Source organism: Spinacia oleracea, chromosome 5 (genome assembly GCF_020520425.1).
Source record: "Spinacia oleracea cultivar Varoflay chromosome 5, BTI_SOV_V1, whole genome shotgun sequence".
In the NCBI taxonomy this organism is placed as follows: Eukaryota; Viridiplantae; Streptophyta; class Magnoliopsida; order Caryophyllales; family Amaranthaceae; genus Spinacia; species Spinacia oleracea.
In genome coordinates this window covers 1,470,278-1,542,366 of record NC_079491.1, presented here as the reverse complement: position 1 = coordinate 1,542,366, position 72,089 = coordinate 1,470,278, and the positions used below count along the sequence as shown (strand labels likewise).

Here is a 72,089-nt window from a genome sequence, read left to right as displayed (position 1 = left end):
TTTCGCCATCACCTCCATTAGGGTATTAAGATAGAGTACTTGACTGTAAAAGATCTACAAGTCCTTTGGAGTAATCTAAAGGAGAGGTATGACCACCAGAAAACTATAATATTACCTAAAGCTCGATATGACTGGTTACATTTAAGACTTGTAGTCTGTAAGTGAATATAGCTCAACTATGTTCAGAATTATTTCACAATATCGTGAAAAGGAATTTAAGAAATATTCTGAACTTATATCTTGTCCTGCAGACACAATACCGTGAAAAGGGATTAAGAAATATTCTGAACTTATATCTTGTCCCCTTGTGGGAGCAAAATAACGAGTTATTGATGAAAAATCATGAATCACGCCCAACTGGTTCTACTCTATTCCCTGAAGCGAATGCGACATCCCATTATGGAAAAGACTCATGCCAACAGTAGTGGTCGAGGACGTAGGCGTTGATATGAATATGGTCGAGGTGGTCCTCTCAATAACTCATATTCCTACCAGAAGTGGGACAAAGATGATAACAAACAAAAGAAAGATAAAATGAGAATGTGGCCAATGTATGTTACCGATGTGGAGGAAAAGGGCATTGGTCTATGGAAACAAGGGAAGAATTTATAATAATTTACTATATAATATTGAAAACATAAATCAGTGGGTCTTGCTCTTATTTGAAGATAATTATAATCAAAGCTATTATAGATTGAAATGCAAATATATAGCTTTGACTTTTGTTTATAATAGGTTCACATCTTAAGTTTGGACATTTGACCATTAAAGACTTGCGAATCATTTGGAGATGTACAAGAAAATATGACCTAGAAAACTATAATAGTTTCTAAATCTTGTTGTCAAGATACCCTACATCTCTTTCATGAAACTAGTGTGGTCCTATAGACACGATTTTTGAGAAAGATAGTTCATATATTGTTTTTTGGTGGATGAGACAAATAACGAAATCGTGAAGAAAAATATTATGATCACGTTCAACTAGGTAAATCATTCCCAGAAGTGAATGAGAAATTGCATGACTAAATATAGTGAAGATAATGTCAATAGTCATGATCGAGAATGTGAAAGTAGAATAAATTATACTCATGGAGGAATAAATGAGTATGAATGTAATTTCAAAATACACATAATGGTGTATGAAGATAATCAAAACATATGTCTAGTAGACATTGTAGCGTGCTCTCCGAACCAAATTTATAAATAAATACATGCACGTATTAGGGGGAGATAGCTCTCAATATAACAAAATTAGTAGTATATGATCAAGATTATAATACAACGATAATGAATTTGGTACAAATATGTGTTCATATCTTATGGACTCGCTTTATAAGCATGAGTACAAGATTACATTATGTAGATGTATACTTTTGCGATATGTACCAAAGTTGTAATGGATACTCTTGAAGAGTACAAGCTATCTTCCAAAAGTTTTGTTTAGATTGTCTTGCCGTTATAATTGAGACACCAGTTTGTGTCGTTATATCACATCATAATATGTTCAAATTATAGTATTCTATAATTACAGTGATCACTTTGAGAAGATAACCAGCAGTTATCGAATGAAATATTTTATATGATATTATATAGGCATGATGTGATAATCCAGGCCATCCGGGTTTAAGAACACCCGTTATGAGAATTTGAAAATTCTTATCAAATAAAATTTTATGTGCTGACACTCCCTCATATGTTGTATATATTCAAAGGCATGACAAAATGATGAGGTTGAGTTGTATTTGAATCGAATTATAATGAATCGATTGAGAAAATAAATACAAGAGATATTAATGATTTTGAAAAATAGTATAATGATAGGTGATTTGAAGTTTACCGTGATAGTAAGTGGCCTGAAGTTCACCAGAATGGTAGTAGGTGACTTGAAGATCACTAATAAGCTTACAAGTATTTTGTGATTGATTTAAGTATCATAAATAAACATCATAAATCTCTTGATCGGGGCAATCATACGTCAGTACGAAAAGAGAAAATATGAAGAAAAACAACTGCATATTATATCTACTCCCCATAATCAATGTTGATCTCCAGAAGAGAACAAAAGTATGTAATATTTATCAAAATACACGTTCAAAAGTGTATTATTTAGTTGGTGAAATTTTTTATGCCCCATAACATATTGAAAATATTTTCCCAACTTAGGGGGAGACGAGCAAGAATAAGTTGGCAAAATTGAAAGATAATAAATTGATCCCCATATGAGTAAGTGTACATGTCAGCTTTATGTTCTCGAAGTATGTTTGGACATAAATATCTATGACTTGATTATGTTAAATTGTTACATGTTCAAAGGCATAAAGGTGTATGATAGTCATAGTGCTCGATGTTACATATAGTAAGTGTTGAGAAATATATATCTTGCTAATATTTATTTAAATCTCTACACCTGAAGTGTAGATTATATATATGGTTCCAACATAGTGATTATATGAAAATGATGGCAAGATAATGCAGTTGATGATGTTATTGAAAAGAAAGAAAACACTAATATATAGTGTATGAAATACCCTTGAAGTGGTATAGATATCTGAACTATAATAGATGGCCCATGAGAAAAGATGAATGGTACCTATTGAATAAGTATTCAGATATCATTGATGAATAGCATGCGAAGTATATGTTGAAGAATTTTGATGATACCGGTAGATGATGGAACCGAATATAATGCATATGCGAGAAATAATGGGTTTTGAACAGGGGATCGTAAATCTATGTCTATTTCGACGTAGTCATAACTATAATGATTAAATGAGCTCATGGACCTGAAGTCCAACAAGATATGGATTCGAATATCCACACTGTACAGTGTTTTGCATTTTGAGTCTTACATTCATATACATCTGTAGTTAATATGTAAATGCATCATTCATCATACATTTAGTTTGTTTTGTGTTTTATCATGATTGATTTTCATTTATCAAGTTATATATGTTTCAAAATTATTATGATGTCATATATTAATATGCATCCAAAGAATGGTAAGACGGATTTGCAACTTTATGAATATTATAAGAGGAGTTTCTTACTCCAATGGGCGAATAGTTGCTAAAGAAGTATATATATAATATTGATTTAATAGCATGTTATGAATCATGCAATAAGAAGAGTTCCTGAAGAACTTATACATGATGTTCTTACACATCTAGCCCTTTAAGTTTTACATATGAATGTCATAACATTGATCAAATATTATCTAAACTCTTGAAGAGTGTTTTTGAACTGTCGTATCAACCAGTAGTGTGAGTACTTGAGAATTATGAAATATACATATTTATTTACGGAAGAATTCTTGTACAAATATGAGTTGATTCAAAATTTTAAGATAAGAGTATGTAATGTCCTTACATTGAGTTTATTTTATGGTCCAGAAGAACCATAAATTACATTATACCCTTAGTTGGACAGTGATATAATTATTTATCATGTATAATCATGAAAGTATGACTAGAGAAATTTTGATCAACATTGATGATTACTACTACTTATAACCTCCAGAAGAAGGTTTATATATGTCCAATATTTAAGGATACATTTGTAATATTATGTACAAGAAAATATATTTATTTCAGGTATTATTGTCAAAAGTCTGGTGATATAAATACTCACCTAGTGCATACAAGTGAACGTTTCAAAATACAGGATATGTTTTTACATGTGGTGGTACTGCCATTTCTTGCCGTTCCATGAAGCAAACTATTGCAGATACTTCTTCTAATCATGCAGAAATTTTAGCTATCCACGAAGCTAGTCGTGAATGTGTATGGTTAAGGTCTGTAATTCAACATATACGAGAAAATTGTGGCATATCCACAGGGAAAGAAGCTCAAACAGTTATGTATGAAGATAATGCAGCATGCATTGCACAGCTCAAGGATGGATACATCAAAGGTGATAGAACAAAGCACATTTTACCAAAATTCTTCTTCACCCATGATCTGCAGAAGAATGGTGATGTACAGGTTCTGCAGATTCGTTCAAGTGAAAATTTGGCAGACCTATTTACCAAGGCGCTTCCAACTGCTACTTTCAAGAAATTAGTTTGCCAGATTGGATTGCCTCGTATCAAAGATCTCAAGTTATGTAATCATGAGGGGGAGTAGATGCGCGCTGCACTCTTTTTCCCTTAACCATGGTTTTTTCCCACTGGGTTTTCCTGGTAAGGTTTTTAATGAGGCAGCATCGTTCGCGCATTAGGAAATATTTTATTTTAAGAGAGAAATTTTATTTTTGTATAATGGACATCAAAGGGGGAGTGTTATGAAATATAATATGGATGCCCATTATACCCCCATTAGTATTTCCGGAATATTCTAGGGTTCAGTCAAACCCTAACTATTGTATCCTATATATACCCAGTATTATATGGAATAATGGATACAACCCTACTTTTTCTCTCATCTCTCCTGTTTTATTCACAACAATATGTTCAATTATGTTTTTATTTTTGGTGTTTTTTTGAGGAAGATGAATTAAGAGCACTTGTGTTTACGGAGTATTATTAGTTACTCGTAAATACTATTATAAATAAAAAATATAAAATAACGACGTTGTAAAATTTTGAATTTGTGTAAAACAAAATTAATTCAAACAGCCAGTTACGTAAGATTGTTATATTACGTACGTAAACTACAATTTTAAATATTGTTGTTTTCAATTTAAAAGCTCAATTAAACGTTGCGACACCGAAGCAAAAACCGGTGAAGGTGGTCAAATATAAAACTCCGACAAAAAAAGAAACTCAGAAATATGATAATTTGCAGAATTACTTGTTAAATTCGTTGGGCTATGGACAGATACCACTTTCAGGCATCGAAATTGAAAATCGACGATGGAAATGGGCTCATAGCAGGGTAACTGCGGAGTTCAAAGCTCTGCCGGATCATGCTCATGAAGATATTACAATTGGGGATCGTTATGGATCCTTTGATTATAATGTTTTGAAGGGGCTTTTGAATGATCTTAGAAGAATCAACCGTGATAATGGCATCTTCGTCGATTATGAGAACATTGATTCGGAACAATATGGCAGCCGACCCTGGGTACTTGATGAACCTGTTTTTCATGATTTGGCTCTTTTCGCTGTTGACAAGTATAACAAGAAGGAGAAGGTTAGTTTTTTTTTTTTTTTTTTTTATTTTAAATATTGTTGTTTTCAATTTATTTTCACTTATTTCAGGGAAAATTACATTTACGAAAAATAAGTTAAGTTTAAGAAACATAATAATAAGTTTTTTTTAAAATATTTAAAATTAAAGTCCGAGTTAAATAAGTTGATATATGTTTAGAACGTATGTTGTATTAAATTATAATTTAAGTCTAAGTTAATAATCATGTTGTATGTTAAATTTCATATAATTTCATCGTTGTTATATTTAACATATATTTTTGTAAGGTTATGAATAATACTCCAATATAATTCATGCGGAAAAACCATAAAGTCGGGAATCCAAATTAATTGTCACATAGCCAATTAGCATAATTTAGGTTACATATAACATTTTACCCCTCCAAAATTTAATGGCCCCACTTGTTTTATTAAAATTTTACTCCAATTCCACTTGCTTTATTATTTTATTTTCTTCAACTCTTCTTTTTTAATACCCGTGCATAATCATATTTGACTCCTATTTAAATACGGGGGAGTAATACTTAAAATACAAGGATATCAATTTTCTACCATGTGACATATTCTAGCGAAATCATCTACGGAGTGAAGTATACGGAGTATATAGTTTATCTCTTCCTTAAAAAATAATAATTGCTATGTACTCCGTATAATTTATCTTTCCTAGCTACTTAAGATTAAAATATAATCTTAATATTCATTAGTGTTGTGACATGGCAAAGGTTTGCTCAGTGACACGCAACTTAAGTTACGGTCTACTCCCTCCGTCCCGGAATACTCGACCCGGTTTGACCGGCACAGAGTTTAAGGGACTTGAATTGACTTATTTAATTTAATAGGTAGTAGTTGATAGTGGGGTATTATTTTAATGTAGTTAGTGGGAAATGTGTAAAGGGGTGGGGATGGGGAGAGTAGGGGTTGAATTTTTAATTATTTTTTGTATGGAGTAGGGGGTAGGTGGGTTAATAAGGGTGGAGTGAGAAATAATATAATATTGTTAGAATATTTCCATTTTTAGAAACAGGTCAAGTATTAAGGGACGGCCCGATAAGGAAAACAAGTCAAGTATTCCGGGACGGAGGAAGTATTTGACTTATTTTATTCACAAATTTCAATTTGACTATCATTTGCGATTTATGTGTGAGAAAAAAAAAATCCCAAATTCTTATATGAGACTGTCCTAACCATCAACTGATGGTGAGACCAGTTCACACTTGCGAATTTAGGTATGTTACTTCTATAGTTTAGACATGTTACTTTTTTTTTATAATTTTAGAGGAGATACTTTTTTTAGTTTAGGTATGTTACTTCTATAGTTTATACATGTTACTTTTTTTATACGGAGTAGTTTTAGGGGAGATACCTTCTTAGTTTAGGTATGTTACTTCTATAGTTTAGACATGTTACTTTTTTTTTATATATATAATTTTAGAGGAAGTACATTTTTTAGTTTAGGTATGTTAATTCTATAGTTTATACATATTACTTTTTTTATACGGAGTAGTTTTCGGGGAGATACCTTCTTAGTTTAAGTATGTTACTTCTATAGTTTAGACATGTTACTTTTTTTTTAATAATTTTAGAGGAGGTATTTTTTTTAGTTTAGGTATGTTACTTCTATAGTTTAGACATGTTACTTTTTTATATATATATAATTTTAGATGAGGTACTTTTTTAGTTTAAGTATGTTACTTCTATAGTTTAGACATGTTACTTTTTTTTTATACGGAATAGTTTTAGGGGAGGTACATTTTTAGTTTAGGTATGTTACTTCTATAGTTTAGACATGTTACTTTTTTTTATATATATATATAATTTTAGAGGAGGTACTTTTTTAGTTTAAGTATGTTACTTCTATAGTTTAGATCTGTTACTTTTTTTTTTAGTTTTAGGGGAGGTACGCTATTGGTTTCGCGCTCGTCACACCATCAAGTTGATGGTGTGACTGGTCTCACAGGAGTCGCGCTGAAAAAATATAGTCGTGTGAGGTCTTATTTGATTCTTCTCAATATGTTTTCCGGAATATCAACTTTTTATAATTTTTACGAATACAAAATTAGAGATATTAATGTCCAAACATTTACATCGGCAAGCGTAAAAAGGTAAACTGTCCCCATTATTTCAAAACGGAGGGAGTATAAATGAGTTTGGGATAAAGTTTGATGTATTTATAAGATAAATTTGTTAAGATAGAGTTCAATGTAAAGTCAAATGCAGCAAACAATTAGGGAGAGAGATAGTATATTAAGAATGATTTTGAAAAGATCATTTTTATCAAGAAGAAAAACTTTATCACTAAAAAACTACTTCAGCTTTTATACTTTCTCTGTTTTTTTTAACTCGCAACGTTTGTTACTTTCACGCATGTCAATAATGCACACCTTTGATCATTATTATATTTAATTCTCTTTAACCAAAAATAAAAAATGTGATATTTTGAAAATTCACATTGAGATGGATCTAACAAGATCTCTCATGAATATGTTTTATCTTACAGATAAATCATCAATAATAATCAAAATAGAATACGTAAATAGCGTAAAAATTCTTCACGTTGCGAGTATTAAAAAACGGAGGAAATATATAATATCAAAATAACTTTTAAATATTTTCAAAATAACTTTACACCTGCTTAACAATATTCATCTCCCAAATTTTTAATTACGGTGTACAATAAATTTCTACGTTACACTAGATTTCTCTATCTCCCATATTAGATTGGAGTAGGTTATAATTAAGTTTGAAAAACTGAACTTTATAAGGTACGGAGTAATAATTATAAAAAAACATAAATTAAAATGATGCAAAACCATTTAAATTCTTCTCACCACTTTCTCCAATTGGTATGTCATTAACTAGATGTTATACAAATAATGCAAAAATGAAACATTTAATGAGGAGAAAAAAAAAAATATTATAAATTGTAACAAAAATTACATTTTGCATTATGAGTTGACCAATATAACCCATAAAATCTCAAAATTAGTAACCATGAACAAAACTAGAAACCTTATTCTTAATCCAACGCAATCCTTTTCTAAATGAAGCCTTGACTTTACCTTCCATTGCATAAACTTTATACTTTACCACTCTCTTCTTTCTTTTTACCTCTGGATTACCGAGTTTACCCCATTTTTTACCCTTCTTCACCCCGTGACTCGCCCGAGTCAACTGAACCGGGTACGCCGGTAACTCGGTTGCTCCGGCCGAGTGGACTCGCCCACTCGTTATCATCGTGTTGTTGTTCCTCCGATTATTCCCGAACCGATAACTCGCCCCCAACTCGGCCATTTCCACCGACTGGGCGTCTGATCAATGGAATACAGTCCAATTAATCAATTAAGGAGTTTCACAAAATCTAACACTTTTTTGAGAATTTTTTTTTTTTCTCCAAGAGAGAAAAATGAAATGTTTTCTTGTTGATGTAATGTAATGTATGAGACGTGGAGTTTTGAGGGAGGGAGGTTTATATGCAAAGAGAATGTAACGTAGAAATTTAATTATTTTATTTTAATATATATTTTATAACTGATTAATAATGTAGAATCTTTGTTTGGGTAATGGTTTCTGAACAAAAATAGTACTTTTTAATGTAATTTTATAATTTTAAAATAATATTTTAAGGGGTTAATGAGTCTAAGCTAGCTGGATCATTTGAGGATTACTGATGGTAATCAGAAAGAATGAGACAGCTTTTTTATTTTGTCATTGTTTATGTACATTTGATCTAGGAGTTCTGATTTATGTGACTATATTTATTTTTGTTTTATTTTTGTTTTATTTTTGGTGCCTTTTTTATATTCATAGAATGATAGAATCTTATGTTAGTACTCCGTACTAATCTATCAAGTTCAATCTTAGTGAGCTAATTTCTTTGGTATTTTTGCAATGGGTGATGATAAAGGTCACTAGTTGCGATAACATTTAGTTGTCGTAATTTTACGTGTCTGAGTTTAATTGGTACATATAGGTGCCACGTAGGCTATGCGTCATCAGAATGTTTTTACTATCAATGCAATATTTTTACTATGAAAAAATGTAAATAACGTAATCGATGTAAAGAAATAAACAAATTTAGGTTATATAAATTAAATATTTTAGTTTCTAATTTAAATTATGATACATAAGCATGTCGATGTAATCATTTTCGTTTTGCAATTCCTTCCTCCAAGAATGGTATTAACCAAATCTTATTTTTCAAAAGCCGAAACCCTTACCTATTGGGCCCCCACCGCTCAACCACTCAAGCATTGTGATTTGTGGAGGAGGTAAGTCACATTATGTAGCTCAATTGGCCAATGTACTCCTTATACATTGACTAATTTGCCCCTTTTATCTTTACCAACGGAGAAATGCATTGGGTTCAAATTTAGTCACAAGCAACTTGACTTCTTCAATCACTAAATTTATCTCCCTTCGTTTCGCGGGCAACCCATTTAGGGGTCGTTTGGTTGGGCCATTTGGAATGGAATTAAAATTCATTCCATCCATTTTATTGTTTGGTTGAGCTTTTTTGAAATGAATTTTCATACCAAAGAGGTTCTATCTTTTATACCCACCTATTTACTAAAGATTCAAAATCCATTCCACCTAAATTTCTAACCCTAAGGGCCCGCCTGGTATGAGAGTAATGGCTGGGGAAAAGATAAAGCAGTAATAATTCTGAGTTTTTTTTTAAGTTTGGATTGGGGATAATTAGTTAGTGGGGTAACTTATTCCCCTAAAATGGGGGTTAATTGTTACCCACCTCCCCCCTAGAGTAATAATTACTCCCGTAAACTCTCTCCTTTGCCAAACTCTCTCTTCTCTCTCCTCTGATTTTCTTGTTCCTTCACCTCCATAGATAATCCAGTAAGCCACCATCAACACTGCCCCGTAAAGCATCCTTTTCCATCGACGGAGTTGAGAAGCCCCACCAATTCAGGCCAATAACAGCAGGTGTTTGTCAGTAAGTGATTTACCTTTGAAAACCCTAGATCTCGAATTGAGCCATAAATTGAGAAGACACTTGAATAAAAATTTGGGGCTTTTGATTCTTCAAGTGAGGCGATGCTCATGGTGGTATCAATTTTTATCATTGTCATGGTGGATGTCGTCGATGGCGGCAAAAATATAGTCTTGCTACAAAGGTTGAAGACGAGAGAAAGGGGTTTGTTTTTTACCCCTAGAGTATTGCCAAACCTTAGAAAATGAAAGTTTACTCCCTAAATTTCTACTCTAGTAGAATCTAACCCATTAATATTTAACCCCTTAATGATTATTGGCATTCCAGGCAGGCCCTAAATCACAACAAATAAGGTTGCAAAAGAAGACTTGATAAGAACAACAAATAAGGTTGCAACAGAGTACTTGATATTGCCATTTATTTTAGGCCCATTGGACAAAAACATTAGTTTTGGGCCTTTTGGCCCGACCGATTTCCCTCCCAAACATGCAAATGATCCTCCCAAACGCCCCAAACCCTATTATTTCCGGGCACCTTTTTATCCTTAAACGTATACTTTTGACACTATACGGAGGAAGTATACGTTTAAGGATAAAAAGGTGCAACTATATAAGAACAGAGGAAGTATTAAGTAAATAGTATAAATTATTGGAAAAAAAATAGTAAATAGTAGGACAAATAATTTTCTAACAACTTTTGAAAGCATTATTTTGTTACTTATTGATTTATAAAAAAAATTCATAACTCCGTCAATGCTTTATGAGTTTCTTTAGCATAATTGACTATTATTCACATTTAATTATTAACAATATTATTTTGTAAGGTACTTCCTCCTTTTTTTTTTCTTAATCTATATACTTTGCCTTTATTCTTCATATATTTTATTTTGACCAATATTGGTGATTTATACAGGAAAATTATAGTCATCTTAAATCTTATGTATACTAATATTACTGTATTATGAATTGTATACTCATGTAATATAATTTTCTTATGATACGTAATGTTACAAACGATTTTTTTATTATACATTAAAAAGTATCCAAGAAAATGGCCTAATCAAATAACGAATCACAGTAGTCAATGTTAAGAAAATGAATATAGAAAAAGCGAATATATATGACTACTCTGAATAACAAATTATATATGGTAAGACAAATTCGTGAGCATATAATCATACATAGTATATATTTATAAGTGATTCGTTATTCTTACCATAAATAGAGTAAATTATATATGACAAAAAACTTTATATTAAGTAATCTATTACTATATACTAAAAGAGACACCAGGAATGACAAGTGTCATATCCTGGTGTGATTTTTTCCCGTCAAAATATTTTTTTATTTTTTCACTTTAAAATATATTTTTTTCTAGGAAATTAAGATAAAAATATATTAAGTGTAGTAGAATAAGATGCAATGAACTTCTGCAGTTACAAAAACCCTGAGCTCAAAACGAAAAATTAAACCGTTCAGATTTAGGTCCTATGTATCTCCAACAAGCTAACCAATTAAGTTTTAACCGCATTCGACTGTCGAGATTCTAATAAACAACATTTTAATAATCCCTGATAATCGTATAACAGTTGCACTCTCTCAAACCCCCTCCATTTTTTCTAAACTCTAAAATGTGTTGTTGTTACCGTAATTAATATTGGTAGCAAATAGTAACACACTCGTCACACCTCAATACTTCCAAGAGAAGTCAATTAGTCTATGATTTCCGGTAAGCCAAACAACTCACCTTATATTTTGGGCTCACAAACACAACTTAAAAAAAAGTAGTTGCATGGCTGAACCGACCGAATCGAACTAAAAAGTTGGTCCGGACTAAAAAACAGACCGAATCGACTCAGATCGGACCGGACCGAAGACAATCGGTCCGGTCTCCGGGTCAAGAAATATCAATTTCCGATCTTCGGTTCAATCTGGTCCGATTTTGGACCGGACCGTTTTTTCCTTAATAAAATATAATATAAACTCTTTAAGAATTTAATTCTCTCATTCGATATATGGTAAAAATTACTATATTGTGATATATTTTATTTTAGGTTACAAAAAAGACCTTAAACAATTGTTTATATATATATATATATATATATATATATATATATATATATATATATATATATATATATATATATATATATATATATATATATATATATATATATATATATATATATTTACCATAATTTTTTAAAAATCAAAAAATATATAGAAATAGGTCTACAAACGGTTCAAACCGGGTTTTAGATCGATTTTTACGGTCCGATCTGGGTCCGCTCCAAGCATAATCGGTCCGGTCTTCGGATCTTGAATTATCAAAATTTCGGTCTACTTCCCGGTTCCCATGTAAATCGAACAAACCCTAAATATAGATAAAATAGACCTGATCAAATGGCGGGGCGGGCCGAGCAAATAAAAATCTGCCCATTATGTAGGGCCGGACCAATCTTCGGACCAATTTTTTATGCCCAAAATCCGCTATTTCGGGCCAAAATTAACGGGCTTTTCGGGCCATTTTCGGACTGCCAGCGGGCCGGGCCCATGATGACCGGCTCTATTTTTATGATAAAATGACTAGAATGACCTTGGTAATTTGACTACAGTGTCCGCTTCCACAAAGGATAGGAGTGTCCATTCATTAATATTGATGAGCACAAAGTGACAAAGTTCCCTCATGTTGTTGCAAAATTTGAAGGTTTTTGTTTCCTGAGTTTCTGGGATTATTATTATTATCTGCTACTGTAATTCTTTTTATTAGGGTTTAAGGCAGAGAGCAAGGGACGTCGATAATTGATGGAGACGGTTGTAAAACGCGCAATTAAGAAGACGAGCAGTAGCCTAACGGTGGCGGCAAAAAAACCCTAATTATACGTTGCGACACCGAAGCCAAAACCGGTGAAGGTGATCAAATATAAAAGTCCGACAAAAAATGAAACTCAGAAATATGATAATTTGCAGAATTACTTGTTAAATTCGTTGGGCTATGGACAGATACCACTTTCAGGCATCGAAATTGAAAATCGACGATGGAAATGGGCTCATAGCAGGGTAACTGCGGAGTTCAAAGCTCTGCCGGATCATGCTCATGAAGATATTACAATTGGGGATCGTTATGGATCCTTTGATTATAATGTTTTGAAGGGGCTTTTGAATGATCTTAGAAGAATCAACCGTGATAATGGCATCTTCGTCGATTATGAGAACATTGATTCGGAACAATATGGCAGACGACCCTGGGTACTTGATGAACCTGTTTTTCATGATTTGGCTCTTTTCGCTGTTGACAAGTATAACAAGATGGAGAAGGTTAGTTTTTTTTTATTATTTTTATTATTTTTTAGTGGAGGATTTTGTCAGAAAAAAGGAGCTTTGTTGATTTGTTAGATAGTATAAGTGCATTCGGTAGAAGGTACACCCGGTTACACGTAGTTCTACATGTAACCAGTTTATTTTATACTTTTAACCCCTCAAAAACATATTTTTATAGTTTAAAAGCACATATTTACAAATTAAAAGCACTTTTTACAGTTTTAAAGCACATTATTAAAGATAAAAAGCAAAGTTTTGCAAGTAAAAGGAAATGAAACATATATAAATATGTGCTTTTAAATCGTTAATGTGTTTTTTAAGTATGTAAATGTGTTTTTAAGCCATAAAAATATGTGCTTTTAACCCGGTTGCATGTAAAACTACATACAATCGGGTGTACCTTATAATTTGAGGATAGTATAAGTGGCAAATATTTCTTTTTTTAATTTAATTTTGCTCAAACTTGAAAATTGTTGCAGAAGAACCTTCAATATGTGAGCATTCTAGGAGTAAAAAGATTAGTTCCAATCCATTACAAAATGGTGATTCAAGCTTGTGATCTTACTGGTACTTATGTTCCCATCAAGCTTGATGCGGTTTGTTCTGTTCATGAGGTGTTTCAAGTTTCAATTCCCAAGTCAGGTGACACTTCTTATCACTTTGCTAATGTGGTATTTTTTATTATATGAGTAGAATACTTTTGCCAAAATCACCTTTGAAGTAGAGGCTAAATTCTTACACCACATTCAAGGGGGTTAGAGTGAGCCATCTAGATCAGTGAGGTATAGAAGAATGTAGTGCATTTTTAGTATCTAAGACAATTGAAACTTGAAAGAATAAAGGGTTGATTATCATTAGACCTGTCAAACGGGTCGGTCGGGTCGGATTGTAAAAAAAATTCATTTTCGGTTTCGAGTTGAATCGGGTCGGTCACTTTCGGATTCGGGTTTACAAATGCTTGTTCAAGACCTCAAATTTTCAGGTTTGGGTCGACCTAATGGGTTGAGATATTTTAAAACGCCCAATATATTTTCATTAATTTAGGTGATAAATTTACAAAATATGGGCACACATTAACAAATGTTCCTACTCAAATTTATATTTAGTCAAATTCAACCGTAAAATGACGTATGATTCAAGTTAAAATTATACTACACACAACAATAGTAAAAACATACATATTATTATGCTTAAATTTTCCCATAATCTCATTTAATTTATTACTATAAGGGCGTGTTTGGCGGTAGCTTTTGAGATAGCGGGTAGTCAAAACGCTACTTGTAAAATTTGTAAGTGTTTGGCAAGGTAGCAGTTTAGGTAGAGGTAGCGGTTGGGTAGCTTTTGTCCAACGTTAAAATTAGTAGCGTTTAAGGTAGCGGGTAGCGTTTGACAAAATTATAGTAAAGTTTTAAATAAGGTTTCAACTTTTATTTTACGTTACAATATCAACCGCTACTTTTACCGAACACTCATGTTAATTATCCGCTACTTTGACAGCTAATCGTTACCCACTACTATTCACCGTTACCCGCTACTCCAACTGCTACCCGCTACTCAACCGCTAACCGCTACCGCTACTTTTGCCGAACAGGGCCTAAATACAATGATTTTCAATCGATCGGGTCCAAAACAGGTTCGGTCAGGTTTTGACCCATTATTTTTCGGGTTGCTCGGGTTCCGATAAAATCGGATCACGGGTCACAAAATCTTGTTCAAGACCCAATATTTTCGGGTCGGGTCGATTTTTAACAGGTCTAATATTTACCTTATATTTCTACTCCCTAGTTTTTATCAGGCCAAGTAAGGATTGACTATATGATATAATGTGATATTTGAAATATGTTTTTTTGAGTTAATTTAACTAGCTTTTGAGCCCGTTCAAAGAACGGGCGGGTATATAGTGGTTATTTACTCTGTCTTTTTAAGTTCTAATTTTATTGAGCTTTTGATTTTAGAGGTAATTTTGAAAGTTAAAAGAATACATAAATTAAATAGTGTATTAATATTGAGTGTTAATCGGGAAGATGGAGTGAAAACTGTTGAATGAATAGATTGGTAAATTGATGTTGTATGAGGAAGATGGAGTGGAATAAGCGACTTGAGTTGTATTGAATTGATGGAGGAAAAAATGGATGACACGTGTGATCTAATCAAATGTGTTGACACATGTCATCTAATCAAATTTGTTGACACATGTCATCTAATCAAATGTGGTTTCCTTTTTAAATACTAGGTATAGATTAACTAATTATTAATCTTGTGGGCAGTTCCCTTCATGAAAGTGCTCCACAAAAATAAAAAATCAAACAAGACAACAACCTCGAGTGTTGAAGAACGTGAAGCCCTACTTTACGCTAACATCCAAAATTGTCAAATAATTGGTAAACGTCTTGGTCTCAAGGGTCGATGGGACTTCCATTATAGAGGTTGTTTTTTCGGATATCAGATATGTGTGGCAACACACATATCAGCTAAAAGACAAATAGCTAAAAGACAAAAAAGGAAGTACCATTTATGTTAAAAAAGTACCATTCTGTAAAAAAAAGTACCATTCAGTTAAAAAAAGTACCATTTTTGTTTAAAAAAGTACCATTTAATTTCTTTTTTATCATTTTTCTTATTTTGTCTTTTACTATGATATGTATTTGCCCACACATATCTGATATCCGAAAATACTTCATCTCCATTATAAGCTTCTTTCGCAGCTAATGGGTCCAGAGTTCCTGCAAAGAGTGCAGTTTAAGGGTGCGGGACTCCTCAAGATCAAGACTACCGTTCATGTGGTCAAGCTTCCTTTGGATAATGCTACTCTACTACTTCTTGCACAATTTGCAGTTGATCAACAAAATACGATCCAGGTTTTGTTAAAATATTATTTCTTACTTCCTCTGTTTCGCAATAGATTCATCATTTTTTTTTTATACGTATTCCAACATGTTTCTTTGAACATTAATATTTTTAATTGTGTGTAAGTAAAAATTATAAAAAATCGATAGTTTGAATCCTGACATTAATACGAATTTAACAAGATCTCACTTGGCTATGTTCGTTTTGACGTAATGTGAAAGGATAATTGTCAAAGTTAGTTAATGAATAGTTTCCAAAAAGAGAAACGATGAATCTATTGCGGAACGGAGGATGTTTTTTATAGGCAAATTTGTCAAAAAAGACATTTTATAACTCAAATTTTGCGAGAAATGACATTATATAATTTTTTTGTGAAATCACACCTTAATTAATTTTAAGGGAAGTTTCCGGCATTGACTGAGCATTTCTGGCCATTGACTTGCGCGTGAGCAGCACGTGTGACTTGACTTGGCGAAAGACACTGATTTTCCCGAGTCTTGAATTTTCAAACTTGATTGTATTTCGATTTTTTTTTTCAACTTTAGGTTTTAAAGCTTAAAATTTTGGAGGCCGGGAAATTTGGGTGTGGTTAGCAAAATGAAGTCATACGTGCTTCTCACGTGCATTTCAATGGCCGAAAAAGCTCAGTCAATGCCGGAAACTTACTTTTGGTTGTCTTTCACAAAAAAAAAAAAAAAAATAACTTTTTCGTATATAAGGTTAACTTTTAAGCATTTTAAGTATATAAGGGTAACTTTTAAGAATTTTAAGTTAACTTTAACTTGGGTGTACAATATTTATCGTAAACCCATGTAAATAAGAATTTTTATCTCTATTTGACTCCGCCTTTCTATTTTTTTTTTTTAGGGATCTGATCTATCTTTGAAGGTCGTCCTTGGAGCATGGCGTGAATTAATGGTGGATGATAGATTTATATACCACATTATATTGGAAGCTTTAGAGAACGGTGTTGAAAGAAAATTTTATGCTGCTGTTGCCCCAGTACCAAAACGCAAACATGCAGAACTGGTAGAATGGGTGGCTACTGATTCTAGGAGGGTCACCATGAATGAGGTACTTTATTAATTGTTAAACTGGTTTTTAGGCCCGGGCGATGCCCCGGGTTACTGCATTAGTCACAATTATATTATTCTTATTTCGTATTTTGAAAATATTATTAATCAATTCATTTTTATTACATTTATTAGGATATTTTTTTTTACAATGATAGCATGTAATGTGTTATAGTTCAATGGTAAACACTTCATTGTTTAAACGTGAGGTCGCGGGAATAAACTTCTTTAAAAACGCCTTTTAATATATAGTATAGATAGATAGATTTCGCCCTATAGTACTAAATTCGCCCTCTTAAATCATATCAAGAAGGAAGTTTTTTTCACCCTCTATCTTCAAAATCAAATACGGCAACTATGTAAACTAACCCTCTTTGCTTAAACGTTGTCGCTAGGGGGTGTTAATGAGCCGCGTGAGCCTGCTCACGAACTATTCGATGTTCGACTTGACAAAGCTCGGTCAAATCCCGGCTCGAGCAGGCTCGACTCGAGAACTTAACGAGCCAAGCCTGAGTTATCAATGGCTCGGCTCGAAAGCTCGTGAATAAGCTTGGGTTTTTTTTAATATATATATTGTGTATAAAATAAATTTTTTCATAAACTAACTTTAATAAATATTTGTATTTAACGTATAAAACATGAAAAAATTAATAAACATGTTTTTTAATTAAACATTTGATGATCAATCTCGAGCGAGCATATCGAGCCTATCGAGGTTCGAGCCGATCCGAGTTTGGTTTTCATAATTTGAGCTCGAGCCCAATTTTCCAGGCTCGACGAGCTTCGAGCTCGAGCCGAGCCTGTGCTCATGAGTTTCGAGCTCGAGCCGAGCCTATAAAGGCTCGGTCTCGACTCGGCTCATTAACACCTTTACTTGTCGCCCTGCTTGTTATTTATTTTTATAGTGATTTTATTTTTATTTTTTAAAATAGAAAGATACAATAAAAGTTAGGATAATCTTCTATCAAAACTGTACCATAACTTATCTAAAGATATAAAATAAGAAAATTTACTGTCAATTTCTTGGTGCGTCTGTATGCGATGACCTAAGGCGGCAACATAATCAGCCGCACGATTGACTTCCCTATAAATGTGGCGATAATAATTTTTTTGAAATTATTCCAGTAGTTGTATAACATCATTCATTAATACCTGTATCTTCCATGGACATTGAGTTTGTCCCTTCAAAATATTTATGATTAATAAATTATCACCCTCGATGAAAATATGTCGTATATTTTTTTCGAGTGATTATTATTTCTTCTACATACCCTCTAGTTAAACTGTTCGATCAATACCTTTCCTCAAAATCTTGGAATAATGAATAAAAAGTACTCGTAAAGAACTCTACCCAAAAACGATATAGTCTCGACACCTTTACGCATGCATTACGTAATACGAGTATACAACTATACAAGTATTTCACAAGAGCAGTCCAATTAGGTAAAATTGCATGGTGCATGTAATACAACCTCAAAATTTCCTACAAGAGGAATTAATTAAAGAAGAAAAATAAAGAGTAATTAACATGAATTTAATGAAATGAACTTATCTATTCTCTCCCTTTTTTTTATCAATTAATCAAATAAAGACAAAATTAACATTTTCTTTTTGTATTTCCCTCCTAATTAAAATCAACCATCATTGAATCAATGTTTAATTAATAATAGGAATATTTAAAACTTTTGGAGCCTCATTTGTTGGTAAAACTTAGCAATGAACTTATCAGCCTTGTCATCGATCATTTCATCACCTTCAAGACCATCATAATAAGCATCTTCATCATTCAACATCATATCGTCCTCATCCTCGTCCTCATCATCGTGGTTATCGAGATCGTATAAACTTTGAGCTGATGTATATCTGCTACTCATGATCATTTCTCCTCCTCCTAAAGAAGATGAGCGCGAAGAGGAAGATGAGGCGGCGTACTTTGGATGATAAGAGGACGCCTGAGATATTTCATCAGGCGCCACCACCACCACCCCATCCCCACCAGGGAGATGAAGTTGGGTAGGTGGAGGCGGCACCACCACCACCACCTCCGCCACCCCATTCCCAGGAGGGAGATGGAGTTGGGTTGGTGGTGGTGGTGGAGATATGCCACCACCAACGTCCCTCTGTAGGTGAAAGGGGCGTATTGCCCCTACAAGATCCGTCAGAGTGACATTGGTGGTTGGTGGGAGGGAGAGGGAGGGCGACAACGTCTTTTTATTAGTCTTGTCACCCTTCCTCCTCAACATGTATAATGCCATCTTGATAACGTTCATAAGACTCCCTTTAAACCTCCTAATTGGGGGTTTCTTATGATAGTCGTAGTCGTCATAGCTCTTTTTGGTATATCTAATAATGTTGTCATTGGTTTTGGTAGTCTCACTCATAATACCTAATTCCTATGATTTATGAACAACTCTTTTTTTTTTCTTTTTTTTTCCTCCTCTCTCCTGCAGAAAGCAGGATGAGAGGAAATTTTGAATGATGCTATGCTACAAGTTTTAGGAGACTATTTTCTGAAACTATTTGTATGAGGAGGGTTCTTAATAAAGGTGGTTTTATATATAGTATCTCCAAAAATAAATATTGTGGTTGGCTTAGAAATTATTGAAAGATTCACCACAATAAATAAATAAATAAATAAATAAATAATGTAACAAATAATTGATGGATTTTAGTGATGGTGTAGTGTAATAAGGAGCATTGAGAAAAGTACAACATGGACTAGGTGTATACATTCTAAAATTTGATAAATTAATAATAGATCAGCCAACTTGGCCTTCCCTGAAAAAAAACAATAAAGAAAACTATATACATTCTCATGTAATTTAAATGATGGTTTGGGGATGGAGTGCGAAAATAATAGAAACGGTGAAAAATATAATGTTTAGAATCGGAGATTATGTACAAACCTCTATTTTATATTTTTACAATATTATTATTACCCTACAAGAATTTATATCTTTAATGACAACCTAATAACGACGGATTTAAAATTCCGTCGCAAAAATCTTTTGCGACGGGACTTACAACTAAACAAAGACGGGAATAATCGTCGCAAATGTCTTTTACGACGGGTTAACGGCGAAATTTTTCATTAATGACGGTCCCCTTCGTTAATGGTACAATTTCTTGTAGTGTTGGGAGTTTTACGATGTTACCTTTCTGCTCATGACTTTCAACTAGACTTGATAGCCCGATTCGCTAGCCCAAACTGACCCGACCCGAAAAAGTGCGGGTTTAGGTAGCCTAAAATGCGGAAAATTAGCCCAAGTCCCGAGCCTGCCCCGAATACCAAATTCATAAAGCTAGACATGATTTTTTATGTTAAAATCCAGAATATTGATCACCTTTAATAGCTATCAATCAAATGAATTTCTGCAGCAAGTACGATTTAATTACCATAAAACGAATAGTAAAATTGATAGCCCTAATTACGTACGTTACTAGCTACGTTGTGCAACTTGTACACGATGAAGTATTATTAAGAAACTGATTACCTGAGAACATGGTAGCATGAAACCTGTGCCTTAACACAAATATCACGAATTCACGTCTATTTGATTAATAAAACATAATAAATAATATTGCAACTATTAATTCATCATCACCAATATTCCGCGATATTTAGGTGTGTATGGGTCCTACACGATCGTGTAAGTCTCCATAGATTACGACCTCTACGTATTACTTGTAAGTAAAAATGATTTTATTTGTACAAATATTAAGATAAAATAAGAAAATTGCGTAAAAAGGAGGATGGATAACTGGATATAATAAAATATAGATAAAATAAGATAGAGTTGTAAAAAGATGTGGGTGAGTATATGGAAAAAAAATGAATAAGTGAGAGAAAGTAAGGGGAAAGTTATAAATATTGTCGGGGTAATATGGGTAAAGTAGTAAATTCTCATGTCAAAAAATAGAATAAAACACAATTTAAATAACATTCTGAAATGGACTAAAAAAATGAAAAATGTAAAGATAATTTTGAAACGGACATAATAGGAGTATAAAAAACTTGATTCATGAGTCATAAGTCATAAATCATAACCCCCACTAACCAACATAAGTTGGTGGAGTTGGTGGGGAACTCACCTTCCAAGTCACAAGTTCGAGCCCCATCAACTGCGAAATGTTTGGGAGTGGCTCAAGCGATGACCTGCGGAGCTGGGCTGATTAACCTGTGTTAGGTGCTGGTTCAGTTAGAGTCCCTTCTTCTTACCTATTAAAAAAAAAAAAAAAAGTTCATAACCCCCGTTTAGAGCAAGTTTCAAGGATCACTAGTCGTGAGAATAAGACATTGTTGGATTGCTTTGTTTACGTTTTGTTTCTCGTTAGTTTGTTTTGTTTTGGGCCAAAAAAGAAGCAAAGACAATGCCTTGGGCCATTTTTCGTAAGATCGATGGCTTAATTGGTTTTTCCTGGATTCGTTTCAAGAAACTGTTTGTTCATGCCCGACTTGACAAACCTTGGATACTTCTGCTGACCCGAAGCTGCTGCAAACATATCTACTAAAGTTGGTCGTGGGTCGGAATGGGCTTCGGGCCGAACCACTACAGGCCCACTCTCCATCTTGGGTCGGGCAGGGCAGGACCGAAAATTTCAAACAGGGCCCATGCCATAGACTAACGGGCCGGGCCGGACCGTCGTGCCTAAGCCTAGATTTACTAAGTTTATCGTGCTGAGTCGAGTAGTGCCATACATTGTAGTGTTTTTTTCTAAAAAAGTGACCCATATCGGATCATGTTTTTTTCGTGCCCGTATCAGACTGGCTTTTTTTGTGTCCGGATCAGGTCATGACTCGGGTCGGCCCGGCCCACTGTCATCTTTAAACATATGAAGTACAATACTTTGTATAAGGTCAAAGTGTCAAACAAAACAAGGAAAAACTGAGGAAACAACGTGCTATTCTAATCATTGACAAGTATTCTAATCAATGTCTTAATCAAAAAAACATTGAATGTACACACTCTTAATTCTTAAGTCATAGATTTGGTTAACCAAAAACTTAAACAAGTACATTACGTGTAACGTGTTAACGGCTAATTGGTCTATTTCAATTTCACCAAGACTGAGATGCATGTCATCATACAAGATCTAGCAACCAACCACCCAAGTTCTTAATCCTTTGTTCACACAACATCTATGTGACATCTGCTTAATCATACATAATTAAAATCTATTTGTACATTATGTACTATTTCGTGGTTCATTCTTGTTTTTTGTTTTTGTTTTGACGAGGCCAATCTCGTTATAATTCGTTGTGACTCCTTTAAGAGTTAAGACGAGATAGAATTTAAACTACTATATAACGTATAAAAAGACGCTCAAATTAAACAAAAGTAAATGCCTAAAAAAGTAAAGATGGCCATGGGCCGGATTGAGCCCGCGGGCCGTGGCTACACCGGGCCCACTTTGCTTCGTGTCGGGCGGGGTTGGGCTGAAAAGGTCAAAATAGGGCCCAATCCCACGGACCTTCGTGCTGGGCCATCGTGCCTACGCCTAATTTTACTAAACTTTTACATATTTTGTTGTGCTTTTTCCCCAAAAAAAATGCGGCTCAGGCCCCGCCCACGGCCCACGACTTTGTGTTCGTGTCGAACCGTGTTTTTTCGTGCCATGTTGACTTGGGCTTTTTTCGGGCCTCGGACCGACCCATAACCATCTTTACTGAAATGCACATAGTACATAAGTACTTTTAAAGAGTGACATGATTTTATTGTCTAGAAATTAAGGAATATATATTTTCAGAATAATAAATTAATAATAAACCATTGATATAGTCGATTTGACACTAAATGTCCTACTTATTCACTCTTTTCTTTTTGTTGAACGATAATAATTATTTATACAAACTATTTTTTACTAATTGATACATAAGTTTAACGAATGTTATTACTTTAAGGTGAAGAGGACCGAGCCTATAAAAGAACTAATAAATCATTAAAGCCTATTAATACAATAACATGTATGAAGTCTCATACGAAGTATAGTATAGGATGGTCTTACATTAACCAACATTCAAGTACCCTGAATCTGAGATTTCTAAAATGTTAAGTACTTATAATTAGTCCTTTCAAATTATGATTTTGTTTTAATTGATTAGATAAAGGTGGAAACCTTTTTATGTTAAGTAAAAGGACAAAAATGTTTGTTTTGAAGAAACAGAGTGGGAAACATCTCAAGCAGCTGCCAAAACAAAAATCCAACCAAAATTGTTGATTTTCAGGTTATTAATTCCACTTTCATATTATTATTATTATTATTATTATTATTATTATTATTATTATTATTATTATATTTTCTGTAATTTTTTTTCATAATTATTGTCTTATTCATTGGGATTTCCAGATGCTTTCTTGTTCAAATTAGTCTGACCTACCATTTCTTTTGGTAAACCTTTTCTAAGTTTTATTAGATGAATATGGAAGATAACTAAATTCTTTTGGTAAACCTTTTCTAAGTTTTATTAGATGAATATGGAATTTAATTAAAGTTACGCGACTGTTTTATTATATAACCGGCTGTACCTTGTAAAATATATAATTACGACTATATTCTTGCTTGTTTTGCTCATAACTCTTAAGGTATAGACACACATGCAAAGAACAACCGTGATATTATACCACGCACAAGGTTCAAACAGTTATATGTAAAAAAGTTCTAGTTACACAAAGAGCATTCAGAGTAGAATTTCAATCCCGATAAATTGAAAATACTATATATGTACTATGTATAACTTTGAGTCTATGAAGGTTCTTAAGTTACACAATGAATGAAGTTTTAGACGTCATTATATTTAAATTGTTATTTTTATTTTGTCTGAATGAGTTATATGAGTAACGTAGTACAAATTATAAATGGGATAGAGGGAATTTAAACTTGTGACCTACGTTGTTGATTGGCGACAAAAATTATATTTCCTTTTTTAACTTTGCAATTTGCATCATATACGTAGAATTTCTGAATTTCACCCACAGAGATATTTTTCATTAATTCCAATAAATCAAAGGTTGCAATTTGCATCCTGGATAGTTGGATATAATGGAGTACAACTTTACCCACAACAAATTTGACAAACAAAAAATTGGGAGAATTAATTCATGCATGGTTTTACGGGATCTTTCTTAGCAAGTTGAATACAATCATTACAATAACAAAACTTGTATTTTACCCAAACTCATCCATAATAAGAACTGGCAAAACTGACCCACATCCATTACTTGATCCGAGACCCGGAATCACTTGATCCGAATGGTACCTAAATTGATTTTGGCCCGACTAAAATTGAATTGTTATGATAATAATGTGTAATAATAATAATTATTTTATCATAAAAATCCTATTGATAATAGATGAAACTGACCCAACTCAACCTAAACCTGAAATCAAACTGATTTATTGTTCACTCGAACTTGACCCTGACCTAAAGATGGTTGCGGGTCTGGCAGGCCCGAGGCCCGACCCGACACAAAAAAACACGGCCCAACACAAGCACGAAAGCATTTTTTGGAAAAAAGCACGACAAGGCACAACACAACTCGACCTGGCACGATAAAGCACGCTAAATTCAACAAATTTTGGCTTAGGCACGACGACATGTAGGACTGGGCCTTGTTTTGAACTTTTCGCCCGGACCAATGCAACGCGGGCCAGATCCGTTTAGGCCCATGGCCTAAATTCCGACTTGGCCTGACCCACAACCATCTTTCCCCTGACCCAAATTAACCCGATTCAAACGATCCAACCCGTTTAGACCCACAACCCGTAGGCTCGGCCTGAATCCCGACCTGGCCTGGCCTACAACCATCTTAACGCCGTACCCAAATTAACCCGATTCAAACGACCGCATTACCACCTTTGTTAATAAAATAATGGTATTTGGTGGTAGGTCCAAGAAAACATGGAGTATGATATGCTAAAACAAAAAAAAAAAATTAAACAAAACTTTGGGCTGTACGGGCCCACGTTACAGCCGTGTTCCCACCCTTTGACAGTTTCTCACTCCAATCACACACCGCGTAACATCTCTAATAAACAACTCCACCACCCATATAAATACCACTTTGAACGTTAATTCCCATTCATCATCTCAAACAACAACAACATTTACTTTACTAAACAAAGAACACCACAAAAGTTCAAAAGTTCATCCTCTTTTTTAAGCAACCAAGAATACCACAAAAAGTTCAAAGTTCATCCTCTTTTTAAACAACAACATTAACTTAATTACCAAACAAAGAACACCACAAAAAGTTCAAAGTTCATCCTCCTTTTTAAGCAACCAAGAAATACAATCTAAAACATGGGTAAGAAGAAAAGCTCATGCGAGGCGGCGGCCCGCCGAGCGTGGCGGCGGCTCCGTATAACATTGCTATGGGCTAGACAAGGCGGGTTGCTAAAATGCCGGTTAATGGCCGAGTTAAGGCACATGCCTAAACAACTCAAAGGCCATTACAAGAAGTCTAATAAGGATATGATCCAGTACGGTGAACGTCAGCTTTCGTTTGACGAAACACCAACGATACACTTTAGGATGCACCGGCCGTCCTCGTTGAGGTTCATGATTCCGTGTATTACGCCCGAAGTGAAGGATTTCGATTACGATTTTGCGAATGACGGTTGTGATGATTATGATGATGTTAAGTATAATGGGGTTTGTGGTGCAAGGAGGAGTTTTTTGAGGGGTAATAATGCAGAAGATTGTGAAGAAGATGATAATGGAGAATGTGAAGAAGCTGTTGTTTATGGAGATTCCGGGATTGACGACAAGGCGGACGAGTTCATTGCTAAGTTCTATGAGCAGATGAAGTTGCAAAGACAGATTTCCTATCAACAAAGGCATAATGCCATTAAAGCACTTTGAAGTAAAGATGGGTGTGGGCCGGGCCGGGGCTGAGGCCCGACCTGGCATGAAAAAAAGCCCAGCAAAAAACACAACCCGACACGAGCATGAAGTCATGGGCCATGGGCTTCATTTTTTTGGGAAAAACACGACAAGGAACGACTCGACACCACAATTCACGCTAAATTTAGCTAAAGTAGACTTAGCCATGATGGCCCGGCCCGACGATCTATGGACCTGGCCCATGTTTTGAGATTTTCAGACAGGTCCAGCTCGACACGAAACAGAACGGGCTTGGTGTGGGTGGGCCTGAAGCCTATTCAGGCCCACTGCCCATGGGCTCGGTCCAGCCTACAACCATCTTTATTTTGAAGAAGAGACCAAAATACATACAGTTCGAAGATTTGTTTCATTCTTTCTCCTTTTATCGGAGTTTTTTGTACGCTGAGGCATTACGGCATTTTTGTAAATACCCGAGGGCTTCCCTTCAAAGAGTTTTGCAGTAAATTTTATTAATGAAAATAGAGATCACATTACATTCAGTTCCAAGTTCCAACAGAGTAAAATCTGGGAAGAAATCTGATTATGCAAAAAGGAATTTTAATTGAAATAAATCCTCTGAAAAGCAGAATTCAAAACGAAATACTACTGTAAAACAATGTAGAAATTTTTTCTGGAGCCCAATGGAGTGGTTATTCCAGAGCTTACTATAAGTCTATAACCAATCCAATATTTTTTCCCTATCCAAAACTTCCTATAGAGCACGGAAAAGAAATAAACGAGTGCAGCAAAGAGCTACGAATGCACCTCTTAATGTAGGCCGGCCAAAAATCACGCAGCAAGCCAGCAACCACTACGCTAACGCTATTGTCTATCTTTCCCTGCAAAAAACAGATATTTTTTCCCAAACACTGTCTTAGCAAGGAAACAAGAGTTTTTTTTTTCCCAAACACTGTCTTAGCAAGGAAACAAGAGACTGTCCTTTTAGTTTTCTTAAAGAAAGAGATGCTTACCACTATAAGAACTAGACGTAAAAGAGAGACTCGTTTACATCTGCACTCTAGCTACCGTTTTGGTCTGTTTTTAGATAATCTTCCAGTTGTTCGGTTGCTGCCAAAATAAGACCTACAACAGCAAGAGGTTAAGTCAAAACCAAAATGTGGTTTATGCAGCCGGGTGCACAATGCTCATTTTGCACCATGTTTTTAAATGAACATATAGTTCAAATTCAAAGAACATATCATTCATATGCAAAGAAGATATAGTAAATGAACATATAGTTTAAATCCAAAGAAAATATAATAAAATGTTCCACGTTGTACGCGTATATTGAAATCATTCTCCATGTTCATTAGGTATGGCTCCGTTCTATATACCTTATTTGTGTGTAAAAATATCTGGAAAAAACTTATTTTGTCTGAAATAAGTCTAACAGAGCCTTAAATGAATGTTCATCAAGTGCACAGTGAGCACCGTGCACCCCAGTGTATAATCCAAATTGCGTTTCCCCAGATCGTTGAAGTCTATCTCAACTACTCCCTTGGGGATCAAAGCTAAAACGATGTGAACTCACAAAGTATAGAGCCTACTCAAACACCATATTTTCAGTAGAGTATGACAAAACTCAACCGAAGAATAATATGAAAAGAAAAGAATATGGGATTGGTTGAACACGTCTACAGTGGTAGATTTTCATTTCCCTTTGTTTCTTGTATTCTTTCATGTGCAAATCTTTGAAGGGATTAAACGACATTGCAGAAAAAATTACCTAAGAATGGAGCAGAAGCTCTCCCGGGCCTTGATTTGAATTCAGGATGAAATTGGACCCCAACATAATACGGATGACCAGGCAATTCCAAGATCTGTACAAGAAGGAAAACACGGCAAAGATAACATATCATTCAATACAGGCAACTGTTATGGACAAAACACAAAGAAAACACACTTTCATTCTTTCTACAACATTAGTTCTGTATTACTGGGAGAAAATTTACCTCCATTCTTTCTCCAGTTTCATCCCTTCCGACAAATTTAAGACCACCTTCTTCTAAAGCATTTACTAGGTTTGGGTTAACCTGCAACATAAATTTCATATGTTGTTGGAATGATGGAATACTACAGTAAATTTATAAACAAAAAATGGTTAGGTAAAAAATCAAGCATCATGAAGTGAACCTCGTATCTGTGACGATGACGTTCATCCACAAAACTTGAATTACGGTACCTGTATCAAAGAAAACCGCCGACAAAGAGAACTATTCATTTCAGAAACTTGAACTAACAAATACTTCCTCTGTTTCTTTTTAGATGACACAATGTGATTTTTGACATATTCTCACAAACTTCCTTTTGTGATTTATATTTAAGAATAGTCATGTGGGGTCTTATTAGATTCGTATTATGAATACTTTTCAAGTATCAACTTTTTGCAATTTTTTCTTATACATAATTGAAGATATTAATTTTTGAATCGTGCATTGGCAAACGCACCTAAAAAATTGTGTCATTTAAAAAAGAACGGAGGAAGTATTTGGATAAAAAAAGAGGAAAAGACTATCATTTGGTAACAAGAAAAGCGGTTATCAAACTTACAACTTAGAAGTCACACAATGAGGGGTCTGAAACAATGTTCTCCGAGAACCTAATCTCATTGTGTTTCCCATATGTGTTCTGGATCCCTGAGAACACAAGTGAATTTGTAAATAAATAAAAAACTAATAAAAAAACAATCATCTCGTTCTTCACTAAAACTTGAAACTATATACTTTCATGGCATACCTCTGGCATAAATTTGATCACGAGATTTGGAGCTTTCTCATCAAACTCTTCACTATTAGCATTTTCCCACCCTAAAACCTACAACAGTAGTAAAAAAAAAAAAAAACCATATTCACACCACCAATCTCAAGAAACAGTAAAATGAGCATTTTTCTTGGTTGGTTCAGAACGAATTTTACTTACAGATCTGGCAAATTCTATTACAGATATTTGCATGCCCAAACAGATTCCCAAATATGGGACATTATTCTCTCTGGCATATTTTGCAGCTAATATCATTCCTCCGACTCCACGATCACCAAATCCACCCGGGACCAGCACACATGAAGCATTCTGAACAGACAAATATAAGGATGTCACATTTTCTGGTGAAATAGTTCCTGCCTACGTATAATTCATGCAAGAAGAAGAAAACCGCCAATATTTGGAGTTGAACAAGAGGAATCTCAGAAAAAGAAGAATATCCGCAAAGACTCAAGAATGTTTAGATGAAATGAGCACAAATAATTATGTTCTGACCGGTTATGAAAGTGTGAAACATAGATTCTACTGAATAATGATTTCTTTAAAGAAAGAGAAAATTTGACTACAGGTACAAAAACAAACCTTTAGAGTCTGCCATGCAGAAGCATGAGCATCTGGTGTCTGCACAAGAAAAATAATACAGTGTCAAACTCTTCTTCAAAAATGAAGCAGAAGTTCCATTTGCATTACAACATTTGCAGCAACCTTTAGCAGAAATAAATAAAACAGAAGATAACATGAGAGAAGTCGCTACCGATTTGGCACATTCATCTTCAAGGTCTGAAGCTGCAATCCAATCAATTGTTGGCTTTTTGGAACAAGCAATGCAGGCATGTAGAAGGGCCTAATACAAGAGATATCGATTGTATCACTAAGGTTACTATAAAAAATGGCATTACAGCTTTAACAGTGGCATAGATTCTAGCACTTGCACATACATTACATTCATGAAACAAAAGTGATTAGGTGACAGTCATCAGGATTCTTTTAGTAATGTAGTAATGGAAAAATATAAACAAATTTCCCACTAAGCTAACTTCTAATTCTCATCTTTCCATTGTAGCAAGTAAAAGTCTCTAAAGAGAAATATACTTTGCAAATGCAAGGCTCCAAACATCTGGCCACCACATAAAGGTGAGGGGACTTATTGTTCAAGATGGTCACAACTCACAAGTCTGACAGAATTCGACACCTCGCTCATGTATGAAAGCCGCTAGAACCTAGAGGGTTTTCAGACCTCGGGAATAAAAAGAAAAAGCAAATTCAAACTAATACCAAGCAACAATATGACCACTCGAGAATCAGAGTATTAGTTCCCCTCGGAATAATGGTTGTTTGGGCAATTTTTTCCAGGAACTGCTTTTCCCATTTTCCTCTGTTTGTTTTGTGAAGTGGTGAAAATAAGTTTTTCTGAAAGTATAAATAGGTTTCCCGAGAGTAGAAAATATTTTCTGTTGGTGAAGAAGGGATGCCACATTTTCCGCAGTCCACACCTTCCTCCTCTTTTTCTGACTACTTCTATTTCTTTCCCTCTTATTTCTGTTTTCCTTGCAAACTTTTCAATACAGGAACCAAAAAAGAAAACTTTGAAACTTAATTTCCATTAAAAACGATATATTGTCCAAAAAAAGGTTTCCTTAGACGATATCATTACCCTAGTGTTGCATGTTGATGGTCACAATAGTGAGAAGATAAACATACAGGAAGCAAAATTGAGATAAGCCAGTGTCAAAGACTCAAAGCCATGGAAATCAAGCATTACCTTAACCACGGACAGATAAGAATCTGTTAAACCAACATACTTTCCAACCATAGCAATCCTAACCTGCCAGCACCAAAACCTCTGTAAGTACACATGAGAAGGTACACAAGAACCACAAAAGTGAGATGATGAAGTACTAACAGAGTCGTTAAGGTTATCAAACGTCTCCGCTCGGTTTGTCCACTCTTCCAAGTTGGGAGGTGCAGCAACACTGAAACAAATCGAATCTGGTTAGCTATATAAAGAATCTCACCAGAAGCCAATCTCTTGATTCCACATAATCTCTATATCTTGTTCTTAGGAAAAAAACATGAAATTTTTATGACAGATGTCACAGGACATCATATAGTCTATGATACTTATTTATGTTTTCAATACACCAAAGAAAAGAATCAGGGACCAGTCAATAATAGGGGTGTCCAAATGAGCCAAAACCAACATGATATATCTTGCAGCTAGGCCAATACCTATGCTACCCGGACACGTTATGTGTCCAAGTGCCCGACACGACTATTTTGTGAAAAAATTGCATGATTATGGTTCAAAATGAAGTGTCGAAGTGTCCACACCCATGTCCGGGTGTCGAGGATCCGACACGGGTATTTGAGGTCAAATGAAGAGTCCTGGTAAAAGAGGCCAATACATATACAAATAGCAAGGGCATGAGAAAAAAATATCTTACTTGAGCAAACATAGCTGTCTCATTATAGCCAAGTGGGCCTTTTGATTCTGTAATATAGAACACAAACCCAAAATGTCAATAAGAGTTGCCATGCAAGCATTGCAGCAGAATTACCCAAGACAGATTAACTTTGTTGGGAATAAAAGAGAGCATGTGAAATCAGTTTGAAATTTCTTTGATATGAAGAATAAACCCACCTGTAGTAAAAGTGGAACGTGCCAAATATTTGGAACATCGTGAACATTAAGAATATTTTCTGCCTGCAGAGAGTCAATGTTGGAAGTCAAGAAAGAAGCAACCAAAACCTGTTAGAGTAAAAGTCAAAACTTCTAGCAGCCAATTACCGGAACATGGCAAAATTGTGAAAGCTTCTCCTTGGTATTTTCCAGCAAAGGCTGCAAATAAAATATAAAATAATTACACAGGTATCGAGAAGATTGAAACTCTTCGAAGAGGTTGTCTAATGAGAAAAGCTCATTCAAACTGGCAAGTAACCGAGATGCCGAAGGAGATAAGCAATAAGTTAAGTAGATCTGTCTCGTTATAATGGCTACTAAATTAAGAAAAAAAAAACCGACCTGTGCAGATCGACATGCAAGCAGATGAGGAGTCAAGCCTAATGCCCTCAGTTCTCGCACACTATGTTGAGTAGGCTTCGTTTTCTGCATAATAATACAAGAGGTCACAACTCACAACAGAGTACAGACAAAAAAGACTAGGCACTGAGAAAATGAGACATTAGCAACATATGAAATATAACCATAGAACAAAGGAAAGGCAAACAATAACAAATTAAATGAGTCCACGAGTTATTTTAGGAGTAAAAAAGCACCTGCTCACCCACAACACCCAGAACAGGAATCAGGCTGACATGAATGAGGCAGAAATTTTCTTTTCCTGTAAAGAGTATTCACACACCCAAAAAAAAAAATTGTATTATTATTCAGCAATAACTACTTCAAGTCCAACACAAAGAATTAGACATACCAACAGTAAAAGATAATTGCCGTAGCGCTTCAATAAATGGCATCGACTCAATGTCACCTACAAAAGTCACACAAAAGATATTCACGGGTCCAGTTCTGGGAATATTGTAAAGCAATTGCAAAAAATAGATACTAAGAAGTGAATCAGCCTTACCTACAGTCCCTCCCAACTCTATAACACAAACATCAGCAGAATCATCTGTTCCATCAACAGGGATGCTTGCAACTCTTTGAATCCATTCTTTAATAGCATTAGTTATGTGTGGAACAACCTGTATGAAAAAACAATGGGTGTCTTTATGAGTGAAAGATTGTTTCAAATTCCAAGACACCGGGAAACGTAACTAAAAAATGAACTACCTGTACAGTTTTTCCAAGGTAATCTCCTTTCCGCTCCCTTTCAAGAACAGACTGCAGTAAGGTAAGAAAGGTTTATTATTTTCAGCAGAAGTTACAGGACAGACTTAGACTAACATAAATACGAATGATTTTTCACCTGATATATCTTCCCTGTTGTAATGTTGTTATCTCTTGTCAGAGTCACATCAAGGAACCGCTCATAGTTACCCAAGTCTAAGTCAACCTATATGAAAACACAGGGGGTGAATTAAAAGTCTAAAACAAAAGGATTGAATATAGAAAACATGTTCAGCAAAGATTAAGCTAAATACAGGAATGAAGCATTGCATAAATGCAAAAGAAAAACTAAACAAAGTATCATATTTGACTGATGTACCAAGCTGCAGTAAAATGAAAATGTGAAGCCATGTAAGTAAGCCAAGAATCAGACACATAAGGATGCCAGTGAACTTGAAAGCAAATGCTGATGCCAGAAAATAACTCAGAAGGTAACAGAGACAACTTTGCTAACAGAGGAGTGACTTTTTGCTTCTATGAATTCTTTCAAAAATAGATGATAACCAGTTAGACATGTAAAACTTTTAGGTGCAAGATGAAGCAGCCAATTAAATTGCAAGTCAAAACAAAAACAACAAAGTCAAGAAATGCATAAAGGTGACAGTAAAAAAGGCTCCAGAAAAATAGATCAGCAAATAAAAGAGCACGCCATCCATAAATGTATCGTTAATTCAACATCAAATATCTGCTCAATCTGCACACTAAAGTTACATGAATCCTAAACCAAGCATGCAGACGAAGATAGAAACAGAAGCAAACCTCTCCCCCGTCATCGAGTACAAATACTTCTCCATGCTCAAAAGGAGACATAGTGCCGGCATCGGTATTCAAGTAAGGATCTGCAATGTAAAGAAACTATGGCCATAAACAAATTGCTCAAAACAAAAGATAATAAAGGGAGGTAGGTAAACATCAACAAGGACTATCACTTTCAACAAAAAGGTTTACTTCTATATGAGAAGCAACACTATAAAATAACAAATAGAGTGAACATTTTGGTAAAACCTCAATTTCTTCATGAAAAACAAATATGAAAAAGGAAGCATTACCACTCTAAGATTGATATTTAGGGGAAAGAAAAGGCACTCTAGCAATAAGAAATCACTATGCAACAACAAGCAACCAACTGACAATACAAAATTACAAATAACCATAAACAGGTGTATAACAACCAAACATGCAATGATCATAATTTGTTGACAAAAACAAAAACATCTTTAAGTACCAAAGGCTCTTCAACCAGAAATCTACTGCAAAATCAAAACTGGAACTAAAAACTCTGATCATGGAATTACCTTTACTTAAAATCAGTCTAACTGAGAACCAGCAACAAATTCCAACATAACCCATGAAAATACAAACATGGCATTCTACTAATAAGACATGCATTCAACCAATTACTAATTAAAGACAAACATTGACATCTCTAATTATTTAGCAATACCGACAAACTAATTTACAATAAAAATCAAAAAATGCAATTACCCATTAAAGATTCAAGAAAAGGGTGGCATCTTTAGCAATACCCACAAACTAATTTACAGTAAAAGTTTTAAAAAATGCAATCGCCCAATTATAAATTCAAGAAAAAGGTGGCACCTTCTGCAATACCCACAAATTAATTTACAAGCACAAAATCAAAACAATGCAATCAAACCAATACATATTACAGAAAATTATGAACAATATCAAAAAATTATTAAGCAGCAAACAATTATTAGCAAAAGTAGTAGAAAGCTGACCAATCTTAATGGAAGTGACACGAAGACCACAAGCTTTGAGCACAACACCTATGCTGCTAGCAGTGACACCTTTACCCAAACCACTAACAACACCACCAGTGACTAAAACATACTTCATATTTCTTCTCTCTGTCTCTGTTTCTCCAATTTCTTTCTGTGATTCCAAATTTAACCTTGTGGTTGAAGATGAGCAGAAAGGGGAAGAAAAGCGGCTGACAATGTTAATGTAGGGCAACTGTTTGATGAAAGGCCTAGCAGAGCGGGAAACAACTGTTGTTGTTTTTGGTGTTGAGTATGAGGAGAGAGAAAGTAACGAGATGGTAGTTTTAGAGAGAGAGTTTAACTTCAACATTTAAGGTCAATTTTCCCCTTTTGCAAAAGGGAAGAGAACCTTCTTTTTCTGGGAAAAAAGATTAAAAAAGCTGTTATGCGAATTTGGGGTATATTGTGAGAGATTGTGGGAGAAGAAGATTGGAGGTTAGGAAATAAAAATAAAAAGGATTCCGATGCCGGGAATCGAACCCGGGTCCCCTGGGTGAAAGCCAGATATCCTAACCGCTGGACGACATCGGAATTTGATGTTAGTAATTCTCACTAATTACTAATCAATTTTTTGCATTGAACCCACAAATGTCCACATATTAGAGGTGATTAAAATTTGGGCCGGACCATACTTTAACACAAAAAATCATTCCCAAAACCATATATTCGGTGCGGGCTTTGTGGGCCAAAATGGGCTTGAGTTTGGTCTAAAAATGCGTGTTTTATCCTACCCAAACCCGTACTTTTACGGGTCGGGTCGGGCTATAGATGATCAAATCTAATACATATCTTTTGGATCAGACTCTAATAAGTCTTTTGGAACTTTATAATAAACCTCCATTTGGCAGTACTTGAATCGTTTTTCATTTGGCCATTGTTTATCAACCAATTTTGACAATCTTTATGTAATTAAAAAACATTTTTAAGTGAGATTTAATTTGTTAAATTCGTATCAATGCGAAGATTTCAAATATCAACCTTTTATAATTTTTACATACGCAATAATCTTTATTTTGCTTTTCATGTAGTGAGTAGGTAACGTTTTGTATGATAAAATACAGCTTGAATCAATTGGATTCTCTTCACTCACTTTAAATCAAAGGCAATACTTAAAACAAAAGAAAGAAAAAACAATAGAAGTCGTGTATTTTCTTCAATCTTCTTCCCATAGAACGTTGTATTCATCTTCTTCAAACCTAAATCAAACCAGTTTTTCCCAAACCCAAGAACAAATATCATTAAACATCATCATAAGAGAATGAGAACAACAGGAGAGGTATAAGAAGAGAGATACCTATTTCTAGGTTCGAATCTAATATATATATATATATATATATATATATATATATATATATATATATATATATATATATATATATATATATATATATATATATATATATATATATAAAGGAGGCATATTTGTTGAAATATTAGAGCGTCACCTAGGATTACTATGGGTTTCGACCAATGAAAAAGAAGATTTCTAATTTATTTTTGAATTAAAAAAACTGGGTGCCAGCCACGTGGATATATTTAAATGCAAACAAAACAAATACATACACTAGAGTCCAAAAAAAATTAATAATCCTAGATACAAAACAAGTTTTTTAAAAAAATTAAAATAAATAAATTAGATCTAACCTAAACGTATACTTCTATTAGATAAATGTATACTCCTATTTGATGGGTAGAGTCCAAAAAAAAGAAATCCTAATAATCCTATTCAAAATCAATTCTAAATTTATACTCCTATTTGATGGGTAGAATCCAAAAAAAAAAACTAATAATCCTATTCAAAATCAATTCCAATTAGTGATGAAGATTGTCAACACCGCCAGTGATCGAGAATTCTAATTAAATCACGAATCCAAGTTACCTACTAATACTAATGCACTACAATTATTTAAGATATGAATTGGAAGTTCAAATCATATTCAAATTTATAATTGATGAAATCCTATAAATTGGTCGTATTGTTCAATTCATAACTCATACACAATCACATCTTTCACTTTTAAGTTCGATTATCAATGGCTACTTCTTTGATCCGAACGATGAAAAATAAACGTTCGTGTTTCGCGCTTGATTGATGTGGTGAACTTCCGCAAATAAAATAGTTTCATTAGTTTGGACATGGTCCTCATCAACGAAGAGGTATATAATGTTAGGTTATGATACATATGAATAAACATAAATCATGCGGAAAAACCATAAAGCCAGGAAACATATTATTTACACATAATCATTTAGCATAATTTAGATGCATACACTTTGTAGCGTGCCCTCCCAAGTTGCGCCCGAACCGAACAAGAACAAGTCTTTAGGACTCCAAGTGTCGTCCCTCCGTAGATAGTCCACGGCACGTCCGGATCCGCCTTAAGATTGACCAACTAGAATCACCCTTAAGGTTCTAGGATTTTCGGCTAATATGGGTTGCAAGTGTTTGGCTGATTTTTGCTTGAAAATCTTACCTTTTGAATACTTCAAATCTCGATATAAATATGTGACCCTAGGCACCTATTTATAGAGTTTATGGAAAGGAATTATAATCCTATTAGGATACTAATTTATTTAATTAGAATCTTATTAAAACTCTATTAAAAAAATTCTATCTTTATTAGGATTAGGATTTAATCATAGAACAAATTCTAATAGCCTTAGGATGTGTATTGCACACAACCGCACACGAGCACGAGCACGAGCACATCCCGCGCAAGCCTCGCGGCCCACGCGAGCTGCTCTTGCTCGCATCCCATGTCGCAGCCCACGACTGCTCCGTGCGCGCCACAAGCCTTGGCTGGGCCTGGCCTTGCGCTGGGCCTGGTCGAGGCTTGGCGTGTTGCGCTTGGCTTGCTGGGCGATGGCCTGGCTTCGTGCTAGGCCTTCGTCTAGCGAGCCTCGTCTGATGCTAATTCGTACGATACGCTTCCCGATTAAATTCCCGATTCCGGAATTCATTTCCGATACGAACAATATTTAATATTTCCGATTCCGGAATTAATTTCCGTTTCGAACAAATATTTAATATTTCCGTTTCCGGAATTATTTTCCGATTTCAATAATATTTCCGATTCTGACAATATTTTAGTTTCCGGCAATATTTCCGATTCCGGCAATATTTCCATTTCCAATAATATTTTCCGATACGTACCATGTTTCCGTTTCCGGCAACATCTATGACTTGGATAATATTTATATTTTCGATACGATCCATATTTCCGTTTCCGGCAATATCATCGTTTCCGGAGTATTCATTTCTTGCCTTTGACGATCTTAGCTCCCACTGAAACCAAGATCCGTCGATTCCGAATATCCATAGATGGAGTATTTAATGTCATTAAATACTTGATCCATTTACGTACTATTTGTGTGACCCTACGGGTTCAGTCAAGAGTAAGTTGTGGATTAATATAATTAATTCCACTTGAATTGAAGCGGCCTCTAGCTAGGCATTCAGCTCACTTGATCTCACTGAATTATTAACTTGTTAATTAATATTGAACCGCATTTATTAGACTTAATATTATATGCATACTTGGACCAAGGGCATTATTTCCTTCATATAATTCTTCTAATATTTACTTTATGATTTTAAAATAAACTTCTTAAATTAACTGTTATAATTTAACTGCAGGGTGATTATGTGCATGCCTCTATTAAATCAAAATTTGTCCAACACTTTTGTCCAAAATTAACTGAGGGAAAAATCTATACAATTAGATATTTTTCGGTCCAACCTAATAAGGAACAATATCGTATTGTTGGCGACAAAAATATAATGATACATTTTTTTCAAAATACCGTTGTTAGGGCCGTTGGGAATATAGATAAGATCCCAATGCATCGATTTGATTGTGTACAGTTACAACAATTGAATCAGTTTCTTAAAAACTACTCACTTCCTGGTACGTATGATTTTTTTTTTTTAATTTTTTATTCCGTAGTAAAGTTTATTTGAGTTATTGTTTAACAATTTTGCTAAATACTCTGTCTTTTTTTTCCTTTGTTGTTTTTTCTCTCTTTTTAGATGTGGTTGGTATGGTTGTGAATGAAGTTGGAGACTATCGAAATAGAAGACCAATGGTACATTTTTTTTCTTCTTCTAAAGTGTTAATTAAATGTATTATTTATGGTGTTATTTTTAATTAGTTTTCTTACCTAAATCATTGCAGGGGACAACGAGCCCAATTAAAAATTTGGAGCAACTGTTTTGCTGAATATTCCCAACAAAAAACCCAACTTGGTGATTCTACTAAGCCTTTTTCTATAGTTGTTACTTCTACCATGGTAAAACAATTTTTAGGCCATATATCTCATGTATTTCTTATAAATTGTTTTATGATATATTTTTTATTTTATTTTATACATGTAAAATTAATCTAACCACTTCACCGTCAACCAAGATATATATAAATTTTGATGTTCCGGAAGTTCGTAAATTGAAAGACATATGGAGGTATAATTCATATATATGATACACTTAATAAGCTAATGAATTTCGAAATTAGACGTATATATGTATTCAATTTATATTGATGATTTAACATTTTAGATGATTAAGGAACTTTTATGGTCGAAAATAATCTCAAATGCATAATTTTTTTTTTCAAAATTATAAGACTATTATATGAAGTAGTTGATTAATGAAGAAACAGGGATTCCAATGAACATCACAAGTTAGTGCACCACTTCAGCTTCATAGAGCCGTATGAATTAATGATTCTAAATGTCTAATGTGAATAATTTACGAAGCTTCCCTTTAATTGTTCTTCGTATTAGTACAGTATTTATTCTTTATGAAATAATGCATAGGCGTTGTTTTTAAAGTCTCGTATTTAAAATATTGCATCGATCATACTTCTTTCATGTACATATAATATATATGTTCACTCATAATAATATGTTCATATATTAATAATATGTTTTCTTATAAAGAAGGCATATTTGCTGAATTATTAGAGCGCCACATAAGATTATTAATGGTTTCGGGCCTTTCGGCCAATGAAAAATAAGATTTCTAATTTATTTTGAATTAAAAATATCGACTGCCACGTAGATATTTTAATTAATTAATTAATTTCTAATATATACAACTCCATCTAAAATCAAACACTCTAATAATTAAAAAAATAAATCTAAAATAAAATCCATCCAAAATCAAACACTAATCTAAAATAAAATAAATAAAATTCAATTTAAAATCAAACATTAATCCAATAGTAGAGCGCCACGTAGGAAATCTAATGGTTTCGGCCAATGGAAAATAAGATTTCAAAATTAATTTGAATTAAAAAAGTGGAGTGTCACGTAGATATATAATTAAGTGCCACGTAGATTTTTTATTAATTCATTATTAATATTACGCATATACAATTTCATCCAAAACAAACACTCTCATAATTAAAATAAATAAATCTAAAATGCAATGCAATGCAAAATAAAAAACTAATCTAATCTAAAATATAAAATTGGTATATACATAGGAGTTTTATTTAAACATAACAATTTAATATAATCCGTGCATCGCACGAGCTAAAATCTAGTTTCAATTTATTGTGTATTGATTTGAAAAAAACGGGGGGAAACATGGTTTACGGTGTTCTCAATTAAATTTAACCTATCTATATTTTAAAAAAATCATTAGAATGAACATGGTTTATATTGAACTTTTACAAGATGTATGTAGTTTAATTAAAATTGACATTGATTATGATAATTAAATATTCCGTAAATATATATTGCACGTGGCAGCCTCACACAAACAAGGCTAAAATTCCGTATTCGAAATGCTATACTATAAAGTATAAACCAAAAAGTAATAACAAATTAGAAATTAATTAAGTCGTGCATGAGATTTAATTAATTAAAAACAAACCAAAACAGTTTATAAACAAACTAACAGAGTTTACTAGTTCAGAGAGGTTATTCCTCCAACATTACAGACATAAAAATTCCAGTTCAATGCATAATTCATAAAATAAAAATATTTGTTTCAACATCTGCTGCTCTAGCTCATTCACCCCTGTTTCAGCTTCAACTTGAATATTAGCTCATGCTCCTTCAAAACTATAGGTTAAATACAAAATTAAAGTCAAATATAACATAAACTTAATTAAGACAAAAATGATATTAAGATTTAAATGTATAACATATTAAGTTTTTCTTCTCCTGGCCAATGCGGACTGTTCATTATAGACTCTTTTGTTTTTGGGCAATAACAGATGTGCGCCCTTGTATATGTCATTGTCTCGTTATACTACAATTTTTTTAAAAAAAACATTATAAAAACAAAAACAAAAATTCATTTTCAATGATTAAGAAGAAACCATTGTAAAAATAAACGTCTATGTACTTAATAATTAAGAAAAAAATTACCAATTTCAGATTAAATGACATTTCATATATTTTTATTATAGGGAATATTACAGGGAAAATTACCAATTTAAACGTAAACTACAAATTTAAATATTGTTGTTTTCAATTTATTTTCACTTTTATCGGGAGAAATTACGTTTACGAGAAATAAGTTAAGTTTAAGAAACTTAACAACTAAGTTTTTAGGGATTTAAAATTAAAGTTGAGAATGGGAAACAAATATGCACGTCATTTTTCAGTGATATTAGACTTTAAATTACATAAAATAATGAATTTATTTTCACTTTTTCGGGACAATTTACGTATATGAAAAATAAATTAAGTTTAAAAAACATAACAACTAAGTTTTTTTATGATTCAAAATTAAAGTCTGAGTCTGGGAAACAAACATGCACGTCCTTTTCATTGAGATTAGACTTCAAAATACATAAAATAATGAAGTCATTTTCACTTTTTCCGTGAAAAATTACGTTTACGAAAATTACGTCCTTTTGCTATTTTTTACAACATATGATGCGGCTATTGTATAATATTGTGGCATGTCTTGCTGATCATTAATTGAAATTATAGACTATGAATGTTTAAGGTGGTGAAGTGTTATTTTTAAATATATACGAGGCTGACTTATATGAATTTTGTGATGGCCACATCCTATAACTAACATTTGATTTGATTGTATAGTGAGCATAATCGGCAATGCATGCCACTATGCCCGAGACTGTAAATGACCTCTACCACAAAACATTTGACTGTATCGTGAGCATACTCGGCAATATCAAGAGTGTAAAAGGCTGCTATAAACTCTCTTGCATAGTTCCATGTACTTCGTAGTTATATTTATTAATTATGTAATTGTTTTACTTACTCATTTGGTTTACAAACTATATTGTCATCAACTCATCATCTAAAAGTAAACCTATACTTCGTATGTTTATGGTTTAACTAACCAAAAATAATGTTCCACAATAGAATTTCAAAAGAATATAGGTGAGCATTTAATGGAAGCTCAAAAACAATGGACCACAATAGACTTTCAACTCCAAATCGTAGCTTTTAAGCCCTTTAAACCCTTAAATATTGCTTTGTTGTAAAACTGACAGAAACAAAAATATAGATGAAAGATAAACATAGACAAATGAATCAAAATAACCGAAATAACAGACATGCATACAGGAGATACCATCGTCAAATTGGAAATCAGATATTTCAATCCGTGATTTCCGGACCCCTTTGATTTTTGCTCGAGAAATTCCCCGAATTTCTTGAAGTCCGAAGATTGCGGAGTTCCCCACGAAACCGGAAGCACATCCGTCAGCATTGCTTTACCCTGACACTGTAACACCCCGACAATTCTCTCTTTTCTAAAACAACATTTTAATATAAAACGTAGAGAATTATCAAGGCATTATCGCCCGTGTGAAAACGTAACGGCTTCTTCAGAATTTTGCAGCGGAAAACATAAAACTAACTTTAGGTTTATAAATAATCGATTACAGGTTTACTCCCAAAAATCATCCAACGAAAATAAGGAAATATAAATAGTACGACAAGTTTAAAGTCCCAATTAACAAACCCAAGTTAACTTAGCAAACCAAAACTAAATACAAGCTCTCTATTCCCGATCCCAATGATGCAACATCTTCAAACCTGCAGATGGACAATGCTTATTGATCCTTAGAGACTGCTCACCAAAGATTGGGTCATCACAGGATCAATAAGGCATAGCCATGATCAACATGCACAAGCAAAAGCACGTAATCAGCAAAGCTGAGTACTACATACTAAATCAATAATAATCCTAACATGATTCTATTAAACGATCAATCATAACATGATACTAATGAACATAAATAAGGGCAGACAAAGCATGAATATCTGACGACCATACTTAACTAGACTAGGCTAGACTGGACTAGACTTTTATAGCAATAATATTATTTTAATTGAAATAGGCAATGGACCGAGTTTTCTAGCTAGGCGAGGTACGGGCGCGACTCCGTAACCTCAGTGACCTGCGATATCGAGGAACGTTTGACTGAAAATAGGACGCGGTGATCAATCCGGTCCGAATGAAAGGCCATGGGCTACCACCATGAACCCCAACTCCTGTTTGTCGGTCACTTTAGACGTGCACAGTCTAAAGCTATTGCTACTCAGTTTCACTTTACATGATTTACAAATTGACACCCTGTTATGACTCAACAATCACATAAGGCATGCAACTCACATTTATTTATAACTGTTTTTATCTTGGAATTGAGTAAGTGATCACAAAGGCATCAAACAAGACTCATTCCAATTAACTCCAATCTTTTCTTTAATACTGATCAACCCCTGAATATGGGTATAAGGTTTCAACTTACTAAATAAGGTCCTCCGCCCTCATAAAGTAGTGAAAAGCTAAAAAGGGAACAACAATTAACTGATCTGAATTATATACTAAATAATCTAGTGTTCCCAATCAAACATGTTTGCATCAATCTTCCATACTAACATGTTATAATCCTCAAAATGCAATAAAGGTTTAATATGTTCATCCAACAGTATCAAACATGCAATTTCAACCTGACTAAGTTCATCAACAACATTATCATAACCAAGTTCATCAATAATTCAACATGGTTTCAACAATTAGCACACATTCCAAGCACACAGGTATGTACATACCTTGCGTAAACAAACTGATAGGCCACTTTAACACTTTCAGAAGTCGCCTAAAGAGAATTCTCCGCCTAAAACAACCAACAAATAATCCCAATCAATGTCTAATCATTCGCAACCATAATAAAGCATTCTAAATGCATCCTAAACATATTTAAAACCTTCCTCAATATCAAAACTTGAATATTTGATTTCCTAGCATCATAATTATTGAATTAGTGATTGAAATTCGTTGAAAACTCTTTGCAAACATCGTACTTTAAATTTCCAGCAATATGAAATCATTTAAAGCTTTCTCAAAACCAAATTATCATGCTTAGAACATAAAATAATAGTTTTAATAATCCATAATCATTCTACAATGACTTAAAACCATTAAAGGCTTAAAATTCATGTTTTAAATAATTCAAACTCTTATTTCAGTCAATTATACAATCTGAAATTTATTAATTAAATTACATAAAACATATAAATCGGAAATTCTTAATTGAATACTAAAAACTATACATTTAATTCAATAAAACGTAAATTACATAAATAAAACATAATCAAAACATTTAATTAGCTTAGGGTTTTTAAGAATTAACCAAACGAAAGAGAGAAGGGTGGCTGGCCGGCAGTCAGGGACGGCGGCAGCAGGGCAGGAGGTCGGCGCGCCGGTGGTGCAGCGTGGCTGGTGGCGCGACGGAGGTGCAACACGGTGGCTGGCGAGAGCAAGAAACAAGGAGAGAAGGGAAGACTGCTTTCGTGTGTTGGAGGAGAGAAAGAAGGGAGGTTAGCCGCGACTGGGCGGCGCTACGCGACAACGGTTGTAGTGAGGTGGTTGTTGCGGATGGTGGTGGTACTGTGGTGGTTGTCGAGGGAAGCAAGCCAAAAAGCAAGAAAATAAGGAGAAACGAAGGCATGAACGAGAGGGAGAGAAGGGAAGTCGCTGGCTAGTGCAGGTGGAGGACGCGGCGGGAGCAGGGGTGGCGCAGCAACAGGTCCGACGGCTGAGGGCAAGGAGGAGGGTTTGAGGTTTTTGTGATTTTTTTACGTGAACACGTGAATGGGGAGAGAGTTGAGTTTCACGTGAGTATTGAAACAAGGATTTGGGTTTATGGGTTATTTGTTTTGGGCTTTATCAAATTGGGCTATATCAAATTGGGCTAGGATTAGAATTAAGTTTGGTATTTGAATTCAACACCGCTTAGGATTGTTTTCTAAATTCAATCGTGTTTTCGTAATTCAAATTATTTTCAACATCAAATTCTAAAATTATTTTAATTTCATAAATCGTTGAAATATTTAGAACGTATAAAAATAAATAAAATAAATATACGTTAATTATATATTTATTACTAAAATTCGTAAATTTTTATTTAAATATAATTAACTATACGTTAAAATATATAAATAATGTTTCTAAATTTACGGGGGATTACAGACACGTGACGAGCGTACAAACCGACTCACTCCCGATTCGGCCGTGGCCTCTCTGATCAGACAAGAATTGAATTGCCCACAACAATTCCCGAATCTTGTTCAAGCTCAATTTCGTTAACACCCCAATATTCAAACTAAATGGCTTGAATTGAGCGTAAAGATAAGCCGTGAACTCCCTGTAATTGCAACTAAACAGGGGTTTTAACATAAATTGATTGAATTGTTGATCCTCTGTAGGTCTTGCGAGCGCCGGAAAGACTCAACCTCCTTTTGGTTCTCCACTTTGCAAATCTTCAGCGTGACGTCACCGAAGGGGAACACGTTGCCGTTGTAGTACGACGCCATTTCTGAAGCGTGGATGAGTTGGTGAGCTTCGACCTCCCCAATGCAAGAGTCGGTGGTGGTGTCAAACCCGTTTCGAACTGAGTTGCTCAACCCGCCCGAGGTTGGTGGTGGAAAAATGGTGCTCGGCTTCATAGTGTTGTTGGCGATGAACTATGGGCGGTGTCGTGAGAAATGGTGGGTTTGGGTAGAAATGGTGGGTTTTGGGTGGTATCGTGAGAAATGGTGGGTTTTTGGGTGGAAATGGTGGGTTTTGGGCGGTGGAAATTGTGGGTTTTGGGTGATGGAAATGTCGTAAATTGGTTGCAATAAAGTGGCAGAGGAAAAATAAGGGTAGAGGTAAATTGACGATGAAGACCAGCCCAACCTGTCAAACGGGTCGGGTTGTAAAAAAATATTTTGGTTTCAGTTTAAATCGGGTCGGTCATCTTCGGATTCGGGTTTGCAAAAGCTTGTTCAGTAATCAAAATTTTTGGGATCTGTTCGACCCAACGGGTATTATATTTCATTAATTTAGATAATAAATATACCAAATACGGGTAAAAAATTACAAATTTTCCTACACGAGTTTATATTTAGTCAAATTCAACCATTATGACATATAATTCAAATTAAATCATATTACACCCAACAATAATAAAAATAACGTGTTTACTATGCTTAAAATTTCTCATAATCTCATCTATTACTATAAATATAATGATTTTCAATCGATCAGGTAAAAAACGAGTTCGGTTAGATTTTGACCCATAACTTTTCGAGTTGTTCGAGTTTGGATAAAATCGGGTTACGTGTGGTCACAAAATCTCGTTCAAAACTCAGTATTTTCTGGTCGGGTTCGGGTTGATTTTCGGGTCGGGTTGATTTTTGACCGGTCTAAAATAAGAAGATAATTTTTAATCGAATTGTAAGAAAAAAAACACACACTTACTCACGAATCCTCTGCTTCTTCTAGCAATTTCCAACCTCTTGTTTTTTACCCAAATCAAATTGAAGAACAAATAAGAAGATCAATTGGAAAGGATTCCGGGAAATTCAAACATTTTCCAGAAATCGAATTGGGGCAAATTCAACTGAACCCCACTTGACCCAGATGAAGGTGCTTGATTTAGGGGCCTTTGTTGGAGATTTATCCATGGAGGACGATGGTGCCAGGTAACATTCTCTCTCCTACTTTCATCTAATCCTTCTTTTTGGTTACTACAATTTGTAACCTTGATCGCTTTTTAGGAAATGTGCAATGTGATTCAAACAAGAACTTAAGTCTGTTTTGTGATTATCAAGTTAGTTATTCGATCAACGGATCTGGGTTATGGTTAGATTTTGAATGTATAATTTCTTGATCACACATTAAACTGAAACGTTAGTGTCTGCTTAATCCCCAATTGTAAAGGTGAGCTTTCGAATGGGCAGATTAGATCATAGTAAGAGAACATTAACAGGAGGTCTGGCAGTATAATGCACATCATGTTCCTGTGTGTATAATCTTAAATTTGCTTCAAATCAATGGTTGATAACTTGATACTGAGTAGTTGACATGATCCTTTATTGTTGGCGTCGTGGCTATGAATGGTGATTGCAGTTTGTAACAACAATATGTATGTGGGAGTGCTTGTTAATGCAAAGAAATTAGTGGCAGCTTATTGTGAAAATTTGGTGGAAAAAATGATTGCAAAGATCAAGGTTTGAAGCTCTAGGTTACAACTTATTAACTCAGTAATGATCAGTATAATGTACTAGTCTTAAATTTTTGTTTTGCCTAAGTCCGTTTACAAGATGATAAATGCTACTTAATTACTTATAGATCTTTCCTATGGTATGGGAATCACAATACTTCGGTATGTGGCTTGGGATAATCTGTGTAAGCCTAAGAAGTTTGGTGGGTTCGGTACTTGGAATGTGATGCTTCGGAATAGAGCAGCCTTGGGAAAAACAAATGTGGAACATTGCGAGGAAAGCTGACAACTTATTAAGGTGAGATGGGTCAGTGAAATTTAAATCAAGGGAAAAGATTGGAAGGACTACCAAGCTCCGAGTAGCTCTAGTTGGCCTTGGAAGTGTGTTTGTAAGGCTAAGTATGAGTTAAGCTCGGCTTTACCAGGTGATAGGTGGAGCTCAGGGCCCAAATACAACATAAGCAGCATATATTCTGAGCTAAATGGTCAGGGGCAAAGATTACAATGGTGTAAAATGGTGTGGTGCAGATTTTCTGTACCTAAACACCGGTTCATACTGTGTTTGGCTATGTTTGGGAGGTTGCAGACAATACAAAGGTTGCACCACCTTCAGATTAGTAACTCTGATCTATGTACTATGTGCGACAAGGAGGTGGAGTCTCACAATCACTTATTTTCAACTGTGAATTCAACAAGCAATTAATTCAAAAACTTAAGGGATGGCTGCAGAATAGAGCTGATATTAGTGACTTCTTTGTTCTTCTTCGATGGATAAACAAGAGAACTAGAAAGTCTCAATTCTGGAAGCATGTAGCTAGTGCTGTTGTTGCTGCCACTGTGTATGTGATTTGGTGTGCTAGGAATGAAGCCTTATGGGAGTTTAAGGTGGCTAGTGTGAGCACGGTAGCTACAAGGGTTCAGGGGATAAGAAGTATAATGAGTAAGAACGCCGCTCAACACGAAAACAAATGGTTTGAATCTTTGTAAATGAGTGTTTTAGCTTCTGGTACATTTTTTTGTTGGGTAAGCGGTATTTTTGGGGCTTTAGGTAGGAGGGGTCTTTCCTAGAAAGGTTTTCCTCCCTTTCAAGTACTCTCTATGGTGTTTGTGCTTGATTGATAGGAATTTTCTTACTTGCCAAAAAAACAAACAAACAATACATATGTGTAAATGTTACCTGGCTGCCTTTCGTTTTTGTTAGTATAAAATATGTGACAGTAGTGACACAACATGTGCTTATTTTTCAGTGACGATGTGTCGCTTGAAGGGCTACAACAAGAACTGGAAGAATGTGTAAATGATGATGTAAGGCTCTATGTGTTTCTGAATTTCTTTTATGAGTTTACAATTTCCCATGTTTTTAAGCAATATTCTCCTTGATTGCTTCTCAAACAGTGAGGTTTCGGATGATGGTCTGACAAACTAGATGATATCTTACATATGGGACCTTTTCTTAGTTTTTCAAATACAATTTTTTAATTTCTGCTAGTAGTTGGAATGGTTCTGTGAACGGTTTTGTTTTTGGCATATGATTCTGATGCCATAAAACTTTAAAAGCACTGTTCCTCTAAATATCTTTTTCAGTTTTTGAAGAAAACCTGGACCGAAGTTACCCTTGGTTCGGCCCGAAATTGGATAATTACATTTGGAAGACAGAAAAAACAATTTGCATTTTGTTAATACGAAGTAATTTTTATCCTGGCATTGTCAAAAACTCAAAACAAAGAGATCTTACTAGTCAATGTGCTGATATCTCCTCTTTTCAGCTCTTGAGTAGTGGCACTGTATTTGTCACATCATAGTTTGCTTTTATCCTTTGCATTTAATACCAGTGTAAAAAAATTCCATGCAGGTGGTGGCTAACATCTTGTCGAAAGGTATTAAACTACGAGACTATACAAAGACTGTCGAGAAGAACCTACGTGAAGGTGAATTAGATTCTATTCAGGTTTGTGTCGTTTTGATTGCATGTTCAGGCAACCTTTTTGTTTCAGTCATCTCTTCTCCCCTTGATTGGCATTGCTAGTGGTAAGTAGATTACACGTTATTAGATCTTATTTTGAGTTGGATGTGATCATCCTAAAAGGCTCTATAGTAATATTTTTCATGTATCCTAAATCGTGCATGGTAATATTAGAAACTACTTCAACTTCTGTTTTTAAGTTGTTTTTGTAAGTCAAACGGTCAGAAAAACTTGTCAGATATGTAAAAAGATATTTAGATGTGGAATAATCGATCCTCAAAAAATGTGCTGATGGGAGTTAGTGTACATGTATACACTCAACAACAGAGTCCAATATCTTAAAATACATGTTTAAAGGTATTGGTCTGCTATTTTCATGTAAATCCGTCTCTATGAGTGACTCTGCTACAGGTTATATAAGCATTTATGCAAGTGTTATTATATTTGTTGGATGCAATTGCTGCATCCTAAAATATTGTATCTCAAAGCAGAATATAAACGATGGCCTATCTATAACTCATTAATGGTAGGAATACTACGGGTATTTGATGGGAAACTGAGGTACTCTAGGGTGTATGTAGCTGACCTAAATAAACGGTTCTCCTAGTTAGTAATATAGGTGAAGTTGTCCCCTCTGTGTCCAACGTTATGTCTCTTTGTATGTGTATTCCTTTGTGTCCCTAAGTTGTGGTCTTGATCTTTTCAACAACTTGATGGACCCTTCTACCCCTTGTTTGCCGATTGTGTTTTTGGTGTTTTTCCTTGACTATTCCCCTCCTCTCAAAATGTATTATCTGCAAACTTGTGTATACTGTCATACTGCTGATCTACCATGTTGATTTGTTAAAGGTAAAGTTTTGAATATGAATCTCCCTTTTTCGGATACCAATGAGATCTTTTGTTTTGATGCTTCTGGGTTTGCAGTTTTTCCGCTTTCAAGTGAAAATTATGGCCTGTAAAAACTGAACTTTTAGTGGTTTGAGCAAATAATGGATGATGCAAGGACATGGCATTCTGGCCAAACATCACGACAAACATCTTCCTTTTTTTCTACTGTTGCCAGTCATATTGGAATTGGTTGATATACATTGATAATAATTGAAATAGATTGCTTGTTGCGCTTGTTATTTTAATTAATTTTCCATCAGAAGCAACTTGATTTCGCTCCTCATTTACTCTTGAGTCTGTTTACTTGATGAAGATTACAAGGTTCTGTGCTGTCTTATCCGCGCAGGATTATATAAAAGAAAGTGATAATCTTGTCTCGCTTCATGATCAAATTCGTGACTGTGATACCATCTTGTCACAGATGGAGTCCCTTCTTAGCGGATTTCAGGTAAGCAAGTACTTCATGAAACTAGTGTTTATTTCCATAGGTAAATTTGTGAAGTTGTTTGTTTATCTGAAGTGTGGGTGTGAAACATCAATCACCAATCCTTTGCTTTTAAAAAAAAAAAAAAACTCCTTGCTCTGCCGTGTTCTCATGTGTTGTGTTTTTCGGTCATTTTCACGAGCTTTCCTTTAGTGAGCAGACTATTCTTTTTCTGGAGAATATATTTCCTTTATCACGTTGAATCCAAATTCTTTATACTTCAATTTGTTATCTTTTGGTGATCTGTAATGTATGCACTATGCTCACATAGTCACACCTTGTAACCTTAACCTATTTTTTTTAAAAATATTTTTGTAACAAATTTCTCGTTGATTTGAGCAGGCTGAGATTGGTTCCATAAGTTCGGACATAAAAGTTCTCCAAGAGAAGTCAATGGACATGGGCCTGAAGCTGAAGAATCGCAAGGTATAATGGTTTAATCATTAATGAGTACATCTTTCTGAATTCAGACTATAAGCTGTCAGTTATCCTGAAATTGGTATATACTCATAGTACTCCTTATCTTCTGGATTTGGAACTCGTATTAGCAGATATCACATATTTGTATCAACTACAGAATGCAACTGATTATGTTTTCAGTTTTGTACTAATATTTATTGAGAATGAATTGATTTAATTTCCTTTTCCCTCTTGTATTTCTTATTATTTTTTCTAATATATCATGGATCCACTATTAGAAAAGCTTATATGCATTTATTTCTGTTCACTCCAAGTACTTGCTCAAGTCAGATGTTTTGTTCAATGGTCTAATTACTCTAATATTTTTCATTCTTTCCTGTTTTAACTTTTCAACGTCTGTTGTGGGGTCTTTGTTCACCTCATTGTTTTGTTGTCTGTGTTATATATAACTCAATAGGAAGCTGCTGATGTTATTTGTATGTTTCCCTTTAACAGCTGGCAGAATCGAAGTTGGCCAAATTTGTTGAAGACATTATAGTCCCACCAAGGATGGTTGATATCATTGTCGACGGTGAGGTACATATCCTCTACTACATGTGGATAATGGTTTGCATAACTTTTTATGAGAGTACATGTCATTGACATTGGCTTAAAAAGTTTGTTAGTAGCAAATCTTCACTTGGCTAGTTATGTAGTTCATGGTGCTCCGTCTTGCTTTATTGATATATAACTATGTATGTGCAACTTGTAGTGCTTCAGTTGTTTCATGGATGCAGTAGAGCTTATATTTTATTTTAATTCAGGTCAATGAGGAGTACATGAGAACATTAGAGATACTCAGTAAGAAGTTGAAGTTTGTGACTGCCGATTCAACGGTGAAGACATCAATGGCCTTAAAAGATGTCCAACCTGAGTTAGAAAGACTCCGGCAGAAGGCAGTTTCCAAGGTTTTTTATCTTTATTTTTATTTTTATAATTGATCAGTAACAATAAGGCAATATGCATTCCTATAATTCATTTAAGTTTATGAAGCCAAAATTCTCAGGTGCATCTTTCAAGTTTGGGATCTTATTGATGTGTATTATTCAGAAAACACATGCATTGATTTCTTGAATGGCACGTCATTCTGTTAAGATGCTCTTACTGTCAAATTTGTAGATTGGTGACCATTTTGATGCAAGGACTTGCAAAACCTTTTATCCGGGTTTATAACATTCTTGCTCACAGGGAAACTATTTTGAAATTAACTGCATTTACTCCATATTTTAGCTATATAGTGTACTTACTTTTTTTTCTTGAAGCTCATCACTGCTTTTATAAGTGATGGATGTGTTTGCGTCTTTGTAGGTTTTTGATTTCATGGTTCAGAAGCTTTATGCGCTGAGAAAACCTAAAACAAACATACAGATCCTTCAACAAAGTGTTCTTTTGAAATACAAGTGAGTGCTGTCCGTCAAAGTTTCTTATATTCCTGATAAATTCCAGAGAACATAACTTTCTGCACTTCTCTTCAGTGAAATTCTTCTCTTTTCATCTGTTTGATCTGTTTAACTTATTCATGATGCAATAACTTGTTTTTTTTATACTTGATATCCGTGACACAAAATGGAATATACGTTCGCTTAATGTGTTTGATTAATTTGTTGTCTTGAATGACAATTCTGAATCTTAAGTTATATAGTGTGAATATTTTCATCATTTGTTACGCTTTGAGTGGTATTCCTAGAATAATTTTGTTGGGATGTAAGTAAAGTTCATGCAGAATGATATTTGAATGTTAACATGCAGGTACGTTATTGCATTTCTTAAAGAACATGGCAAGGAGGTGTATACAGAAGCCCGTGCAGCTTACCTTGATACAATGAACAAGGTGAATATTGACAAAAACAGTAGCTAGTTGAGCCCCCAAAAGTTGTAAATATTTTCCTTTAACAGGTCATTAAAATCTCAGGTTTGCCAATGTAACAGGTTTTGAGTGCACATTTCCGTGCTTATATACAAGCCTTGGAGAAACTGCAGCTTGATATAGCAACGTCCAATGATTTGATTGGTGTTGAAGCCAGAGGCACCAGTCTCTTCTCAACCAGAAGAGAGCCTTTGAAGAACCGTTCTTCTGTTTTTTCTCTGGGGGATAGAATACACATTTTAAAGGTTTGTTCTATAGTGACTTTTTCATGGTTACTTCTCATTAGCGGTTTGGTGTTTTGATTATTTGTTGCTGTCTGGTGCATTTTTTTTTCCTGAGTGCTTGTTGTACGTTTAGATCTCCATTACTTGTTTTCTCATACTTGTAGTGGTTTAGGCAGAAGTGTGAATTGCTTGATGGTTCAAACGTAGTTGTTATCACTTATCACTGAAGTTAGGCACTGCTTTTCATTTCACTAAAATTTTTATCCTAGTTTCTACCAAAATTTGCAAAAGCTGATTTTGAAATATTTATGGCATTAAAAGGATGCTTTTATGCCTGATAAGTTCCCTTGTTTCATCCCATTGAAGTGCGAGCACTTATCTTGATAAGAGTTTATTTTATGTGTTTTAGACTTTGAGAAATATTTTGGGCAAAATATTGCAGCTGTCGAATTCATACGCGGACTTCCCTTTCAATATAATAATGCAAGGCAACTGTTTAATAGTTGGCAGTTGCTTTACTACTCTGGTGTAAGAGCGATACAGTGTATATTATTCCTCCCTACATGTTACGTGCAATGGGACTTACAGTTTTGTTCTTCTTATTGTTGTTTGCCCCTAACTCTTATTTTCAATGAATTTATGCATTACATAATAGTACGATTAAAACTCACAGCATACCATTTATCTTTTCAGAAGAGAGCTAATTTGTAGATTAGCTCTTTGTTCATTGAGGTTTAGCAAGAGAATTCCTGTTACTGCATTTGTCTCCTTCTCTTATAAACTTTATATTCTGTTGGCTTTTTGTCACGATTCTATCATTTAATGCTGGAATGTGTTATTTGCTTGATATTGACCAAACCTTTTAAATGTATGCCGCCTTCAGGAAATTGATCAACCTGCATTGATTCCTCATATAGCAGAAGCAAGTTCTCAGAGATATCCTTATGAAGTTCTTTTCCGGAGCCTGCATAAGCTCTTGATGGACACTGCCAGTTCTGAGTATGCACCAGAACGCCAATTTGCATAATTACACTTTAATGACGATTACTTCTGTTTGAGTTTTTTTGTAATGGCGTAGCTTGATCAAACCTGTTACCTTCCAGGTATCTTTTCTGCGATGAATTTTTCGGGGAAGAGTCCTTGTTTTCTGACATATTTGCAGGTAGTCATCCAGGTTATTCATTTATTTAAAGAATTCCAGTAATGGTGATATCCTGAAAAAAAAATATCGTGTGAATCGGGATTAGCAGGGATTAGTTGGTAGATTTAAGACATTCTACATTATTAGCCACATTAAAGATTTAAGAGATAAAATAGTCTTATCCACGTATGTCATTGACCCGTTATGTGGGACAAATGAGGTTGAACTTTTTGTTTTTTCAAGCAATCAACTAATCAAGTTGTTATCTCTCAATTGGAGTAGAAGTTGCGTCTTGGGGGGTATTCTGGAGTTTTGCAATGGGAAAGTATTGTATGAATAGGGAAAAACAAGGAAAATTGAAATAGGGATACGAAATAAGTTACTCTGTGCAAGGTATCATCCCTTTCACTAATAAAATTGCTCCGTTCTGGCAGGTCCATTTGCAGTTATCGATGAGCACTTCAACGCAATCTTGTCAAATTCTTTTGACGCCATCGGCCTAATGCTCATGATTCGCCTTACCCATCAGCACCAGGTACTCATCTATTACACCTAATTACCATTTTCTTGTATACCTGTGACTGCTATCATATCAATTGACTCTTATCTTTATTTCAGCTTATCATGTCAAGAAGGCGGATTCCTTGCCTGGACTCATACTTGGATAAGGTGTGTATTTCTTTTAAGTAACTTCTATTGCCATAAATCACTTAGGCTCCGTTTGGTAGGGTGTAAAACGTTTCCATGGAAAACGGTTTTCCCCTTTTCAATCATTTTACGTTGTTTGGTTTGGTAAGGGATGGAAAACAATTTTCCATAACTCCCTCAAAGGAGGAAAAACCTTTTCCATTTGCAAGGGAGGAAAACCACTTTTGTACCTTTCTTCCTTACCTCCCTCTCCCTTCTTCCCCTCAATCTTCACCATCTTCTTTCATTTTCTGTTAAGCAACCAAACAAAGGAAAATTAGTTTGATATTGTGTTTTCCATGGAAAATCATTTTGCACTGAAAACGTTTTACACCAAACCAAACAGAGCGTTAGTACAAAAGACTACCTCCTTTAACTGGAAGGTTGATTTCTCCTTTTTAAGTGCTTTGCATCAATATTTTTCTGCAACTTGAGCCTTCGAACTTCCTTGTTTCAAGTACAAGTACAACTTTATTGTTTCCTGGTACCTTTTTATGTGCCCAGGTGAACATTGCACTATGGCCCCGTTTTAAGATGGTATTTGACATGCACATCAACAGTCTACGTAATGCAAATGTGAAAACGTTGTGGGAAGATGATGTTCGTCCTCACTATGTTATGAGGCGTTATGCTGAGTTTACCGCTTCCCTCATTCATCTCAATGTTGACTATGGAGATGGCCAGGTCTGCTAATTTCTAATCCTAGCTCCAAGAATTCTCACCCCTGTAACCTGTGCAGTGTGAACAATTGCTTGCTGTTTCTTTTCAGCTGGAGATGAACTTGGAAAGACTTAGAATGGCAGTTGATGATTTGATTATGAAGCTATCCACACAGTTTCTTAAATCCAAACTGCAGAGTGTGTTTCTTATAAACAACTACGATATGACGATTGCTGTCTTAAAGGTGCGAGTGGTTATTTTGTTGATAGACAACCTGCTTCAACTGAGAGTCTCATTTCATAATTTATGTTGTTTTTGTCTAAATTTAGGAAGCTGGTCCTGATGGTGGTAAGATTCAAATCCATTTTGAGGAGGTTTTGAAGAGCCAAACGACTATATACGTGGTGAGTAGCCAGCATAAAGTTCTATGGATTTTACTTTTTTTGATGTTAAGAATTTTCATGTTAGCTCTCAATTTTTTACTTATTTGATTTTGTTTGTGGTTTTGACTCTGTAGTTTGATGTGGTTGCATGAACACTGATTGTTACGTTGTTTATACAGGAAGAACTACTGCTGGAGCACTTCAGTGATCTGATCAAGTTTGTGAAGACCAGGGCATGTGAGTATTTTGAGATGCAGATGCGTGTTTTCTTCGTCCAGTAAATTAAACAAAACTTCTGTTTCATAAAATAAAATAAAATAAAATAAAATAAACAGAACTGCTTACAAGTTATGATATGTTATCGCTTAAGCATTCCTGCATCCTAAATAATAGTAAAAACCCTAACAAGAAGATAAAATATGGGACAGAAGGAGTAAGAGTACCTGATTTTTTGTTTCGGTCTATGATATGAGTGCAATGGGTGTAAATTGTTTGGCAGCCGGCCATAAATGGTGTCAATGAGAATGAATTTGTATGTAAATTTGTAAAGGAAAATCAATATTCATTCCCATGGTAATGCTAGTTCCCTCAAAATTATCTCTTTTTCTTTATAAATTTCATTACCATCCATTATACCATCCATTGCCATTTGAGGAGTGGTATTAGGTGGGAATGGAAATTTATGAAGAAAAACAACAAGTTTGAGACAAAATTTCATTACCATGGACATCATGATGCTATTTTCTTGCCAAATTACACTTACCTTTATTTCCATTCCCACAATTTATTACCGGCTACCAAACAGGCCTTTAGTATACCTTTAATTTGAAAAGTGAAAACTCTAGATTTATACCAGTGATTTTGTGTGAATGCCCTTTGCTTACCATTGACAAAGAGTGATGCTATTTTCTTGTTATGAAATAAAACAAGTTTGAGACAAAATTTCATTACCATGGACATCATGATGCTATTTTCTTGCCAAATTACACTTAGATTTATTCCCATTCCGACCACTTATTACTTAGATTTAATCCCATTCCGACCACTTATTACCGGCTACCAAACAAGCCGTTAACCTTTAATTTGGATAAGTGAAAACTCTAGTTTTATACCGGTGATTTTTGTGTGAAATACCCTTTGCTTTTAATCTCCTTTGCTTCCTGGATACTAATTATAAAATTTTGAATTAATGCTGGTTTGTTTGGTAAATAATCGATTAGCTGAGGATCCAAGTTCGAGTTCTGAGAAGGCCATATCAGTCAATGAAGTTGAGCCACTCGTGAAGGACTTTGCTAGTAGATGGAAGGATACAATCGAGCTGATGCACAAAGACGTGATTACATCCTTCAGCAACTTCTTGTGCGGCATGGAGATTTTAAGAACATCACTAACTCAGTTGCTGCTTTACTACACACGCTTGTCCGAGTGTGTAAAGAAGGTGCAGGGTGGTTCTGCATTGAACAAGGATCTCGTCTCCATTCAATTAATTATTCACGAGATCAGGAAATTCTCGAGGACTTTCTAGGTAATTGAGTAGTAAAATGAATTACCCTGATAAAAAGAGATAGGAAGTTTCAAGATCTGTTGATAGTCTGAGTTGATTCTTATATTAGAAGTGCTCCTTAAAGTTCAGCTGCTGTCATGGAACCTTTAAATGCCTGAATGTTAATGGAGGAAAGAGGACAACAATACATCTTCTGAAGTTTTGTGTATTTATGCCATTATGGTATGTGTCCAATTTTGGGTTTTCGAATTTGTATGTAATGATTTTGAAGTTTACTTGTAATTATACTTACACAGAATCCTGTTATGAATCTGTGATGCATCTTGATCTGTGTTCAATCTTTCAGTCATTTCCTCCTGGTTCAGGTCTTGGGCCTTTTTCGTGCTGGGTCGGGTCGGGCCTCGGCCCGGCCCACAGCCATCTTATAGAACCACCTTGCTGCAACATCTTCCTAAGTGGAGTATGTATCATTTCACCCCTTTCTAGCTCCAATAATCAAAGATTAGTCCAAACTATTATCATGTTCTTAGATTAATTCCACATTTGAATTGATAGAGGATCATTTTAAAGAAAAATGACAAATAATGTGTAGAGGTGATCAAATTTTGGCCGGGCCGGGCCGGGCTTTAACACAAAAGTTCATGTTCAAACCCATAACTTTGGTACGAGCTTTTTGGGCTGAAAGGGGTTTTTTGGGCTGAAAGGGGTTTTTCGGGCTGGGCTCTGTTTGGGTCTAAAAATGTTGAGGTTTCCCAAACGTGCACTTTTTTGGGACGGGTTAAGTTTGTCAGCGGGCCGAGCTATAGTTGATCAGGTCTAATAATATGATTCTTTGATCATTTAGATCGTCATGATAATGTGAGTTGTTTTAATTTTAGGATTAATTTAATTGGACTATTAAAGTTTGGGTTTAATTCATTTTAAATTTTATTGCTCATAATAATTGTTTTATTTAAATAAATTAAATCAAGATTTGATCTAAACCAAAATCTATAGCATGTCCCTCTTCATAATTAGTTCATGACATGTGATAAAGTGGAGGGACAAGTTGATTTTCTTAAAAAGAAAATCTCCTTAGTGATCCGGAAAAAGAATCAAATACCAAAACTTGATTAAAAAATGAAGATGTTGATGATTATAATTTCTAAATGTGTTTTCAAATTTAGGTATTGATAAATAAAATAAAAAAGTACTAACTCGCAAAGTCGGTAAAAATCAATTACTTGCGATGTCTTAGCTCGTGTGACTCGTAAAGTCGGTAGAAATCAATTATCAGTGAGATCTTAATCTAGTGTTAATTTCGTGTAATTTGTAATTTATACTGTACTTGTAAATCATTCGCAGGTTAAAAAAAATTCCATAAAACCTTACTATTTTTTACAATTTTGCCTTTTATTTATTTTTATTTAGTTCAAATATTTCCAGAATTTCCCTTGTTGTTAAAGAAGCATGAGGGTTCCCCACTTCCCGCACCATATTTCCAAAATTCTATTCATCATTCACAAATCACAAGTCCCAGAAATTATCAGAAAACAGACAAATTAGAGGGATTTTGTTGAAGAAAAAAACAGGAAGGAAACATCCAATTCCCAGAAACCCAAATTAAAAAATTTAAAATTATTGAATAAAAAAATGGGATCAGAAACGAACTCGCCAACACCATCCCCAAGTGGGAAGAGAAGCAGAGATCCTGAAGATGAAGTTTACATTGACAATCTTCATTCTCATAAGCGTTATCTCAGTGAGGTCTCACTCTGCTCCTTTATTATTATATTCCAGCAATTTTAATTTGGATATTGATTGATTTTGTATTTATTGTATTGTGTGTAGTTGATTAAAAGTGTGTGTGTGACATTTTATTAAGAATGTTTGTGTGTAGCAAATGAAAAATTGTATTGTTTCGGAATTTATGATAGTATCCCTTTTAAAATTGCATAGTAAAGTTGAAGACTTTGATATGATGATGATGTTTGGGACAAAGGGTTTTGATTTATTTGCATAGTTTCTGGTAGTGTGGAGTTCAGTGCTTGTTGTTCTTCTTGATTTAAGGGTTTGAACATGGTGTAAATTTTTTAGATGATGGCATCAAGCTTGAATTGTTTGAATTGTTGTGTGTAGTTGATGAAAAGTGTGTGTGACATTTTATTAAAAATGTTAGTGTGTAGCAAATGAAAAATTGTATAGTTTCGGAATGCATGACAAAATCACGTGTTAGTAACTCGATATGTTATTATACATAGCAGCCCTTACCTTAAGGAAAGGTGTGTCAGTTTCCCTTTTAAAATTGTATAGTAAAGTTGAAGACTTTGATATGATGATGATGATGTTGGGGGCAAAGGGGTTTTGATTTATTTGCATAGTTTCTGGTAATGTGGAGTACTTGTTGTCTTGTTCTTGTTGATTTTTGAGGGTTTGAACATGGTGGAAAATTTTCAGATGATGGCATCAAGCTTGAATTGTTTGACAGTGGGAGACCCAATTCCTGATAATTTGTTGGATTCTCCGGCGAGGTCTGATAGCATGTTCTATTCAAGGTGAGGTGCAATTTATTGTTTTTTCGGTTGGATTTCATATATTGTGTGTTCATGTATCATCAATAACCATTCTCTTCTCTTCAAATTACTTGAACTCTGCATTTTATAACGGATATCCATGTTAGATATTTGATATTCTGACTTGAATGTGGGCACTTGAGGGTTCTTCTATTTTGTAATTTGATCGAGTCTCGTACCAGTACATATATCTGTGAATTATGTGAACTTTGGATGGATATTAATATTGCTTGTAATGTGCATTATCCTGATACTTGTCAATGTTTAAGAATGCAAGGTGCTGACTAATTGCTGTGTTCCTGAAAGTATGTATAGTACAAAGTACTAAGTACTTTTTAGACTTTTTGTTGAGGAGAATTGGTATATCGTCCTCTGGAACTTTCGATCAGTGGTGTAGATGTTCATCTGCATCAGGAGTGAAATTTTCATTTTTTTTTAGCTAAAGGCAAAGTTAGGTATTTTTTATGGTGCAAACGAGGGGCCGGCCGCTGCTAGTCTCTAGTAGTAATAGGGGTAGGCGATAACTCTTTTGAGAGAAGAGACGATTAGGTCTTTTCTCTTTGAGTGAGAAAAGTTTTTCTTTCAGAACCTTAGACTTCGAGTTGTGCGGAGAGGAATGTAAGAACTCTTGTCCTTACTTTACGAGGATACCCTAACTAGATTTGAATTATTCCTCTAGTCCTCCCTATAAAAACCAAAAGAAATTTCTTGGATATTAAACAGGGCTAAGCTACCTCTTAAACATCCTCATTAATTATCCTATCAAGCTCCGGAGGAGGCCCTTGCAAAATAATGACGTTACAGGCTTGTTCAACCCTTTATTTGCTAGCCTGTCCACAATTATGTTTGCCTCTCTATCCCATCAAAAAAATAAAATTTGTTTGCCTCTCTATAGCAATGCTCAAGGAAAACTGTCCATTCTGATCTCTTAAAAGCTCTTGCTGTAGTTAACATCAATATTCATTTTTTAGCATTCTTTGACTTCTCTCACTATAAATCTTAATTACCCTTTTGTGGAAGCAAAGCTTCCATATCAAGTCAAGTCCCTTTTAGAGGGCCATAAGTTGGTCTTTTGGAGAGTTGAAAGCTCTAAATTTAGCAATGATGGCTGATGGAAAAGCCCTTGAGTATTCCTTACAATGCCGTCACTTCCAGCCAAATGTGGACTTCCTTCACTTCACTGTTTACCTTTAGAGCCACCCAGTCAGTTGGCAGTGCCTGGCCATGTATCTCTTTCCAATGAAGAATTCTTCCTTCAACAAGCTTTTTAATTTCTTCTATACAGTCTCTCAAAAACAGCAAAGGGATCAATGGGTTATTCCTTTGCTTATGTAAAACATGATAGTTAATTTAGATGTTGAAATCTTTATTTGTTCATGATTGAATTTTTTATTTAATCATGCTACAACAGTGCAAAAATCATCTGGATTTGCAGCACATGAGTGCATCAAATTACCCTGTCAAAATTGCGAGCTAGTGGTTTGTTAAATACCAAAAAAGTTCCAAGTTTTTTGCACACCCTCCTGCATTATAATGTTGATTGGTGTGTTATATTAGCCTTGCAATGGCAAGCTTGAGAACCGCTCCACCTTTTTTGTACCATGATCAGAATAAGACACAGTAAATTTTGATTCCAATTTTTGCCTTTATATGCACAGCTTACATATGGCCAGGGAAAAACAATTAGATAACAAACTAATACTTCGTATTTGAAAAACAGCAGCAGTTGTATAACTCAATTATGGTCTTTTCAAGCCGTTGCAGTGCAACTTCTGCATGATCAATTTTACAATACACTGTTTTCTAATAAGGTCTTAATTCTTTTTATGGGGGAAGGCAGCACACCTGTACCAAAATGGTGTCAGCTTATTCTTTTGTGCTATATTTTGTTGTCCTGTAGCTGAGTACTGAAGCATCATGGTTTTTCGATGTTAGAAATTGTATCTCAATGTGATATGTCAACAAGCAAAATGAAATTCTTAGGAAGTTGCTATATTTGAATGTGTGTGTGTGTGTATGTGTGAATTTTTTCTTTCCCTTGAAACCCTAATCTGTATGGCTATACCACGAGTTTTGAGTTCTTTCTAGAAATGCTTGTTCCTAACATCTGGATAAAACTTCATTGCAGAGATGAGATGTCCTTACAGTATTCACCCATGTCTGAAGACTTAGATGATGCACGATATTATGAGACTCCCATGAGTGCCTGCTCATCTCAATCTGAAAGTCGTCCTACTAGTCCTGTCTCTCCATATAGATATAAACCAGTCGGTGCGTTCTGTCCTAGTCCTCCTCCTAGCACCTCACAACCTGTAAATGGATGCAGTACCTTCTCATCAGGTTCTTCTCAACCTCGACAGAGAGGTTCAGATACCGAAGGAAGATTCCCTTCTTCACCGAGTGATATATGCCACTCAGGTGACTTAAGAAAAACGGCACTTTTACGATCTGTACAGATGAGATCCCAGCCTTCGTGCTCATCAACATTTGATCTAGGCCTAGGGTTTACTGCAGCTCAAGAGGTAATGCAGAATGTTGAATCTGAAACTCGATCCTGCTCATTCTTGAAACCTTTGGATGATGAACGGGTGTACCATGATCATGATGAAGGATGTCCTGTAATGCCTTCTTCTGAGCCTATATTTGATGAAGGAAAGGATTCAATGGGATTGACTATGAGCGAGGGAGAGAGATCTGTGGAGTAGATGTCATGTGAAATTGCTTTATTGACGTCAATGCTAGGTGTCTGAAGCATTGCTTTAACCCGGATCGAACGCGACCTGAAGTTACTTAGAGAAACCCGAACCCGACCTGAATCGAACCCAAATGACCTGAAATCGACCCGATTTGACCCATTTATCATATTTTGTAGTAATATTAAGTTTTACAATATTTCTAATATTTTTTCACACAACCCGAAGTCGACCCGAAACCAAACCCAAACCCAAACCTGACCCATTGACCCGAACTGCCACCCCTAATGTACGGGCCATGTGTGAAATTGTTAAGATCGTTGGCGCAGAGTTATTTACTATGAGATTGTTGGTGTATATATCTATCAGCTGACGACATATCTGAGACTCTCAATGCTGGAACAAGTTGGTTACCGCACCCCTAGATCCGAGTTATAACAACAGCCTAGTATCTATTGCATCAAGGTTTGATCTGGAGACGTCCACAACTTTACATCTACGCGGCTGAACACCTAGGTATGTGTGTAATTGTAATTAAATATCTAGCTGTAAGGTCGCTCCTTGTTCAAGTTCTCAGACACGTAAGTTGAATTATTCTTGTTTGTTGCTGATACGAATCATCATTTTGACTATTGAAAGATCCTGTAAGTTCAATCCCATTTTGTCATTTCTTCTCTTTGGTTACTGCTCTGTTTTCTGTTCTGTTTTTGGTTTATATCTTGCAAAAGATGACTTGGGAACTTCAGTGCTATAATATGTCCGGTTTTCTTTTTCCTGTCTATCATGCTGATAAAACATGTTATTCTCACCACCAGCTTAGACATTAAGACATATATTGAACATCTATCTGACATTTATGGCAAATTTTCTTGCTTTAAAACCCTCTGTTTTATTTCTGTAAAGAACTGATATTTTTGTGCAGAATATGTAATAATCTGATTGATTGATGAACGAATACAAAATTTGATACAAAAGTAGTGACTTGAGGCCACCAATCTCCAGATTTAGTGATTTGAGTTTCACCACTCTCCAAAGCCTAAGCTTAACTAATTTCTGAACATGCCTCTCATAACCTAATGTGCCCTTATTTATAACCATTCTACTACACCTGCCTAATTTGTCTTCTACCTAATATTACTCACTACCAGTCTTTGACTTTTTGTATCTTATGATGGTAGCTGAATATAAGACTAATATGTACCTAGCTATACATACAACCTAGGCTTTATTCTGCTCAATTGGATAACTTATGTATTAATTTTGATCTCTCTAAATGAGCAAAAACATAGCTGAGCTAGGAAAAGTTAGTGACTTAGGTGTATAGTGGAAACTGCAGCTGAACAAGTGTTACCTAATTCTCTAATCACCTCTACGAACCGCGAACCCAAAAAGCGAATTATAACATGAAAATGGTACATTTTTTGTCTAATTTAGCAAATTAGGTAGCGAAATGCGTACCCGTGTCGAATCTCATACTAGCGAATCAGGTGCGGTTTACGGAATTTGGTGCTCAAGCTTGTTAATGATTGATATAAGATGGCTTGAGCAGGTTTTGGATTAGGGATGGAAGAAAAATATGAATGTGCATAACGGCAGAAGTTCCGTTTTAAAAAATGTGATTATAGATGGTTTGGGACATGTTACTTTCAACTTCACTGATGTTTGTTGAGGTTGTGTATCAATTTGAGCAAACTTTTGTTCAGCTGTTCAGTTAATTCTGGGAAAATATCAGAAACCAGCAGATCTGCAGTCTGAGGGGATTATAGCTTTAATTAGAAACACCATGATATATGTTCAACCTTCTGGTAAGGGAAAAGTTTAGACCTTAATGGATCTGCACCAGAAGTGAAATAGGAAGTAAGGAGTACAAGTTTGAGTATTATCATTCCTACCCTGTTTTTTCTTTTTGATGAGTCGGACAACGATTATAAATTATAAATTGTAAATTTGTCAATAAAAGTGTAAAGCATAAACCAAACCGTATTAATGCGGTTTGGTTTGATTCGGTTCGGTTTGGAGACTAATACTGTCCGGTTTGGTTTGGAAAAATGTCAAATTGTAAGCGTATTACGGTTTGGGTTGGATTTTGTCCCAAACCGAACCGTGTTCACCTCTAGGTCAATTGCTCGCTCCCCTCAAAATAAGGTGGTTACTTTCTTTCTTTTTTTTCCTTTTTGAGGGTTAATTACTACTCCCTCCGTCCCAGAGTTGAGAGTTTGACACCTAGGGTTTTCTTAATGTGCCAGAGCTAAGTTTACACACTATTTCTGGTAAGATTTTCTGTTCTACAAAGATAACTTCCAGTTTTTGGCATCAATTCACAATTTCACATATACATGTTATTGCACTGGGAATTAGATACACAACTGACACAAGTCCTCCTGTGTTTTCTCCATTTAGCTAAAAGGAGGAATACTCTGCTCATCTCTGAAGAAATTACTTGGATCAACACCTCTTTTCGCCTTAGCCAACCTCTCGAAATTATTCTTAAAGTATCTAGTACCCCAAACCCTAGCTTCCATATAGCTTGTACTTCCATTAATCCCATTAATACCCAAATCAAGGTCTCTATAATTAAAATAAGCTGTTCTTGGAGATTTAGAAACATATGGAGTCATAAACTTATGAAGACTTCTCATCCATTGAATATGCCGTTTAGCTTCCTCGACCTCATTCACCTTCCACTTCACTATATACTGTATATTGTATAGGTTTCCTCTTCTATGAGGGAAAGCTATTTGGGTTTCTGGTATGCGGTTCATTACCCCGCCAAGTGGTTCCATCACCATGTACGCCTCGTTTACCTGTAAGTGCCTCTCCCAAACTTGTTGAAACACAGTTTTTGGTATGACTTTGTTTACAAAGTCTGATTTGCCCTTGAAGTAGCTCTTGTAGCTCTTGTAAAGTTGATGATCTCTTTCTAGGAGAACTTCCCTTGACGTGCCGCTTGGGTGCCCGGCAAAGTATAGGACTGACTCAATCCAACTGATTTCTTTGCAGTCTTTTGCTTCTAGTCCTAGTTCAGGGAAGCTTATCTTCATTAATGGGATTAGGCTGTTTTTGCAAGATAGAGAAATTTGAATAATGTTAGGTTTCACTATGGAAATAGGAAGAATGAAACATGCATTTACTTCTATATTACTCCTTTATTCACTCTTTTTAATACTTACAATTATCAATAATGTTACATAGTTTCTAGTTTTAGAGAAGTTGTTTTGACACACCCACTTTGAGTATACAGGAAATTGCGCTTTACTCTCATAAAGATGTGCCAAAATCAGTTTTTCTAGTTTTTACTAAACTTTAATCACTCGTGTTAAATCTTTGACTCCTTGTTATGTGGTACATTTTAGGAGTTTAGATCAAAAGCATTCAAAATTTTTAGAAAATGACAACATTAGTAGTCGAGTCTAAGAGCAATATCAAGGGGTCTTGTCTTAAGACTTTTCTCATATGTCATGTCAGCTTTCCACTAATATTTAAAATTAATTAAATTTTGTTAAGAGTTCTTCAAACTCATCCAAATTTAGCTCTTCACCCCTCAAATTCATTTAAAACATCTCAAATACTATGTTTTTTTTTTATTTAACTCACACATTGAGTCTTAAGTTAAGTCTTGGTTTTCAAGACCTCGATTTAAGAGTTTGTTAAGACTAACCCACTTCAATGCTACAAACTGATATGTTTAAGACTAGGTGGGGCATATGTTATGTCAGCAAAATTCAAGTCTTAAGACTTGGCGCTGATGTTGCTCTAAGTGCCATAGTCTATGTGCACAAGTAAGCAGGTGTATGAACTAAGCAGACTTGTAGAATGTATGTTAGTACTGATACCTCTGAATATTCCCAAGAAACATAGAGTTGAAAGAAGCTTGAACAGTTTTCTTTACCCCATAACTTCCACCACCCAAATTCTGAACTATGACCCTAATGAACAGATCTTCAGGTAACTTATCTGCAATCCGCTGCCATCGATCAATGAGCTTATTAGCTCCTTGTTCAAGAGTTTTGTATACTGTAAAAACTGTTACGGTAACTGGAACTGGAACCAACTTAATCTTCCATGCAGTAATCACCCCAAAACTTGCCCCTCCACCACCTCTAATAGCCCAAAACAGTTCCTCACCCATCAACTTCCGGTCTAAAACCCGCCCGTTCACGTCAACTAACCGAGCATCCACCACGTGATCTGCTGCCAAACCGTACTTCCTTGTCAGAGGCCCGAACCCACCTCCACTGATATGTCCCCCAACTCCAACAGTAGGGCAAACACCGGCAGGGAAACCATAGGTGTTAGTTTTCTGTGCAATGTTGTAGTAGAGCTCCCCTAGTGTTGCCCCGGACTGAACCCATGCAGATTGATCCTCCATGTTGATTGTGATCTCTCGAAGGTGGACGAGATCGATTAGGACGAATGGAGTCCTGCTCAGGTAAGATAGGCCCTCGTAGTCGTGTCCTCCACTCCGAATTCTAACCTGCAGTGGCGGATCTTGAACAGTTTTGATAGGGGGACAGTAGAAGAATTAAGGAGTATAGTATGTAATTTATACAATTATATTAAAACTTTAGGGGGGGCAGAACTAAAACTACACTACGAAAATAATTTGGGGGCCCGGGCCCACCTAAAGATGGTTGTGGCCCGACCGGGCTGGAACAGGCACGAAAAAAGCCCGGCATGAGCACAAAGTCGTGGGCCGCGTCTGGGCCGCATTTTTTGGAAAAATCACGACAAAGTACTCTAAATTTAGTAAAATTAGGCTTAGGCACGACGGCCTGCAGAGTGGGCTTGACATGGGCCCGACCCAGCCCGTAGCCATCTTTAGGCCCACCCCGGCCATCAAGAAGATCCGTCATTGCTCACCTGGAAGCCATGTGCTCTGCTGCAGAGGACAGCGACTCCGATCTCGGGTTCCTGAGTTGGGGTGACTATGTACAGAGGTTTGGTGGCTAAGGTGGAGTTCAACCACCTTGGGTTCTGCTGTGATTTTTGCAACAGGGAGGAGTATAAGGCTGATTCTCTTGTATAAACAACACTATTAGAGTTTTTAGTTGACATGCATTGAAGAAAATCTTTCGAGATTATTGGTTTTATATATAGTAAGAAGATCATAAACACGAAAACTGTTAATCTCAGTGTTGATGAAAAAAACTTAAGGTTATTCATCTGATCTTTTAGTTGCTGATTTATATTTGGATGACAGATATCTGAAACACTACTCCTAGTTAATTCAGATGTTTATGTATATGTTTGAGGATTGAGTATTATATGATAAGAACACAAGTTCAGTTGACAGCATAGTTTACGAAGAAGTTATATATGATGTGATCAAAGTTGTATTTTTATAATGTAATGCTGAAGTTTGAGAGTTTGAGCTACATTTTTCTGAACCTGCTGTACGGCTGAATACCTAGTTTGCTGTACTTTGTTAGTGATCTACTTGTAGTTTATGCCTTGCATGTGTGTAATTTTTTTTTTTTTTTTTTTTTTTACAGGTAAGAAGAAATTCTTTGGGCTACCCTCGTACAGGGCCCATCCAGAGGCCCATTACAAGCCTTACACCCCCTCCCCCTCCCCCTCCCCCTCCCCCTCCCCAACTTAAATCCCAAGCAAATGTTTGGGGTAGGAATCGAATCCTAGACTATGCTAGGGAAGAAGGGAAAGCTCACCAGTTGAGCCAACCCCATAGGGAAAATCTTAGACGTGTCGGTGTCTGGCTCTCATGTATATATAGACAACACGTGTTACATATACAATTATGGTAGTAATACCACGAGGCACGGTCTTATGCGCTACTGTGCTATCCCTTGCAAGTCGTGCATACATGAATCTAAGAAATCCGGAGCATATTGGTGCACAATCGTTCACAACCAGGAACGATTGTGCTACCTCACTTGCACGAACGGTCGTGCATGAAGTGTAGATGCACGACCGTATGCACAATCGTGCTATTGTTCATCTGCGTTATGGATGCAACAATTGGATTCGATCATCTTCCAACATTTCAATTCAAGTCCAATATAATTTCTTATATTTACTCTTTTATTTACTTTACATTTCATTAATACTACATCCGTTTCAAAATGGTCAAGAGCCAAGGAGAAATTAACGACCCAAATTTTTGTCAATGACATTGGGGTTTTTGTTAATTCTTTCGCATTTTGCAATTGTGTTTTTCGGTTTATGACTTTTCACTTATATTTTAATTCTTTTTTTTTTAATCTTATATATCACTCACCTTTTTATGCACTCGTTTTTACATTATCCAAATTTTATTATATTCACACATTTTTTACACACCCTTTCACTTTTATTTTAATATTTATGTAACCGTAAAAATCATTATGAAATAGTGGTAGTACAACATACTGATGACGATACTGATAATACTCGGCCGCCGCTAATCATTAAACCTTTTGTACTCATATGCTTAGTAGTAATTAGCTATGGTTCGAACACCAAGAGTGGACAGATAAATGTTGACACGGGTGGAGATCGAACCTCTACTCGATCGATAAGTTGTTGATCAAATAAACATGGTCAAAGTCACCGACTGGTAACGTAACTGCACATAAATAATTTAACCTGGACCAAATTAATAGACAAGAAGCACAAGAATTGAATTAAACAAAACGACGACGTGTAGAAAATGCATAGTTGCATGAGCTTTCGTTGTTATGTAATCAATGTAATACCCAATTGTTCCTCGTAACTTTTTGAGGTACAAATGGCATGAAATCCATTTTGCAGCCTAACAATAATTTGCATGTTTGAGGTACAAATGGCATAAAATCCATGTTCGTGTTGCGCCGGTTTTGGTCGTGTTATCGTGTCAAACACTACCAGCTCTATACTCGGTCGTCTATAATCTTTGAATCTTTTGGACTTGTATGCTTAGTACCACCTACGTTTCTAAATGATATTTACACTTTCTGTTTTATTCGATCTGCTTCATTTTTTTTTTTGGTGTTAGCAATCGGTTCACCCTTAGGGCTACTCCGGGTTCAGGGTGAATTCTAGGTGGATTGGTTCCAGTCCCCTTCCAATTGTTGTTGCGGGGATCGAACACGGGTTTTCCCTACCAAAATCAGCCTCAATCACCACTGAACCAACAAGCAATTGTTCTTACTTTGTGTTTCATGTTATTTTTGGACATGAACATTAGATAACCAACTTCTTGGAGAGACACAATTGACTGCATTAATCTCGGTACGTAGCCACCCCGCCCACAGAATTTAAAGAATCTAAAGGAGCATGAGTCATATATTCTACTGAACGTCGTTCTTGCCAAGATTGTATATCTTTTTTCAGGCGACTCAAGTACAAACCGTTTGGACCTCTTAGCGGTTCTATATTATCTTACCCTTCGTACCCCCACAGCGTTTATAATTCTTCACTCAATTTCTCTTAATTTATCCATATTTCATTATATCCACCCAATCCTAGATCGAGGTCGAGCCAAAAATGAATTAAATAAAACAACGACGTGTAGATAATGCATAGGTGCATGAGCTTTTTTTTGTTGTTGTTAGCACCCGGCTCACCCTTAGGGCTAATCCGGAATCGGGGCGAGTTTTGGGTGGATACGTTGTAGTACGTCCCCTCTCAATTATTGTTGCGGGGGATCGAACACGGATCCTCCCGACCAAGTTCAGCCTCAATCACCACTGAACCAACAAACGATTGGTATAGCACTATAGCTGCATGAGCTTTCGTTGTTATGTAATGAATGTAATACCCAATTGTTCCTCGTAACTTTTGGGGTACAAATGGCATAAAATCCATTTTGTACCCAACATGTTGAGTCTTCTCACGAGCCACATGCCAATCTTTTTATTTTTCCTCTACTAAATTAAATGCTATCACCTTCTTCACAACCAAGCTTAATTTATAGCTAGCTATGGAAATTGGATCCGATCCTTTATTGTTTATGAGCAAGATCTCGTGGTCCATTCCTCCAACTAGCCGACCGCGCGCTCCCTAACTTATTAAGATTGTGTCCTTATCGACTTATTTTGACTTATATCATATAAAATAAGTTTAAACAAGTTCAGCTAAATTCAAATTAATTTAGATAAGTGTGGTTAAATTCAAATAATATAAGTTCAGAAGAATAAGTTTTTTTTGACATTTTCACACATATATAAGTTTTTTTCCAGATATAATAAGTTCGAATAAATTAAGATAATATGAATTTAGAAACAATAAATCGAATGGAACGAGGCCTCGGTTCATACAGTTCAAACAAAATAAGTGGAAAAGAACGGAGCTTAAATTTATACCAAGTATATATAGTATTATGAAATGAATCCAAACTAACGTAGCACATAGTAATATCTTCTGAATAATGAATATAATGCATGGACTCGATTTGTGAATAATATATAGGTCACACACACAAGTGTAATGGGATAATAATGTCATCTAACTAGATTGAGCTACATGGTTGAATTTTGGTTTTTCGACTTGACACTAGTCACTACACGATAAAATAATTACTCGGGTATAAGATGAAGCTAACATTTGTGGGGCATGTCAAGCCCACTTGTAAAGTATTGAGCCGAATCGTGCTGAAATTTTCAAAAATGTGGCCCAGACACGGCCTAAACCCACGTGCCTTCATGTGGGGCCGAATCAAGTTGTCGTGTCTACATCTATTTTACTCAATTTAACGTGTTTTGTCGTATTTTTTCAGAAAAGAAATGCAGCCCACGGCCCAAATTCCGTGCTTGTATTAGACCGTGCTTTTTCCGTGTTGAGTCAGTGTCATCTTTGTTGACATGCATGTATGAATTAATTAACTTAAGTACCATTTCATATAATCATATTACGCTTCATATTGTTAAGTTGACTCAAAGAAAGAAAGAAAAGTCAAACATAGACTTTGAAGAAGGATATGAATCTATGATACTACTAGTCATACTACCACATTGCTACGGCAATTCACAAATTGACAAAAAAAAAATGTACTTATTAGTACGTAGTACTAATTAAGCATCGTACACATAGCCATTTGCTAACATTATTGCACATGAAGAGATCTGAACAAATCAATGTGCTTAGTACTACTTTACGTCGCAGTTGTTAGGCGGTAATAAACAGAATCAATGGTAACGGGTTTATATGTACTTCTCATGTCCTATTTGATTAGTTTCTCGCAATTGTAAAAGAGAGACGGTTCTGGGACCGAAAACAGGTAAAATTTTCCCTTTTACTGTATGTATCAATAACATTAGGTGTTAATAAGCAGAATCAGTGGTAACGAGTTTATATATAATTTTCAATACCTCTTCAATCATTTTCTCGCTATAGGAAAAGAGAGACAGCCTTGGGGTAGAAAGCAGAAAAGAGACAAAACGTTCTCTTTTACTACAGGTATCAATAACATTAGGTGGTAACAAACAAAATCAAAGGTAACGAGTTTATATGTACTTTTCACGTCCTCTTCGATCTCGCGTGCAATAGGAAAAGAGAGACGGTCTTGGGGCCGAAAGCAAAA

At 35.1% G+C, this 72,089-nt stretch overlaps 5 protein-coding genes, 1 non-coding gene and 1 pseudogene across 9 annotated transcripts; 3 read left to right on the top strand and 4 right to left on the bottom strand.

Moving 5' to 3' along the window:
* Window positions 1-18,749: 18,749 nt before the first annotated feature.
* On the bottom strand, window positions 18,750-19,835 carry LOC110775900 (uncharacterized). Its single transcript, XM_021980499.2, has one exon. The coding sequence runs from the start codon at window positions 19,710-19,712 to the stop codon at window positions 19,008-19,010; it is 705 nt and encodes a 234-aa protein (XP_021836191.2). The 5' UTR covers window positions 19,713-19,835; the 3' UTR covers window positions 18,750-19,007.
* Window positions 19,836-25,405: 5,570 nt separating this feature from the next.
* Window positions 25,406-26,715, top strand: LOC110777326 (uncharacterized). Its single transcript, XM_021981937.2, has one exon. It carries the CDS (start codon window positions 25,634-25,636, stop codon window positions 26,192-26,194), a length of 561 nt encoding a protein of 186 aa, XP_021837629.1. The 5' UTR covers window positions 25,406-25,633; the 3' UTR covers window positions 26,195-26,715.
* Window positions 26,655-35,015, bottom strand: LOC110777314 (uncharacterized). 2 transcript variants are annotated; one of them, XM_021981927.2, is made up of 23 exons: window positions 34,565-35,013; window positions 33,582-33,661; window positions 32,902-32,988; window positions 32,766-32,816; window positions 32,560-32,677; window positions 32,407-32,463; window positions 32,252-32,316; window positions 31,998-32,081; window positions 31,764-31,814; window positions 31,617-31,679; window positions 31,420-31,466; window positions 30,879-30,948; window positions 30,738-30,800; window positions 29,730-29,819; window positions 29,558-29,596; window positions 29,135-29,284; window positions 28,952-29,029; window positions 28,766-28,851; window positions 28,349-28,397; window positions 28,168-28,248; window positions 27,942-28,035; window positions 27,187-27,298; window positions 26,655-27,054 (listed from the first exon to the last, which is right to left on the bottom strand). In XM_021981927.2, the coding sequence occupies exons 1-22, from the start codon at window positions 34,914-34,916 to the stop codon at window positions 27,234-27,236; spliced, it is 1,920 nt and encodes a 639-aa protein (XP_021837619.1). In that variant the 5' UTR covers window positions 34,917-35,013; the 3' UTR covers window positions 26,655-27,054; window positions 27,187-27,233. The 2 variants fall into 2 exon arrangements, with proteins under 2 accessions (XP_021837619.1, XP_021837614.1); XM_021981922.2 differs by having other exon boundaries at window positions 26,757-27,054; window positions 30,738-30,948; window positions 34,565-35,015.
* A 50-nt stretch (window positions 35,016-35,065) lies between these two features.
* Window positions 35,066-35,137, bottom strand: TRNAE-UUC (transfer RNA glutamic acid (anticodon UUC)). Its single transcript has one exon. It is a non-coding gene; the product is annotated as a tRNA-Glu (tRNA).
* An 11,184-nt stretch (window positions 35,138-46,321) lies between these two features.
* On the top strand, window positions 46,322-57,697 carry LOC110777305 (vacuolar protein sorting-associated protein 52 A). 2 transcript variants are annotated; one of them, XM_021981914.2, is made up of 19 exons: window positions 46,322-46,567; window positions 48,336-48,393; window positions 48,941-49,036; window positions 50,286-50,387; window positions 50,766-50,849; window positions 51,339-51,419; window positions 51,647-51,790; window positions 52,191-52,282; window positions 52,632-52,713; window positions 52,812-52,994; window positions 53,857-53,972; window positions 54,077-54,135; window positions 54,549-54,649; window positions 54,733-54,783; window positions 55,306-55,485; window positions 55,571-55,705; window positions 55,791-55,865; window positions 56,024-56,081; window positions 57,065-57,697. In XM_021981914.2, the coding sequence occupies exons 1-19, from the start codon at window positions 46,506-46,508 to the stop codon at window positions 57,367-57,369; spliced, it is 2,064 nt and encodes a 687-aa protein (XP_021837606.1). In that variant the 5' UTR covers window positions 46,322-46,505; the 3' UTR covers window positions 57,370-57,697. The 2 variants fall into 2 exon arrangements, with proteins under 2 accessions (XP_021837606.1, XP_056684110.1); XM_056828132.1 differs by having other exon boundaries at window positions 46,333-46,567; window positions 48,941-49,016.
* A 1,078-nt stretch (window positions 57,698-58,775) lies between these two features.
* Window positions 58,776-68,839, top strand: LOC110777298 (uncharacterized). Of its 2 annotated transcripts, XR_008921264.1 has the most exons (4): window positions 58,776-59,094; window positions 59,785-59,882; window positions 62,029-63,109; window positions 68,086-68,839. XR_008921264.1 is itself a non-coding variant. In XM_056828834.1 (3 exons), the coding sequence occupies exons 1-3, from the start codon at window positions 58,981-58,983 to the stop codon at window positions 62,603-62,605; spliced, it is 789 nt and encodes a 262-aa protein (XP_056684812.1). In that variant the 5' UTR covers window positions 58,776-58,980; the 3' UTR covers window positions 62,606-63,277. The 2 variants fall into 2 exon arrangements, 1 of the variants encoding a protein (XP_056684812.1); XM_056828834.1 differs by lacking the exon at window positions 68,086-68,839 and having other exon boundaries at window positions 62,029-63,277.
* LOC110776070 (berberine bridge enzyme-like 22) lies at window positions 64,948-67,648 on the bottom strand (annotated as a pseudogene).
* Window positions 68,840-72,089: the final 3,250 nt, after the last annotated feature.

Coding starts and splice junctions, on each gene's coding strand:
- LOC110777314 (XM_021981922.2), bottom strand. CDS start 34,916: ATGTTGAAGTTAAACTCTCTCTCTAAAACTACCATCTCGTTACTTTCT. Junction 32,317..32,406: donor GCAATTATCTTTTACTGTTG/GTATGTCTAATT, acceptor TACTCTTTACAG/GAAAAGAAAATTTCTGCCTC. Junction 28,852..28,951: donor TGATCAAATTTATGCCAGAG/GTATGCCATGAA, acceptor TTGTGTTCTCAG/GGATCCAGAACACATATGGG.
- LOC110777298 (XM_056828834.1), top strand. CDS start 58,981: ATGGGATCAGAAACGAACTCGCCAACACCATCCCCAAGTGGGAAGAGA. Junction 59,095..59,784: donor ATAAGCGTTATCTCAGTGAG/GTCTCACTCTGC, acceptor GAAAATTTTCAG/ATGATGGCATCAAGCTTGAA. Junction 59,883..62,028: donor GATAGCATGTTCTATTCAAG/GTGAGGTGCAAT, acceptor ACTTCATTGCAG/AGATGAGATGTCCTTACAGT.
- LOC110777305 (XM_021981914.2), top strand. CDS start 46,506: ATGAAGGTGCTTGATTTAGGGGCCTTTGTTGGAGATTTATCCATGGAG. Junction 50,850..51,338: donor TGAAGCTGAAGAATCGCAAG/GTATAATGGTTT, acceptor TCCCTTTAACAG/CTGGCAGAATCGAAGTTGGC. Junction 54,784..55,305: donor TGGACTCATACTTGGATAAG/GTGTGTATTTCT, acceptor TTATGTGCCCAG/GTGAACATTGCACTATGGCC.
- LOC110775900 (XM_021980499.2), bottom strand. CDS start 19,712: ATGAGTGAGACTACCAAAACCAATGACAACATTATTAGATATACCAAA.
- LOC110777326 (XM_021981937.2), top strand. CDS start 25,634: ATGGGTAAGAAGAAAAGCTCATGCGAGGCGGCGGCCCGCCGAGCGTGG.